The following is a 52,799-nucleotide window of genomic DNA, read 5'->3' as shown; positions in this document are numbered from 1 at the left end:
GGTCAGTGCAGTCAGTCACAGCTCCGTAGCTTACTCGAAAGTGACAGGGCCTATATTTCTGGGGGGTGCCGGTGCGTGCTTGATGTGAAGTAACTGTTTCATACCTTGACAGTGCCTTGGTAGCACGCATAAGACATGACAGCAATTTCACTCTTGATCAAAACACCGGAATGTATGTTTTATGAGGAGTGGCTGCTGCTTTTCTCTTCTGCCACACCGATTCTCTCCCTGTCCTTCTATATGCTTCATCGCTTACATTTGGTTAACAAATTTAACTCAACTCACATACATTTACTATGGCCAGTTTGTACGTTCTAATCCACTGTTCTAATAACCTGTTTACCATTTTTCAGTGTAGTCCTGAATGTTATATTGGTTGATAAATTTACTAAATTGCCATTATTGCAGAGGACTGCAGCAGTTCTCAAAGATGTACGAATGGGCTTTTTGGCTCCGTGAAATACTTTTAAATACTTGGATAAATTTTCCAATTGAGATGCAACTGCTAACAAATTTTTGTTTTTACCAATGTCAGTGTCTTATTCTTTACTAATTGATATTTCTTGAATGAAAGTAACACGCAGACACACAACATAATTATGCAGGGATACATTTAAAATTTGTGTTATAAAAAGCTAATTAGAATTAATTTGTATCAATGACTTGTAGAGATACATTGTTTGATTCCTTACTGGAATCAGGACAGGATGTGACAGGATGTGCTTCATATGTAAAAGGCAACTGTAAGTAGCGAACTCATGTTTTGTGGAAGATGTCAACATTTTACAGTTTCATAAATGATAGATTGTTGCTCAACAAGACAAGAAAGGCAATCATGACCATGCCTTCCTCTGAGACGCAGAATGCAGTTGAAACAGCACAAAACCTCTCTGATTAATGTATCTCCAGCCTCTACCAAGCAAAAGGTAGACTACAATTTGAATGGGCATTAAAGAACAATACACCCTAAATACAAGGATGCGTTCCCTCAAAAAACAAAGCTAGATTTAAGATTTAGCTTTGCTGTTGACATGCTCTGACATGATCTATTTATCAGTTCCATAAAATTAAAGCCTGTGTGCCTTTCCTTCTTGGTATTGGTAACTGGCGTGATGAATAATTGCTTCCCACCACCCATCATTCATCTGTAACAGAATGTATAACACACCTTTCATAATTTGTACACTTTCATAAAAATGTACACTTGCCATAGCTAGCTAGATCACTCAACCATTGGTAGCTTATTGTCAACAATGTTCTGATTAGGCTGATGGGTGAACAAAATAAAGCTATTCAAATATCAAGTTGCATTTACCTTATCCTTGTTCTTTTTCCTTTGCTTTGTCTCATATGCTTTCGTGTATGCTGGATATTCAGTAAATATCCAGCTGTATAAATGGATAACATTGTAAAGAACTGTAACCTATGTAAGTCGCTTTGGATAAAAGCATCTGCTAAATGAATAAATGTAAATGTAAATGTGTATTAATGATCCTCATCTTATCCTGGTGACTTAATGATAAAGAATAGATGAAAAGTGCTCGTAAACATGTATGTGCTCACAGACTAATCTATGTGGGGCCTTTTACAAGATTTAATCATGACGTGTTGAAAAAAAAACAACATTGTGTGATGATAAGAGAGGAAGACCTGAAGGATATAAGTTGGAGATGGGGGCCTAGAGACGGCGCTGTTGTGGGACTATTGAAAAATGGGTAACATAGTGTACAAGTTTTAAAACTGGAGCCATTGTTTTTCGCCTGGATAAAGGAGCCTGCTGCACAAATAGATAATAATGATATGACATTCAGACATAAACACTGGGGCTGAATAAACAAGAGAATGAATGAAAGCATTGTCATTTCAGATTCCTCCTTCCATTTGCTTTCTCTGTCGATGATATTGAAGATAGAGACAGGCCTTCACTAGTGGGGAAGATAACCATCTCCATAGCAACAGGGGTCATTTGTAGCCCACTGGCTTCATCATCGAATTTGGTGCACCAAGTTCCCACATGTTTCATCTAACCTTGCCAAACTACCAGAGAGCCCTCATTCAGACAAGGCAAATATCTTACACAATATTTTTTTTTTTCTTAACTTCAGCAACCGCGGAACTCGTGATGATGTGCAAGAATGGACAGAAAAGTAATACTGTTTATAACGCGTTACTTGAAGCGCATAGCTGCAAGTGTGGTCAGATTGAATGTAGAACGGTGAACTGTGGAGCTGATTGAGTTCACAGTGTGAAAATATAGTCCTGTAGCCTGCAACCTGAAAGATGCAGGTTTGAGTGCCAGGTACAGCATAGCTGTTGTACAATAGTTTTATTTATCTGCTTGACAGAAGCTCAAGCGCAACCAGCATAGCTTGTATCTCAGCCAATTATTGAATGTTTTACATGGAATTTAGATTTGCAACCCATGGGTCATAAATTCAGATTCTGTACCATTAAGTGTATCACATATAAATACAGTTAATGATTGTATTCAGAATTAAGCTCACACAATGCCTCAGCGTGATCACTGTTTTCCACAGGCTGTAGAGAGTAAAAACTGGGATGTCCCTGGCATAGCTCTTACCCTTTTTTATGAGGAACAGCCCAGATTGTCCTGGGTTGGCATCATGAATGAGGAACCTGCTGTCATTGTGCAATGAGTATCACATTTATGTCAAAGGTGAAAACTAACAAACATCTGAAATATCCAGCTAGATATTTACTGAACAATTCAGGTTAAGGACATGAATAACAGCAGTATACTAAACTTTATTCACATGCTTGACATGCTTAGAAGAAAGTGTCGTAACATTGCATCTTGCAATACTCACTCAGATTTCTGATGGAAGTCAGCCTCTTGAAATATCACTTACTTTATTGCAGGGCAATGTATTGCAAGATTTGATTTAAAAAAGTGAATTGATTTTATGTTGTATTTGTCTGTCTTAGATACATTGCACATACAGTATAACAATGACAAAATGACTTTTGGTGGACTTGAACAATGAATTTGTTTTACCCTTGGTATGCCTACATGTCGGTAAGTGTAAAACTCCCTGATAATTTTAAAGGGGAAAACCAGGGCTTCTCAGCTTAATAGGTTCAGCACCATTTGTTTTGTCTTTTGAACAAATTGTTCTTTCAGTAAATCAATCGATCAGGCAAATATAACCTTTTTCTGAAGGTACTGCAACAAACCACAGACCATGAAGTGCTCCTATTGATTCTTTCAGTAAGTATCAGGTGCTATTTCCACAGGGCACACAAGTCTGTTTCTTAAATTTGGACAAAAACAGATGTACCCAAGGTACATATGTCTGTCTCTTCAACATAAGAGACAGACATACCATTACATTCAGGATCTCAAGGTCACAGCCAATCAAACAACACAAAGCCTGTGTTGAAAGTAATTCAATTCTCTTCTTTTTTCACTCAGTGTGCGTTTTTCGCAAAAAAAGTGATCTTTTACTTTTGCCTTTCCCTGTCTGTGGGTGGGATATGTCCTGTGGTTAGAGCAATTGCCCAATACTGTGCAATATTTGAAGTACACATGCCCATGTGGGCCGTACGTGCTTAATCTGAGGGAAAAGGAGAAATGGAAATTTCCATTGAAGTTCACAGTAATAATGTATTATTCTGAGTAATGTGTCTCATACTGCGAACTTCTACTGAGCAGTTTATCTAGTGGTCGGTATGATGATGAGCCAGACTTGCTTGCCTGTTTTCCCTCAGGAGACACACACAAGAGGTAGCCATTGACGTAGACATTAAGAAAACAACATCATTTCTATTTCAACAGAGTGTTTTGCATTCTGACTGTACATTACTCTTCATTTACATGTGTATTTACAAAACAGCAATGCAAACACTAGCCATTACTTCAGATGTTTTAACATACAACTGCATGTCCAATAGGTAGAATATGAAAAAAAAATCAATTTTTGTCACACACGTGTATGTTAAGGATTAACTGAATTAAGCCTGAAGTTTTTGGGAAAATGAAAAGAGGACTGGAAAAATACTTTGAAATAAGTACATTATGAGGGACCTGGGTGTTCTGGAAAGGTCTAATTGCTGACACAAAATCTGATTATGCAGCACAGAGAATTTATTGACTGTCTAGACGGGACCAGATCGAAGGGAGGTAGTTACCTGGGAAGGTGATAAGTGCCACATCAGAAAATACATTGTCCTATGAAAGGAAAACTTGCACAGCTCAGAAGGAATTCTGTCTGAGAAACTGAGATCACCGCCACATCTACCCAGACTAATGACAGCTTAAAATACGCACATAAAGAAAAAATCATATTCCTGCTCACAGATAAATTTTTCCAGCAACAAAAGTGAGTTATAAACATAAGTATACTCAGAGAATGAAAGCAGAGTTTGTTATAATCTCTGTTACGATTAATGATTCTCTTCTGGGAAAACAAAAATCAATTCCTGAGTCTTTTCTGGGCTAGAAGTCAGAGATGCTGGACAGGCAGGCAGTGTACTCTTTAAGCAGTGAGTCACGCAGACTTTCTTATTCACAACTCCCGAACCATATGATTAAGAGTTTTTGTGCATGAGATAATACCGTTGTGATCGTGTAGTGGAGCAGCTCATACCCCTAGAAACCAGAGCAGTGCAGCACCATGATGGTGATAGTGACAGCAACAAGCTTTAAAAACATATGCATTTTAAAACATGGAAGACAGAAAGAGAGAAAGGTGTGATGGGTATAATATATATATTTACCAGAATGGCAGTTTAGGAAAAACTCAATGTATGTGTTTCTGTTCAATAATAAACATTTGCCAGATGATCCTGATGGTAAGTTAGCATCACCTAGGTGTTTCTGATGCAATGGAACACTGGCTTTAATAAGGTACAACCTCCATGCACATATTTGTCTTAGAAGTGATAGTGCTTTATTTGTCTGTACATGTCAGGACTAGTAAAGTTCTTTTGTCCTCATATTATGATCACAAAAGACTAATTTTAAAATGGCATAGTTTGTCCCACTCAGTCACCTTAACTTGTGATTGCTGAGAAAGGGCTACACTTTTGCTGCTGTGGACTGTGACTGCTTAATAGAATACTTTCGACTGAATGTTAAAATTGTGCTTGACAGGCTGGTATGTTTTTATCTGTAAAAATGGATACAGCTGGGATGCTGCAAGACAAGCATAACATGAATTATTGAATTATTTTATGTTCACCAAATTAAAATGGAAGCATGACATTGCAGCACAAAAGCTCTTGAATGTGGTGTATAGTCACTTCATCCACAGCCATAAAGGTGTCAGCAAAGTACACACATTAGTATACACATTATGAGTTTTGAAAATCATAAGCAAAGGTTCTGGGATTAAATGTGACAGACTATACAACTTGGAAATTTCAGAACCAGTGGAGTACAAAGCGGTTTTGAATCTGCTGACAAGAATATCCGAATCATACCTGTCTCAAGCCTGCAAGAAGTCCAGCTGCCCAGCCGTAGCTCATAGGAACTTGCAAGAACATCTCCAGACACACCACACTATTTATGGTGTTAAGCTAAGGTTTATGTACGTGCAGCTCAGCACGTATACACCTAATTTCAGCAAGAATTTTAGCACACTTGTAACAAGGCAGTACAACTTTGTCCTTAGTTCAATATCCTTACATTACCAATGGTACAAAGGTGTGGTTTTTTCCATAAATAAGGTATGCTGGTTCCTTTCTTCATTTTCCTTTTTTTTATGTCCACCTGGCCTGACATTCAACAGGTTAATGTGCCAATTTTGGCTCACTTATACGTTAATCTTCTGAAAACATACATAAGTATGATTTCTTTTGCTGCTAAGTATTTATTAATATAGAGCCAAATAGCAAGCAGCTAGGTCAATATATACACATATATATTGTAATGTAAAGCTTGTACAATAGACGAGTAGTGTGTTCTTCCTTTAAAAAAAAACTTTTCGTTGTTATTGTAAAGGAGAACAATATTGACACACAATTTTGAAGGGATTCTAAAATCACTTTGGATTCAGAACAGGTTCAGACTCAATGTTAATCTTCTGAGTGAGCTTTGACAGAACAAATGGCCTGCAGCTTTTTCTTTAAATAAACAGATGACAGATGAATAATACACACTACAAAAAGACTACCAATAGGAACATTGGCATGGTTAACACTTACATTGTTCCAGATCTTACAGGTGTGGGTGGATTGAAAAACAAACCATTTAAAACATGTGAAAGTTATTGATTGATTGATTGTTTGTTGCTTGGTTGATTGATAGTTCACCTTACCATTGGAAGATCATTTTAAAGTGTTATCTGACTACTTCAGTCAAGCTGTACTTACAGTACCACTAAATGTTTGTGTGCAGTTATTTATGCCAAAATCTAGAGAATTGGCGGTGCAGGGTAAGTTCATACACTTTGCTTTCATGTCCCTGCAGACCAATTATCTTATTTAATGATGTTAAATTATTGAAATATTTTGAAAATATGGGTGAGGTGGGAAGCTTTTGTTATTTTTATTATTGTTATTATTTGTTATTTGTTATTGTTATATAATATTTTGAAAATGCTTGTAAAACCTGGAAATGTCCTGTTTCAGCTGTGTATAGGGAAGGTAGGTATGTCATTAACAGGCTTCTGTACTGTCTAACCTCATTTGAACACAAAGAATCCAAATACAATTTCATATGTACATACAATAAATGCCCAAACCTGAACTGTTTTGCACTTTTTTATCCTCCTGTTTCTTTTCCATCTTAACATATGAAGTGAATGCATATAGCAGTCAAATACTGGATTTGAGATGATGTGCTGCATAGAGAACTTAGGGTGTAAAAGGAGCAGAAGAAGAGAAAGATTATATGCAAAAGTTTGGGCATTCATATGTAGGTGTAGTTAGTGGTAATTGAATTTTCTATGTACAAATGAGGGTAAAACCTAAATGTCGTTGTGGTGATTTCTGGAAGAAACTCTAAGAGTCAAACTCTCTGTGATGTTTAGGAGTATGGGGTATACCCATACTCGAAAAGCTATCCATTTGTGGTATACCCATACTCCTAAACAGGGGTACAGAGGATGCAGAGAAACTCTAGACTCTTCTGGACTTTCTATCTGACAATGACGTGGTCGTCCTCTCCCTGCACAACTGGCACTTTGTCCAGCCAAGGTCTCCTAAGGTGAAGTGCATAGAAAGAGAACCACAGTTCATGTGGTCTAAATTATTTGTCTCCATCAAAATGAATGGCCTCTTTTTTCAACTCCAAAACAATTATTTCTCACTGTAATTCAGTGTTTGCTGGAAAGACTTTAAGTAACTGTCAGCTGGAAATATGTCTAAGAATATCACTTTTTTATTTTAAAAAAATGAAACAAAACAAAACAAAAGAATATTTTAAAGGGCAAAGAGAAATGATGCATTGCTGTAGTCCACATCTGGGATCTCAACAATGCACGCTCCAAACTCAAATCAGTGTCCTTGCATGTTTACACCAAAGGGAGTGTTGCTATAAACATGTGAGGACACTGGATTTAGGGGTAACTATGTGAAATAAATCCAGAAGGGCAAGTTTTCAAGCGTTTCAGGAATAAACATTTGAGGCTGTAGGTCATGATAAACACAAGTTCTAAACAGTGACGGACTGGAACCTATAAGGATAACAGGTCTTTTGCAACAAGCTCATTGATCCTACTAAAGCTAATTGGAGCACTTCTGCTGGGAGGACATCACATAATCAGTGGAGGAGCTCCTTCAGTGAGCAGAATCAACAGAAGTTCCTTGGCTCAATGAAGTTGTGGGTGATTTTCCAATAACTTACTGCGTTACCAGAAATACTCTGTGTATACATAAAGTATGTTTCACAAACCAAACACCATACATATACAAAATGGCACATGTGTAAACCTTCCAGGTTGCTTCATGATCTCTTGCAAATGGAAATTAAATTACACTAGGCCTACATAATTTGTTTTCTTAGCATCTCTCTCCTAAGGTCAACTTACTATGCTTATGGTGACAGTTACAGATACAGGTACCCTGGAAATTCAGCAGCTCATTTACACAACAAGAATAGTGGTAAAATAATTGAAAAGCACCTGACTCAGGAGAATAACAGCAGTGCCTCTCACTGGATTTGAATCTCTGATCTTGAGACATGCCCTGTATGTAATTGGTACTACAGGTTTCTATTCACATGCATCAGAAAGAAGGGAGAAGGTATTAGGGGAAAGGGTGTATTTTCACTTGTAGTTTGGTGCAGACATGAGCTCCAGCAAATGGTGGGCAGTAACTCTCTTTACATCCTTCTCTGCAACATCAGTGTTCAAGTTTAAATGATGCACACAAGAAGCATATTATATTGCATACCGTCTTACACTTCAATGAGCTTTGAATCCCAGTGTTTGAGTGTTTGTCAATGATGCAACATACTGAAATTTTCCAGGCTCAGTTTTTGCACTAAATTATTCACATTTAAAAGCTATATTCATTCATGATTTTTTCAAAGGGCGCTGTTCTTGGCTGGTGCAGTCAATGCATCAGCTGTACTCTTGTTTCATTAGATCCATGGGTTACTATGCCTTCAAGCACAATCACAAGTGTGTTCTGAATATTGCACATTCCAGCTTACCAAGTGATCTGCCTCTCTGTTATCTTTAAAATCAGTAGCCAATATATATTGCATGGTCCTGTCAAACCAAACCTGCATTACCTTTTACCTAAGCATGGATTTTGCACTAATTGTTCTGGTTGGTCTTGTCTATGACATCAAGACAAGACTGAAATCCAGGAAAGGACAATCAAGGACCATCCTACTTGCTTACTTATTTGACACGGTGGTTTCTATTACATTGCATTCCATTCATTTAGCAGATGTTCTTATCCAGAGTGACTTCCACCACAAGAGAACAGAAGTGTATCCATTCAGGTTGAATGAGGAGCATTATTTGGTGTAAGAATCTTGTTTATGTTTTCTTACATTTTGATTGTCAATGCTATTTATATATCACACCCTAACTTATACTATCATTTAACTACGTTAATCATATCTGTTGCAGTATCCCTAGTAACTTACCCAAATCATAACCATGAATTTGATCTTTCTCTGTTATTTTGAATAGTTATGTGGTTTATATGTTAGCTAGTTAAATGCAGATACAATAAGGAACAGATTGTAAGACTATGAAATTTACATCTATAAAATTATATACCGTTACAATAAACCCAGTTTTCTTATGCAATTGTGACTTGATCAAAGAGTTGCCTGTATAAGAGTATAACTGGTTAAAATCGCTGTTACTGTCAGCTGCATTACAAAGATACTACCACAGGGTGGCAGAATTAGACAATGTTAATATCCTTTCAACAAAAAAATAACCGAGCCTTCTAGGCCTGGTTCAACAGAGACCTTGTTTTTGTCTTGCCTTTTGTTGTATTTTGAGAGTGGAATAAAATTAACATAAATACATGAATAGACATATTAATTCAAACTCTACTTTCTTTGAGTTATTCCCATTTCACTACTCATTTGGTGATTTCTGTGGTTTCAAAACATGCCATGATTTGCAAATGGTTTTGTAATGTTCTTGGAAAAATATATAAAAGGTTTCAATTTTCTTCACTTTGTTGATAGCGTTGTTCCTTTAAGTCATTTCTGAGATCACACAACAGTACGAGTCTTATTGAAATCCACCCTTCTCACTCTGCAAATATGCACCATGTGGCTTTTGGGGCAATGCTGACAGCTCTTGGTGTATTCTCAAGAATACTACCCATAATTCCACAACAGATGGATCTTCTCTGCTTAATGGAATAGGATTTGATTGTTTTCATTACATAACGACAGATGAACTGTATTGAGTTTGAGCACAGTTACAGACACCATATGAAACAAATGTGATCACATCATTTCAATGTGCTGGGAATTTTATGTTATGTCTGCCATGAAAAGGCATATCAGATCAAAATGTACAACATAATGATGAGAGTAGATCTTTCAGCCCACCTATGCTCAACATTGAGCCTACTGGGAAAGCAGGAATGCAATCTATCAACTTATGGGTGGGCAAGGCATAGCCATATCTACTGTACACAGCATCACTACGAATGCCTTTTATAGTGTATCACACAATAACCACTCACTGACTCATTTAATTCTTTACCATCTAACCTCATTTGAAGACACAAAATTCAGATACAACTTCATACAATCATACCGTAAATGGCCAAATTTGGACAATTTTTAAATTTCTTCCTTATCTTCCTCTGCTTTTCTCTCCACCTGCTTCCTTTTTCCATATGAATCTTCCCACTACATTACACACAGCGAATATTCCAGTATTCCACTTCACAGAATGCTGGTGCTATACCTTCACCATTAGCGAGAGCAAAAGCAAAAGCTGTGAGAAGCAATCAAAAAGGTTCCTTTTTCCATTCTGAAACAAACACTTCCAAAAAAAAGTCTAGTTTTCAGTAGTTTTGTACACAATTTATTTCTATCAAATCACCATAAAGCAAATCTGTCATTTAAAAATATATCCAGATGCTGCAGAAGAACAGAGAAGCCCAGAATCCTCCTCTGTCAGCAGACAGAAGACCACACTTTCAGGAACGCCGGCAGGAAGTGGTGATGATTCTTTCAGAATTTCATTACTCTAAACATTCATTTGTCTTAAAGTCCTTTTTGAGTGCGTTGCCATCCCTTTGTAGAAAGAAATCTATCCATCATATCAAAGGATCTCTCCGGCTGGTCGTATGGCAGAATGTGCCCTCCTCCTCGCACAACCACCTGGAAAGGGAAAAAGGCTGACGTTAACACTGAGGACTAAACACTGCCACTGCAGTTAGACCTAGAACTGATAATTACATGTTTCCAGACTCAATCTGTGGAAAATGCCTACTCTTGATTTTTCTTTTTCCATCAACTTTTCAACTCATCAACTGTCATCACTCACCAGTCAAATGTGTGTGTGTGATAACACTTGCTGTTTTGAGCGGTGGGGGTAGGAGTGAAGGTGTGTAAGAAGCCCACAAGTTTAATTTGGGGTTTGACAGCACTTAAGTTCCAGTGAGTCTAAGCGATCACAGGGCAGCATGTGTCTTCTTACACAATTACACTTAGATGCTGTTTATGCAGGTATATCACTCATACTGGTATGCTGTTAAAACAAACCTACTGAATGTCACGAGAAGCAGAGGCTACTGGAGAGAACCAGAAGATGAGACGTACAGAATGATTTGTTTTAAGGAAGATCACAGCACATGCAAGAAAAAGAAGTATGTCTCCGAAGAGAAAGAGAGAAGGAACACGGGGGACACGGAAAGAGAGAAAGCAGTCCCGCACACATGAGGTATGAGAAAGCACTTTGATGTCCCTGACCTGGAAGAACTCCTTCACTTGACGGACATATCCTGCAACTTCTTTGTCATTGGGCTGGATCTTCCAGTAGAAGCGCTCGGCCTGTTTGTACTCATCGGCTCCGGACCAGGGCACAGTGGGCAGGAAGCGTTCGGTGAGAGGTGCTGCCACGATCACGTCCAGCTGTCCGCTGTATATCAGGACCTGAGAGAGATGCGCAAAAGCCCTCAGAAGCAGATATATCAAAGCTGGGCTGGCAAAAAGTGGTCAAACACGAACAAACTGAAACAACAGAAACCTTAAACACAACCTCCCGCTCCACAACCAACCACCACCATTACCAAAAACAGCAAAATGGCTAATATCATAATACCAGAAATCTGGACATGTATTTCCTAAACCAAGGGGGCATTCAATACACCAAAGAGTTGAATAAAATGTTTTAAAACAGAACCTGTCCAAAATTCCACTAAAAAGCCTCAGAATATGACAAAGCGCACTCATCTTCAATGTGCTGCTTTAAGCAATAACGATGAGGAAACAAATTATTCCTTCCATTAGGAAAAGGCAATGCTGAATGTCTTTTTTATATCAGGAAACACATGGCAGAATGCCCACAGCTACCTTCGCAAACCACGTCCCAGACCTTCAGGAGAGCCACTCGCAAAGTCCTGATTAGCAAACACCGAGGCTCCGTTAAGTAGCCCCTCTCAGAAGCTGTCAGCACCAAGATGATTGACGCACCACTCCAAACACCTCACCTTTCCCATATTTTACATGCCCATCAAATGAAACCAAACTACCTCCAAAGAATGTTGCAAAACACTGAAAACAATTCAGAGATAACCGTTTGCTCATTGCTACTGTCCCCCATCTGCAGCACAGCTCTACAGGACTTTGAACAAACAGCTTGGTTGCAGGTGTCTGTGACAGCCAAACAGGACCCATCTTGAGCTCCCTCACCCTGTAGTTGTCCATGAGGACAGCCAGCCAGGGCTTGATGGTCTTCATGACGTCCTGCAGGAGATGTTTCTCCACCTTAGACCCATCATTGAAGGTGAGGTTTCCCACATGGATGGAGCTCCTCACAGAGGGGAGGTTCACGAACTTGGCAAAGTACTCCTGATCCTCAGGCTCCTGGACAATAACAGTGCAAAAGTATTTTACCAAATAAGATGATGAACTGGTAGAACACATGTCAAAAAGGTACTTTGGCATGTCATATGAGGAAATAAAAGGATATTCCTACAACATTATATACTGCCTCGTAAATGCCATGGACTTCATATCTACTTTATAAAGACAAATAAAAACTTAAGCTGGGGTTCACTTTTAAATACTTCCTGCCTGTTCTTTTACATTATCCAGAGTGACTTACATCAGTTACAGTGTTATCCATTTATACATCAGGTAATTTGTGAATAAAAAAGTGAATAAAAACAAACACAGAGGAATTACTAGCCATAATACTGTCTCTTAGGAAAACACTCTTAGGAAAAAATATCTTTATTCTGTACCTGACACTGCAGGAAGTTGAAATAGTTTGTGCAGCCAGTGACATTCTGGAAGAATGAGGGATATGGACTCACATCACCATTCAACAAACTGTCAAAAACCTGTTGGAAACAAAACGAAAAAAAAAAACATTCACATTTGCATGAAGTAAAAATTACTCCCATACAAAAAATGCTTACACTTGTTACACCTATTCAACACATGTTCAACAAACCAGCATGGATTTACCAAGTCTGCAGTCAAAAGTGGACAGCACAACATATAGTACACTGTATTCCACTAGTTGTGTTGTTTGTCTTTGATACGCTGTGGATTTTTAGCATTTGACAGAAAGAATCTGTGGAGTGTGGAAATATGCCACTGACATCAGCAATGAGCATTATTAGGACTCTTCGCCCACTCCAGGTATCAGGGATCTCAGCAATACTTTGTGACTAGACTGTCGGGAAGGACAGAATGAGGTGGACGTTTACAGAGCAGTAGATTAACGGAGATGAATGGAGTCAGCACATAGTGACAGCAGTAGTGTCTGCTGCACGTATATGCTTGTGGTCTTACTCCTTCCCCTTTTGCGATTAAACAACGGATCGTCCTCATCCCTCATCTCCTTCCCTGCCGTCTCCTACAGACAGTGGCCCCTGTTGCTCTTACCTCAAATGCCTCTACCCACTTCTGCTGCTGGATGAGCTGTATTGCGCCATCTGTCTGCACCTGGACGTACTGCTTCTGTAGCTCATCCACCATGCCTGTCTGGTACAGGAAGTCTGCATATCCCCCCAACATCTGAGATAGACATTACATTACATGCACTTAGCACATTATCCAGAGTGACTTCCAGCACAGACTGAGAGGGAAGGGCACTATCAGGGCCTTAGTTAGCACTGCATGGCAGGAAGGATTACAAGTTAAGATGAAAATAAAGACAGTGTGTGAGAGAAGCGGACCATGCATCACCGCAGACACAGTGGCACTAAAGAGTGATTCAAGCTAGACTTATAGGTGCTGAGATGGCCTGCTAGCCACCCACCCCATCTCCCACTCCACCACCCAACAAGGAAGCAGAGCCAGGAGGACGTACCATTTCTGGGTCACACAGCCCGTCACCAATGGCTACGCCTTTGAAGTTGATCTTCACCTTGGCAGAGGGGTTGTTCTTGTGGATGTAAAAGCCAACTGCAGGAACATACTTCCCTGCGTACGACTTTGTGCACAAACAGTGTAAAAATATTACTTATGAAACAGCCATTAAATAAGCGTGATATGATGCTTCAACAACCTCTGATCAAATAGATCAAAAATGGTGTTTCACTGAATTCTAGTAAGGATAAGGTAACTAGACATGCCTTTCCACTGTTAGACTTTCAATGTAAGGACATCTTTGTAGGATTAAACTTTGCTCCAAATAAACACAGTTTTTTTTGGTCAGCTACATTTTGGCCTCCTTGCTTAATCTGTTCACATGAGCAGAGGGTTAAGGAAAGAAGTGCTGGCTCACCTCTCCGGTGGCATAGAAGTCGTTGTGCTGGAACTCACTGAAGATCTGGAAGAACTGAGTCAGTGCACTGGGGGGGGAAACAGGAGAAGAGAATCCTTTTCACACTCTGACTGGTGCGGAAAGGTCTGCATCAGGCCAGTATGAACCCTTCCCCTTCCCCGGCTTGCCTGTACAGATCGCGGCCCACATCATCCTGGTCACGCGCAAAGCCTCGATCATCATCTGTAAAGCTGAATCCTGTACCCACCTACACAGGGCAGAAGAGCTGCTACTGTAATCTTTCACACACAAAACACACTTCAACACTGATGTGAAAAGTATGCCCTATACTATACTAAAGCATAACATCACAGCAAATGTGTATGTGAGTATTACTTATTACTGAAACTTGGGGCTTGACAGTAAGCATTTCTTCAAGATTTTTTTTTTCTGTAAGTCAAATTCCTACCAGCAGTAGTTGTTCCATACAAAACACCTGCACTAACAATGATGTAGTTATACAGTACTGAGTATGAAGAGATTTCTGTGAACACCAGAGATATAGCTCAGTCATAACACAGAACCATTCAGATCCAGACGTGTTTCTGTGTTGGAACCCTGAGATGCACCCCGATTCAGGTACAGCAATACTGTGATAATTATGGATGGTCTGACTGTCACATTTCAGATGCAGGTATTATTATTATGCTTATTAATTTTGAATATTTCGGAGGTGCATGGGATTACGTACCGGGTTGTCAATGTAAAGAACCGAGTACCTGGATGTCCAGGGGTAACTCCTGAACCCCACTGTAAACAGGCAGAAGAGAACATGTTACTGTCAGTGAGACTAAAGAGAAACATGTTACAAGAACATGTTAGTGTCAAACAGACTGCAGGGTAAAGATGGTGCTACCGCCAGAGACACAGCCCCAGCACTGGGACACTAAGTGTGTGTTAGCACCTGCCACCTAAACCCAGCATTCCATAAAGAACCCCCGTCTTGAACCTACCTGTCAGGTTCTTAAACACCACATATGGCCCATGTTCCACAAACAGTCCAAACATAGAGGTGCCCCCTGGCCCCCCCTGAAGCCACAGCAGCACTGGTGCAGTCTCAGGCCTCTCCTAAACGAGAGAGTACATAAACACAGTCTGCACACTTAGTTGGATATATATGGAAAGATCACATCATGTATTAGTGTATTAGTTTAACTCAAATGGTCTGTCTTTCCTTTAAGCAATGTCTGAAGATCCACAGGTCAAAAACATCTATATACTACATAACACCACTACACATTACAACATAAAATTACAGATAACTTTAGGGGGATCATTAACAGATTGCGCTTACTGATTTTTTCCATTTAAAAAAAAAAAATGAGTACCCGTCTGTAATTTTTTCATCACAATGCACAAGATTGAAACTGTAACTTTCATTGATCTACAGATCTGCAACCTTGACCCACACACTGGGTCAGAGTGAGCACATCGTTGGAAGTATGTAGTAAGTAGTGGGTATGTCCTGCTAATGGCATGGTGACTGTCTCAGCTGAGTGGGACACTGGGGCTGTGTGGGGAAATACAAAAACAGGCATTTGAACTCCAGCTCTTTTGGTAAACACCTGCACTGGAGAAACGTGTCTGCTCCCACGCTGGTGATGCTACACCTGAAATCAGCATTTATTCCACAGAGCTACTTCTCAGCACATCAGAGGTTCTAGTCATGTGATTAAATGACAATGCAAAGAGTTTCTTCACATGTTCTTACTCAACACAAATGACACAAAAATTTTAGCAACCTCAGTTCCAAGCAAGTGGACTGGTTTGGCAACAAACTAAGGTAAAGCCATAAACCTAAAATTTCAACTTACAGTAATGTTTTGTTTCTAAACAAAAACAAAGCTGAGTAAGCATGTCTTTCAACTGAACCTTTTTTTTTTTAATTGTCTTGTTTATTTCTGTCTACTTTCCACCATCTAGGCCACCATTGTACATGAATCTAGAAAACACCTGCAACTGTTTCATGCCATATACGTATGTAATTTAAGTCATTTTTAATGGCTTCATTGTCATGCAATATACCTGGTGATCCAAATACCTATGGGTTTGACCTTGGCCATATATGTTAATTAATGTTTATATCTGTATCAGTAAAATGAGAGTATATTGATGTCACAGCCTCGATTAAAATTCAATTCAAAGTTTAGAAATAGGAAGACCATTTGTGATCTCAACAGCATACACAGAGCAAAGTGCTAAGGAAGGAGGTGGTGAAATCTCACCTTGAGGACTCAACTTTGAATTTCACTGCATTGAAGCTTTTACAACACCGCTATCTAGTGGCCATCATGGGGTACAACGAGAAAGTACAAACCTGGTGCCCACGCTAGTACATCCTAAACTCGCCAACATGATTCATTTACAATTTTAAACCCATATCTACCATCTATCAAAATATTTACAAATAGTTATATTCATTACTTAATCATGAATTTCTTGGATAAAGTCAAATGATTTAATTCAAAAAAGCTTTATGTTAAGGTTTGAAGAAAGATTCATGGCCTTACTCCTACAAACCATCCCAGGGCTCTCCTTTGCAACAGCTATACAAAAACTGCACAGAAGCCCACTCACAACAGTGTGTCATGAATTACTGTTATAAAAGTAATTGTTATGCATTTCCTTAGCTAAACCACCTATCCATAATGACTGACACAACTTACCGCTTGCAAAGCACCTAGTTAGCAAAGAAGATATTTACCAAAGCAAAATTCAAAACTACCTTGCTTAAGAGTACAACAGTGGCATCAGAGATTTGAACCTGAAACTGTCTGAGTTTAGGTCAGGTGCCCACACCTACAGGACCACACTGGTCATCATCACTTGATTGGTTCCTCACAGGATAAATGTGTGTATATTTGTACTTTGTACCACATACAGTGGAAGAAAAGGCTTACTTTACCTGTGCTGGAAAGAACCAGAAAAATAGGTTGCTATTATAGGTTTTGTTCACAGTGAGGTAACCGGAGTAGCTCTTCACGTTGACTCCAGGTAGGGGCCCCACCATACTGAGTTTCCTGGCTGGGACACAACAAAAGGCCAAGAGGTCAAACCCTCCCAAAAATAACACCCACAACACTCAAAAATGCAGTATTGCAGATGGTCCTTCTAAAGAGCACTCATTTTAACCGCCAGTTTACAAGAGGAAAACAACATTGCACATCTGCCGCTTTGATCTAATACGGAGGAATCTGATTTCTCAAATAGCTGACATGATTAACTTGACTTGTTTATGCAGTGATGTTTATGCAGCGTCCGGGGAGGGGGTTTGCATGTGCTTACCTTCGTCGATTTTGCCACCCTCCAGGTAGGGTGTGAGAAAGAGGGGCTTCCCCGGATCCGGACCTTTCCGTCCGCTCACCCGGAGTGATTTGCGGCAGAAAAAAGACGAACAGCCTCTGGATTGCCCTGGCTGGAAAGTGATCCACAGGAGGAAGAGAAGTCCCAGCGTTTGATTCAGCATTCTGACTGGGGAGAAAACAGAGGAACATTTATGCCTGTCACAGTTCAATCTGACAAACTGTTTAGCTAGCTAAATTGAATTCTGGGTGAGTATGCTTTGTTTGACCCTGTCAAGCTAAACACTGCAATGTGAGCTGCTAAGTTTCATAATTCCGCTTGTCTGCACGAGTGATTGGTCTGTACCGGTGCTCTTTGCCGATGTTTTGTAAGAAAACAGCTACAATGGAAATGTCGACATTATTTTTTTTGTTGTCGTTCCTTATAACAGGTATTGCATCATGGTTCTTTTTGCTAGCTTTAACAACACTTCTAATAATCTGTTCATTTTTTGCGCACTTCTAACATTCTGATACTATCAGACGGATAACCTCCGGTCTGACACGCTGCCACGCCAAAATGGTAAACAGAGACTGCGAAGAATCTCTTTCACACATAGCTAGTTTGTTTAACAGACCACGCTGAAAGCTAGCAAGCTAACTAGATAAGATCTGCCAATGGGAAACCCTGTCTAAGGGCTCAAAAATATCGTGAAATACGATAGCTGACGTTAGCTGATATTAGAGAGAATAGCACAACACAAAACTAATTACGTACGATTAAGTACGAGTTAGTTCTTAGCTAATAACCAGCTATATAACATACTGGAAGATCTGTTAATTAGCTATGCTAATTCTGGGATTCTTATGATGTTAAACTGGCAAGCAGTATGTGGTTAGCTAATATGAATTTACCTATAGCTAGCTAGGTAGCTAACTTTAATGTCGCCCAAGCAAGACTACTTTTCATGTAGTTACAAAGCTAAAATACAGTGGCCAGCTCAGCTACGTAGTTAGCTACCTGTAAATCCCGTTTTCCTTCTCTTCTACAGCCCCAATAGTAGACCGGTGAGGTACCGACTTCTGCGCAATTCAGTGTAGACGCACTTTGAATGCACTGTGCAGTCATATGATTTCTCAACGTAAGTCATGTGACATCCCTGTGCGAGACGCGGTGCGGCGAGATGTTGCTGAACAATTTTAAAGGTATCAAATCTGCGCATTACTTGCGCAGTTTCAGTGAGCAGTGCGTTTTCTACATAGTCTTCAGCAGGGGCAAGCAGAGAGAATCAGTGAGCGCTGTGTATTAGTAATTTATAGGCGAGAGTTAGCTATTAGGTTTTGTGCTCAAAGTTGTTTGTATTGAACATGTTAACGAGAAGGTGACCTGTGCTTACAGTACCTCAATATAAAGAAACGCCACAGACAGGTCATTTGCTGTGACAGAAACCTGTAGCCTCCAAACGTTTAAGTAACAGTCAATTGTATGATAATTAGTTGTAAACAAATAGTTAGTGAAACAATTACATGAAACAGATGGTAGCCTGTTGGCTAACAACATTTACTCTAAAATGAATGATTATATTACTAGCTAACTATATAATAATGCATTTCCATTTCCTAAATCCATCTAATGGCACTAAATAGCTAGCATACCCTGTATCTCATTCTCTAACAACTTGATCTGGTAGTGGAACAAATCCTGTATGATATATTCTTTCAGTAGTTGTGTGTGTGTGTTTCCAAAGGCCTATACTGCACAGGGCTGGCTTATACTTTAAAGTGACAGAAAAGGTCAAATTGGCAATTATTCTCACAGAGCCTTTTCCTAGCCCAGAATGATAGTCTGATGTACAAGTTAGTGGTCTGAGAGGCGGCCTAAAAAGCCCTCTGCTTGATATCTGAGTGTCGTGTGGTACATTTAACTATTACAATGTTACGATTATTTTAAACTGTTGCACTTCCAATGCAAATTGATACGGGTTGAAAAGCCGCTTGACATAAAAAGTGAAATTGACTGTCAAGTAATGTGTTCAACATAGACTTCTTCAAAATACCCAAATGCTAGCTAGCAGAGGATTCCACGCCCCATGCAGGTTATGAGACAAAAGGTCGCTGGTTTCGTTTTTTTAACTCGCCTCACCCATGGTTTCATGACCAATATCAAGGAGGTAAAGGCTCCAGTCTAACAACTGATACTCTTCCTTATAGGCATCACAAAGTCTGCAATGATCCGTATCGAACAACAGAGGGCAGAAATATCTCATCATATGTTCAGGAAAAATCAAGTTGCGTTAAAAGATGGCTTGTGTCGTATTTCGTGAAATAATCATATGTATGTAAATTGTGTGTCTAAATCATACTGATATGATTAAAAATGCATAGCCTACACATGGTTGCGACAAAAAAGTGCAATACGTGTAGCAGCCTCAACATTTGTAGCGACCTGGATAAAACTTGCAGCATCATTCAATGCCAGCCTATATTTTTATTATTAAAGAATGCAGACGGTTATTCAGAAGTAGGCCTACACCACAAAGTGAAGTTATAATGGAAGCAATGTTGGCGGTCACTTGTTTGAAGTCAGCAGAATTCTGCATGTTCAAACGCGTGATTTCCAGCGCAACCCAAATCCCACGTGAAAGCAACCACGTCCACTTTAAGAAGGCGTATACCTCGCAATACAGTGTTGTTTATTACGAGTCCTGAAGTGGCACATGGAATGATACAGTAACTCCTTCTAATTCAACATGGCGAAAGCTTATGTCGCTCATGTTTTACATACGATACACTTAACTAGTGAAAAATGTCCCATTTTCACAGAAGACGAAGTGAACGTTGTTTTATTCATTCTTGTTAGCTAGCTAGACTTTTTCTGTTGAATATAGCTACCTAATGTAAAGGTAACGCGGCTGTCAGAATACCAGTAAATGCGACATAAACGCATATCCAACCACAGCGTAATGTTAGAGAAGGCGGAATATACTAGTGCTTAAATCAAAAAGGAACTGAGTTTGCATTGCAAAACAAGTGCTTCTGCATTTTTTTTCTCGCAAAGCCAATGAGAAGGAATTGCAGTGAGATGGAACTACCACCAAAACACCGCCGCGAACGCATCTGGACCATCCTCGTGTAACCGAGCTAGAGACGGGGGTGAGCGCGATGGCAGCATCGAGTAACTCCAGTTTGTCGGGTTCTTCTGTCTCCTCTGGTGAATGTCCTGCAAAATATTCAATTGTGCTTGTAAAATCAAAATGTCTACTTAAGTCGTTACACGTTTCGTTTATGAAGCGAGAGCTGAAATGCCCAGGTTGCAGGTACCTACTTCCAGATATGAATGGCACAGTATGAATGGCATGCAACGTATTGCTTATACAACAAGATTACATTATAAAGTAGATGCACGCTTTAAGTCTGTTGGTGTGGTGACATACAGTTTTGCATGATACATCCAGTTGCTGTGTATGTATTTGAGATAGTTCTTCTAATGGAATTTGACAATCCATATATGTGCATTGACCATGGATTTCGAGATCAGCCAATCCACGAAAAAACAGTGTCAGGAAAAATTGTCGCATTTATCAATACATGTTGCGCACGGGTGTGGTGTAAATCCTGATTGCAGTGTCCCATGTCTGTGCACGGTGTTATTGGATAATGGAATATCTTGCCCCTTGAAGCTTTCGTTCGCCTCATATTAACCGTGATAAGGTCTCTGTCTCCGACCAGCGTAAGATGTGATCAGTCTCAGCAAGACCAGTACTGAGTAAAGTTCGGTTTGAGAGCGGTCGTTTTTGCGGGAGCGCTCATAATTGGCTTTACCACTGGACAGGCAGGCGCCTCTCCTTTCAGATCACTGCCCAGCTCTGAAGGGGAAAGTGTGTTTCTCTGGGTATCAAGCTTTACCGATCTGCATGACAGCAGACCAACCCAGGCAGCTCACAAAGGCTGTGTTCTTCTTTTCTGACTACAAAAATACTTCTCACGAGTAATTGTATTTTGATGATTCATTTGCAATTGTTGTTTGCGTTGCAGTATTATGGAGAAGTGGCCAAAAGTCAAGATTTTCTGATGGCTGTATTTCAGTAAAGGTTATTCACTCATGAACACAACCCAGATTTCAAGTCTGTTTGTGATATAGGGAGTGAATTGGATTCATTCAATACATGTTTGCAAGGGTTACATTACATTATTTGCTTAGCAGATGTTCTTATACAGAGCTACTTGTGTAGCTTATACATTTTAAACACTGTCCGTTTATTTGGTTTTATTGAAGCAGCTTAGTATTGATTACCTTACTTATGGGTACAATAGCAATACCCCATTTGGAGATCAAGCTGGCAACCTTTAGGATACAAGCCCTGCTCCTATCTATCACACCACACTGCTTCACCAAAGATCCAATGCATTCAAACAACTCGCAGATGAAGTTTCACATTGGTGCAAGGTGCTTGGCTCTAAACAGGATCCAGGAATCTGTCACCACATCTTGAAATGAAAAGGATGGAATAACAATATGATCGATATAACCAAACATCTGTGGTGCAAGTCGGAGAGATGTGCTTGGGTCAGAAGACATACCCATCATGACTGTCATTAGCTATGGCTTTCCTTTTGTTAAATTATCAGTTGCCTCATCAGCCCAATTATATGGGCCATGTGAAGATGTGCCAGGGAGCTTAATCAAGCTTTACAAGGTGAGACAAGTTACACATCAAGTTTCTTAGTCAATAATTAAAGGAGTAAGTATTTATTTACATAGAAAGTGTTAAGTCTTTTTAGTTTTATTAAGCTTTATGTGTATACAGTACTGATGCTTTCATTAAAAAATGAATGGAAGGTGCTATCCTGTTTTGTGACAATAGAAAACAACACCTTATTTTCATCGGAAGCTTTAAGTATGGCATTAAATTTCTGGGTCCATGGCCAGGTTAACATACTGTATATGACAAAATATGCACTGGCTGATTGGACACATGGCCCATTGATGTAGACATGTGAAATTATAAGAGTAACTTTCTCAGAGTACTTCTCATGTGCTGCTCTTTAAGTCTGTGAGGCCAGTTAAGTATTGCATTATGTGTGCTAGTCTCTCAGTTTCACTTGTCACACCTGTCTGCCTCTCATACACCTTCGCCCTCTTTATCTCTTTAATCTGCTGAACTGTTTACTGAGGGGGAGATTGCATGGGAGGTGGATCAGAGACCAAACCAGCCATGTTCATGATTTCTCCCTTCCTCTCCACACCAGCAAACAAACCCTCTCCCAGATGGCAATAGAAAATGCAAGTGAATTTTAATACACAGTATAATATTATCTGCATTTATTATATAATGTAAGCAATTCATTTAAGAGAAGAGAATTTAGGAATAGATTTTGAGGTTTTTTTGTGTGGTATGAAATAAACTTAACAAGAAAAGGGAGAGACTCTGAAAGCAAGCCTTGCGTCTGATTTCTGATCCTCACAGTTTGCAGATTTCACATCCTCATTCACCCCTGCAGTGACCACACTTGGATTTCAGTTAAAGGGTTTATTACATACTTGGGAAATATCCCAGATGTAGATGTGGAGAGAAAAATCGCACCCTGCAAAACAAGACCAGAATGTGATGAACTACATGCAACAGAGGACTTTGCCAGCCCCTTTGCACTGCCTCTGTGATGCCCCTGGCACTTTACAATTTCAGTCTCTGTAATCCAAGTGTGACTAATGTCCTTTAAGATACCTTTTACATGCAACTTTTTTGTTCCCCAAAAGAGAGTAGCTATTTGTTTTGAGCCATGCAAACAGCAGTCCCACAACTAGTGTTACTGTGGATTTATACCTGTCCATAGTCTCTGCCTCTGGGCTGGAAATGATTACATTACATTATTCATTTGCTTCGCAGGAGCCTTCCATTAGAAATGCATATTTTGGTATTTGTTGTGTAGGCAAAATTAATTGCATTTAAGTAATTCTGGCATGGCTTGTGGGACATTTGGGTGAACATGATTACAGACATAAACCTCTGATACAGTGCTGCCATTTTGTTTGCAGTGAATCCTGCTTGCATAAGATGGCTTTAGTTTAGCGTGTTTTCCCATGTCTTTCCTTTCATTTCTTATGCTTTTGCTATGGTTATCTTACAGTCTCTCCATGTTCTCCCTGTGCCTGCCCCTCGTCAAGGTTTGTTTTATGTATACAGATCTATGCAGCCCTGTTCCCAAGGACAGACTCAGCTATTCATCAGAGAGGAGCCAAAAGACAGTCATTCTGAGCTGGTGTAATATGTGGTGACCATATAATTTTGAAAAGATTATCTCACACGGATCTGCTGCTGAACTAGTAGATTTATTATTTGACCACTGCTTCTTTAAGAGGAAAGTATTTACGTATTGTGGTATGGAGGACTGCCATTTGTGTTGCGCCCCAATGTAATTATCAGGGGTTATAGGCAGTAACATTGCCAAGGACTGAGTGGTTGTCACAAGGGTATCATTATTTTAGTAGAGCATTATTTGAGCAGGAGCAACATTAGAATAATCATGTCTCTTACATAGGAGCCAGAAATGAATATGTGCACGTATCTGTGGTTCATATTAGCCCTCAAGCTCAGTGTAGATATTGCTGTGTTCAGCTATTTGTCCTTTAAAAGTCAATGATAAAATTAACCCTGTATGTGCACATTGGTTCCATTAGTAAAGACAGCTGTGAGAGGACAGTGTTTATGCTGTGGGACATGGTTCCATTGGTGTTGCATGAGGTAATTCTTTGCGACAGTGCCATCGCAAGAGACCAAGTAGACCCAATAGCGGGTACAAAAATGACCCAGCCTTAGGAAACAATAGTACCAGGCAGTGATACATGACACTAGGTGCTTCAGGGCTGCAAATATAAACTCAGCAACAAAAGAAGATTAAAAAAATGCAGAATACAGCATGTGTGTTATGTGACAACCATGGTCTAAACTCCAGGTCAATTATACTTGTTCTTCTAAATCTCTGCACACAAGCAGCACTGTAGAATTAGCGCAACACACCCCAGCCAAAGAGAAAATGCTGGCAAAAAGAAAAGAGGGATTTCCCATAGGGCATAACGGTATTGATTGTCTTCATTATACCTAACTATGGTACTCACTCACTGTGTAGGTTTGGAATTGCATTGTTCACTTTGGTTGTTCTGCAGTTGCTGCAGTTGTTTTTTTTATTGCATTGTTATACTTGTGTGTACTGACAGTGTGCCTTTTGATATGCAAAGTAAATGTACAGGCTAGGGTACTATGCATTTTATAATGAGTTATTTCGTTCTTTATCTCATTCAGTACAATCATTTCTGAGTGTAGCTTGTAGATTTGCTCTTAACATTTGTCATTGCTGTCCATCAGGCAGCTGAGAGGAAAGTTTCATCTTTGTTCTTCACCATTTTTTCAGTTTATTCTTCATCCTCTCGTGAGCACATTGTTTGTATAACACCTTACTGTACCTATGTAACTGTAAGGTGTTCCATAAGGACATTAGGATATTGTGAAGATCAACTATAGTTTTATCAAATTTGATTTTTTCCGCCGTTGTTGCTCTGGTGATTTACTTCTGTTGCCAAAGCTTCATTTCTGTTCCATTTAATGTTAACACAAGAATTAATATTGTATCTATGGTATGCAGTCTGTGAAGCACTCTGATCTTCACATTTGACTGAAATCAAACCCATTTTAAATTCAAAGCACTAATGTTTAGTTCCATATGCATGCAGACAGTTTTTGTCATTTTACTTCATTGAATTTATGCATCCTTGTTATGTTCATAGTCTAAATGATTAATGCAATCAACAAAAAATTAATTCAGAGCCGTGCAATTACAGGGAATTGTCTGTAGTTCCTGTGTATTCAATTTTTCCATTAGTAACAGATTATTTTTCAGGTTTATTTCAGTGATCGTTAACTCATACTGTTGTGTGCATAACAAAAAGTAACACTTGCTTAAGTGTGTTATGCAAATGACACTGCTGTGAAGCTGGAAGTGAACTCAGGTCAGGAATACAAACTCCTGGGTTTGAGCACAAATGGAGACTGAATGTACGTGGCTATGTGCTCATGACACACATTGAGAAGTGTGGCACCCATTTTGTGTGTGCAGTACCCGCGGCTGTCTCTCCCATGGGAGAGTCCTGTTCTGTTTTTTCTGTATAGGGTGACGATGAGATACATATAAACTCCCTCTCTCTGAGTATCAGTAGCAAACACATCATGGCCCAAATACATCAAAGCTGAAAGAATGAGAGTGTGTCTTTCCTTTTGGTCTGAAATGACAGGAGTGCAAGAGGCATTATGCAGGTTTCGAGTCTTTCGCCCACAGCAGGGTGCACTGACAGAATAAAATGTCCCACCCAGGAGATGCTTGGCTATGATTGGGCCGAAATTATAAGTGCCATTCCCAAGTAAAATTCCTGCATGCCATGAGTGTGTGCTCTGTGTAACGTCGACAAGAGCCAAAGCTTTCTGCTCTGCCACTGTTACCGTGGAAACAGGTGTATCAAATGCTCCAGCGATAGTGGTAGAATCGTGCAGCAATACGGCTCTCACCATCAGAAAGTCAATGACATTAAAAATAATATGAAGAAACATTCCTTTTCAGAAATATGTAAATGCAGAGCCCATTTGTAACATTTTGGAATAATGGTAACACTTTTACAATACAAATACTGCAGCTTGAAAGGGCACTTAGGGAGTTTTTGGTTGATAGCTTTATAAACATTTCTGTAGAGGACCATCTGTGTATTTGGTTCATCCATTTGATCATCATCATAACTGGGAAGGAGTGATTTTTAGGTCAAGAGTATGATTTATTTTCTCGGCCTTATCCAGAGCTACTTACATGGCTTACATTTGTACATACACATGAATATTTACTGATGCAATTTTGGTTAAGGTCCTTGTTCAAGGTTACAACTGCAGGGCTGTGCCTGGGAATTGAACCTACAAACATTTTTGGTTCCATACCTGTAGTGCCATCATACCACCTAAATGTTATATGTGCTTTCATATGGAGGGAATAGAAAGTGAATTATGGATTGTTGTAGCCATGCAAAATTGAGTTTGTGTGAGTGTATGTTTGCTGGAAAGTGCTTTGTCTTTATGGGTCAGCAAGAAGATCATCGCGTTTAGCAAGAGATCATTGTGCAATGGAAAATGTTTTAGTCTTGTTTTAGTAAGCAGTTTATACTATAAGAGTCAGGATTTCATATAGTGGGATGTGAATTGCGTAATGGAGGGGCGTGCAGTGAGTCAGTATTGTATAGCGAGAGCTTGTGACTGTTGGAAAGGAAGCTGGAGATTACTGTTAGAATATGCTGTTCTCTCTTCTGCTATAAGGACAGTCGTGGGAACAGAGCCAGACCAACCGTTCTTCAGAGTTAAATTATTCCACCACAGCTCCACAGCTCTTGGGTTTTGTCCACAACCTAAAGCTTACATTGTAATTGGCTTCTCTTTTTAGCAGTTTGTTTTCACATTCAGGGATATGTATCGGTTGGACTGGGGGGGGCACTTGAACCGGCTTTATCTGTGCACAAACACACAGACACAGCTGAGAGGAAGCACGCTGTCTATCAGTGTTTTGTGTTTCTTTTGTTTTTTGAAATTATTCATCTTTGCTGTTTTAAGAAGGATTTTTATTCACTGCAGAACCAGCATGAAATACACATGACTGTCAGTTATATGCTTTAGTTCATTCATATTTCGGAAAAAAACGTTGTTTAAAATTGGTCATTGGTTTCACTCAGTATTACGGAAGCAATTTTATCAAGACAGTTTATTCACTGCGCAATTTATAGTTATCTGGTTTACATTGTCTCACCTGTACACATGTACCGTATTCCCACATCACCAAAAAGCAATTACAGCAATATTTGAGTGAGATTTCAAGGAGAGAAAACCATTCGGCAGATGTATTTTGAGCTGATTACTTCAGTACAAGCTGGAACGCTTCCTATTAAATCCCCCAAATTATTTTTGTTCCACTGTGTCCATATTAATTTTAGGGCACGTGTCACTTAGGGAGAAATCCAGTTTAATCTTTGTGGCTCGTTGTTTATTTCAGTAACCCATTTCATAAGCCTTTTTTGATTATTTCAGGTGAATGCCATCTCATGATGTGAAGCTGTTAAAAAAATTCTCCTTGTTTATGTTCATTGCTGTCAGTTAAGGACAAAACACCGCAGCAGTTTGACCGAAACCCCTCTTAAAGTGATCATTCTCTCCTTACCTTTGCAGCAGACATTGTGCAAGTAATTCTAAATGAGTCTATAGATTGATGTGAGAGTACCACATCACAAGTGTACGAAAGAGAGAGGTGCTCTGCTGCATCAGCGAAAGCTCGCACACCCAGCTCAGTGCCTTGAGTTGTGCTGTAGGAGGTTTATCCAGAAAGACAGAAATGATGGCATTGTTTGATTTGGAAGGAGTGCCTTACAACAGTGATAAAGCTGCATCTGTGGCCGGTGCCGTTTAATGCATCATGCATCTGTCTTTTCTGCATGCATTATTAATCAAGGCTGCAGACATGCTGTGTGCTGCCATTCATCACAAATCCTGACGGTTAGATCAGGGCAGAACGGGTTACCCTCTAACTAACACAGGCAGCGCTCAGACAGCCGCTGTCAGAGAGAGTCTCACATGCCGTCACATCATTCAGGCCCTTCACCCTCTTTCCTCTCCTCCCCTTTTCATTCCTCATCTTGTCTTTCAGGGGGTAGGCTAGTCAGTGTTCTCCAGAAATCTGGTTAGCTAAAGTCGTGGGTTAGGTAGTCACGGTGGGTAAAGTAAGAATGTAGGAACATCAAGATTAAAAAACTGAAAATGTGACAAACCCTGGCTAACACCGTCCCTTTTCTTGCAAAGTGGCATGGCTTGATTAAATAGTGCAAGGGGAGGCACACTGAGAGTCCCTGCACTGTCTTGCTCTTCTGGATCTCGCACTGCGTAGGTAAACAGGAAGTGGAGAGGTGCGTCATTATCAGGACAGGTCTGTTCAGAGCGGAACACACTCAGTTTAACATGCCGTGACATATCACTGTAAGGCCACAGATGGCCTCTCTACGGGACCCGCGCTCTATAATCCTACATGCAGAGGATCAGCTGTTTGTCCGTGTCTGCGTATGTTAGAGAGAGCTGCTCTCTAGGCTTCAGTCCGACAAATATCTCTCAGGCATGTGCAGTTAGAAACCATTAACAGGCAGCTAAAACAGTCAAGCTTTTAACAGCCACTGTCATGTCAGCTGTTTCAAAGCAGCCAAGTGAGTGTTGTTCTTGCAGACAGAAGCTGTGACACACCACTTCAGACAGGCCTGACACAGAGTTAGTCTGGTGTGAAGCTAAATTCACTGACAGGCATCAGTGCCTGAGTCAGGCTGCTACACAAATGGAAGGCAGGGATGGTGATGTTCGTGGAAGGCACAGAGTTTCGCAATGCGCTGTATTGCAGAACAAGCCATGAGATCTTCCCCCTCCAAGCCACTAATTCTAGTCGTGTTCTATTTTTGGGAAGCGTGTGCAGTATTTAAGTGTGTAGGAAAGTCTTTAAGGAGTATTTCTTCATGCTTGCACACAAGGCAGATGGGAATGTTTCTGCAGAGCTGAGATCTGTTGTGCGCTGATATTCCTGTTTCGGGAGCAGAAACGATTTTATCACCTGCTCCTGACAGCTCAGTAATGCAATGGAATTGATAACCGTCTGCTCTGGGGAAACAGCCCTGGGAGCCAACATCCCCGACAGTCCTACTCCACAATAACTGCTGTAGCGGCTTCAGAAATTAAACTGAACAAGAAGAGGGAAAGAAAGAGGGGGGGAAATTGGCACGTGACCAGAGGAAATCACATTTTCCAAATGAGCTGCGGCCGAATAATTTATTCTGAATGTTTTTAAGACCGGAGTCAAAGTGACAGAGCTCCAGGGGAATGCAGTAACAGATCACTCATGTCCAAAATCAATCTAATCATATTTCAGTCAATGAAAATGAAAGGCCAACACATTCCACAGTAATAATGATACATCTTGAGCTTCTTTAAGGAGAGTCTTTTGTGGCAGCGTAATGGGCAAAGTAATTTCTTTACCTATTATGGTTCCTACTTACTGTAGAAACCAATGATGTTTCGACTCTAATTTAGAAAACGTGTTTATTTAGAAAACTAATTATCTGTGCAGTAATACAACCTTGAAGCTTTATGCATGAATTCATTAGAACTAAAAATGCAGGAATGAGCTCACTTGTGTCCTTCAAAGCATTCTCATGTGAAAAGACAATTATTTTCTTTGAAACAGACTGATAAAAATTACAGTGTGTGCTGACTGGAAGGACGAGCACTTCTGTACTGTATAATCTATTACTGAGGACCAAGAAACTGTAACATTTTTCAGAATCACAGAACCATTAATATTCATTAGACTGTGCTGCTAGTAGTAAATTCATTTGCACTGCAAAGGAAATATTAATGAGCTACACACTTTAAAACAAGTGTAATTTTTTTTCCTATTTTGCATGTTCTACTTTAGCAGTGATCGTGTTTCATGTGTTTTCTTTGTGCAGTGTCTGCATCTTTGCGTAAGTGAGTGCGCTGTTGATGAGATGTCCTCCATGCACGTCCCACGTGCTGTGTTATTTGTACGCAGTGCATGTCACATCTCATTGAAACATAGGGCTTTGTCTTGTCTCATAACACAGTTTTAGAAACTCCCCGCTGGAGGTACTGTTGGCAGTAAAGTGGAAATGTGCTGATTCCCAGTAGTCTCAAATTGCTGACAGCATGAAACACTTCAGAAGAATCCATCAGGGACTGGGGCCTCTTGCATCTGCATCCACACACAGTCATTACGCCTCGATCGCTCACACTCTCACTCTGTCACAGGTTGTGTTCCTGTCTTCTCAGGGACTCCCATGTGTGTAATTGTGTGTCCTTGTGGCCCTTGACATGCATGTCTGTCCCACATGGAGAAGGGAAAGTTAGCCATTTTCATGTGTGCTTTGGTGTAGAGGTGTTTTGCAGGGGCCAATTTTGTTGCACGTTGCTATGATGAATTGTTCAAAGTGTCTCATGCTATGAATATTCTTGCTGGAAAAGCTTGTAATTTATGTAGTAGTATTCTAAGATGTATGTCGAAATGCTGATGTTTTCAATGTCTTTGAAATGTCCAAATGTATCATTAGGTATTCCAGTACTGTTATTATTTTAAGAATGTACATCTAAAGTTACAAGCAAATTTGTATTACCCTCTTGTAAGATGTTTGCCATGACATACGATCCATTTCCTTCCACAATGAAATCCAGTAAGTGGGCATTTTTATATTTAGGATCATTCACATTAATCCCTAAACCAGGAATAGCTGGGCCAGCTAGCTAAACTTGAATTGTTTCAGAGTAATCTGCGCAAGCTATGCAAGAAACGTTACCACAGTAGCTAGCAATTAGCAAAATTATTCATTTGTGTTAGTTTTTAATTAATTGTTTTTTTAAATGGAATAGTACAGTATAGCCTACACTGAAACACGGTAGCTGGTGAAATGGGAAACAGACAGACTAACACCCAAATATTTTATGTATCATCCTGTTCAGTGATTAAGCTTAATTAATAGTTGTTTTATGGCTTCTGACTGGTGGTTGCAACATTTTGAATCACCTAAACTGCTACAAAACGTTGCCACTATAAAGAATAGAGAGATTTCACAACAACTTTTGTCTGAAGGAAGCTGAGGGAGAGCAAGGTGTTTTCATTATTCCAAGCAGATTCTGAGAAGTTTGTTCCCTCGTACCCTGACGACACAATGCAGGAGGTTCTTGATTTCAGGGAAGAGGAAACCGTTTAGCTTTGACTCTGGGGCCTTGCTACTGTAGCTGACCAAGGTTCTCCAGGTGCTCTGCATATTGAGCTTCTAAGCAGATCACCATTCATGAGTGTGTAACCTAACAGCTATTGCGTCAAATGTGTGAATGTAACTGGGATTTTAACACATCCAAATGTTACTCTGTTAAGCCAAGTGAGGCCAGCTGGGTCACAGAAAGAAGGCTTGAGCCATTTCTGTTCTGCCAAGGAAACACAGCTGCACCCACCTGCTTGTTGAATGTGTGCTGTCCTTTTAAGTGCCACATTTTATTTCACTCCTGTCCTCTCCTTCAAAAAAGATGAGATAGAGAACTTTCTATACCAAGGCCCTAAGTCAGACATCTGTCTGGGTAGAGAGACGTCTCTGCCCACTCAACTCAGTTTTAGTATTCTAACTGAGATTTATGTCTGGGAGCATTCATAAGTAAGATATGCAACATGTCCCAATGCCTGAAGGACCTGCTTTTATGCTGGATGTGATGTCAGCAGCTCCAGTCCCTCATAATCATCTATGGATGCCTTCAAAAGATATGTTGCACTTTAATTTGAGACTGAAACCCAGAGGAAGAGTTTGGTTGAATGTAATAAGAATTGATAAATAAGGCTTGTGCTCTGTATCTACAAGCAGTCTTCAGACCTTCCAGACCATTCTGCTCTACAGTGCCTGGTCATCCAGTGGTGTGTCATTTACTGACAAAGGCTGTTTGGAGTTTGTGGCAGGGGAAAGGAGTTTGTGGCAGGGGAACACAGCTGGCTCCATTCTGGCAGGGTAGGGTAGGTGTCGTCAGCCAGGGTTCCCTCAGCCTGATGCATTGGCACCCTGCGGCTGCTGGTGAGGTGCCTGCAAATGCACTGGATGTTGTCATTGGAGCTGTGCCTGTCCTCCAGTCGATGTGCACTCAGCTGTGGGGCACTGTGGGATGTGTAGTTTGAAAAAATAGCTGTTGGTGGTGGGCAAGTGCACAAGAGGATTGTGTTAGTCTCTTTTCAGTGCTCCTGTGTGAGAGCATAAAGGATGTTGCAGAGGCTCAAGTCTAATGTAGTACAACTGACATTTCCAAAAAGGTTGAAAAAGGGAAAAAAGCAAAAAAAAAAAAATGCAATTTGAGAGTCACAGCTAGCAAACTACTCAGTAAGTGGTTTATTTAATTTAAAAAATTGTATAATCAGACTGCATGTTCCTCTTTATCTGTAGAAATCTGTCAGCAGATGTATGTCAGATATACAGTGAGATTTTAGTTGTAAGGCTTCACTGAGCACTTCTCATCCAGGCCTGCTCAGATTAACCAGTGTCCTGTGTTGTTTGCAGATCCGGAGGATTACCAGCCACCAATATGGAAGTGTTACTGTGAGTATTGAATACTCTTCTATCCTGTCCTTTTCAAACCCTTGTGTGTGTTGATCGGAAGTCCTGCAGGTCTACAGTTTTGGAGATCCAAGGAGGGATTCCTTTCCAGTTTCCAACTCGCACCTCTAAAGCACATCTTGAACTAGCGTCTATAAAGTACAGTTGCAGCCATCTGATTAATTTTTATAATGTATTCCTAGTGGGTATATATTATATTACACCTATAAAACCTGCTGAACTGTTGCCCTTGGGATCAGGGTGTGTGTCAACACAATACAAATAGCTATAAATATGCAGTAAGTGGTATACTTTTTCCTATGTCAGTCAGGCATAAGAGGTTGGCCATTTGATTATGATTACTGAGACTAAAACAGTCACTTTTCCATTTCAGGAAATGGAGAAAACTTTATAGGATTAAAGATGTTTTTTCCTCACTGTGTGATCATGTTGCAAGCCAGGGCAGCTAAGTATTCAATATTAAATTACATTCTCTGCTTACTTGCCAAACACCCTTATCAGGAGTGACTTACAAAACTGCCTAGTATCCTGTCAGATGGCTGCATGTTTTATGATGGATGTCCTCTGATAAGGACATCATGCTCAAGAATACAACAGCAATTTTCCCCAAAGGTTTTTGAGTGGCAGTCTTTTTTGTTTAAAGTTGCCTAAGGGCTAAGAAGGCCTCTGCAATTTTATATTCCAAAACTTTCACTGTCCATTTGTGAATACTTAGTTTATTTAACCAGGAAGGTCAACCTATTATGAAGAAGGCTTACACACAATTAAAATAGAAATAGCTAAGGGCCATTGCTTTGAAACGTGAAAAAGCAGGCTGCAAAGCAAGGTTCATTTGCAGTGACTTCTGTCAATGTTTCATTTGCTTTCATTCTGAAGCAGCCACATGGAAAGGCAATGCAAACAAGCATATCACAAGGTTATGTCCATTTGCAATTGCTCTTTCCCTTTCACATTTTTATTTCGGTCTAAATCACAGTCTATAACAAAGAACTCATTTATCTTTTTCTAGGGGCTAGAAGAAGGATGGAAAGTGAAAGGGATTAAATATCCAATTAACTGTAGGGGAAATGATTATGTGGCAGGGCTGAGAACTTAGAATACTGAAAATGAACACTCTTGCATTTGTAATAAGTGCCATAGGAACTTCAATGACCAAGTGAGTTAGGACCTCGGTTTAACACCTCATCTGATGGATGGCACATCCTACGGCACAATGCCCCCATCACTACACAGAGGCATTGAATTTACTTTCTCCATAAGAAAGAGCACCCCCTACTGGCACACCAGCAAACTCATCCAGTAGCGAGCTGGGCTTCTCAGAAGGCCTCCCATCTCTATGATAACCGAGTCCAGCCCCATTTTTAGTCGTTTGGCACCAAAAGGATACAGGGTGTTACAGCTGATCGGTAGGTCATATCGTCATTGATCCGGCAGAAACCTGCCCTGCAGAACTGGCTATCATCCTGTGAGTTATGTAGAGTTTCCCTCTTTCCCTACTGCTCTAGCTGAGGGGTATTTTTAGTTCATGCTTTGTCCTTGTCATGTTTGTGGCTGCTGTCCAGCTCTTTGCTGGTAGGCTTGAGCCACTCTGACAAAAACACAGATTCACTGTCAGCAGCCCTCACACTCCTGCATGGAGGACCAGCTGTTGGCAAGAGCAGTACTGTGTCATACCATCCTGGTAAATCCTGCCACGCTCCACAATACGCTGCCATGCCCTGATATTCATTTCACCATAATGCACGATGCAACACTCAAATTATGATACACAGACGTTTTATGTAATTATTGGTTTCTCATGTGCAGTACCATGGGGGATAGCTGTCAGAACACCCATTTACTAAATTGCTACTTAAGGAACATAAGGTCCAAGTATGTCATACTTATAGATTCAAAATGAATCACAAATGATCACAAGCGGTTCGTTGCCACCAGTATTTGGAATGCACTTAACTTTTATAATGTTTTTATTATGTTATTATGCGTGCTTATTGTATTACTTGTATTTAATTATGGTAGCACTTTACTTCTCAGCTCTGATACCACTTAATTTCAGTGTAATTGTTGCTTTACTGGATTCTGGGTAATGATTTATACATACATACACAAATATGTATCACATTGCACTTTACCATATTCCATGAAACCTTCCTCCACCATGTTACACCCTACAATCAAGTTAAGTTCACTCTAATTTCTAAATCAAATGTAAGTCAGAATAACAGTGCACAACTGTGCTTGCTTCATAGTTTAAATGGTTAGCCTTGAATAATTTATTTACATTTCATTTTGTATGCAATGTTAATACAACAGGTATAGCACTTTATTACTCATTGTATTTTTATATGTATGTGCCAACAGTATTTTTCATTATGTTGACATTACAGGTTTACTTTCACTGCTGTTTGTTCCCTAAAACAATATTCCTTGCTACAAACAGTATAGTCTCAAAGACAAAACTATAGTGTATTGCCTGCTCTATTAAGACCAGTTTACTGAAGTGCACAGTAATTTTAGCCATGAGGTCAATCACATCTCTTGGAACAAAAAGAATTTAATTATTTTGTGTTTTCATTGAAGTGCACAGTGCTGGTCCTTTACAGGTAAATGACAGCGGGTTTTGCAGGTTCTGTGATTTTTCCAGCTTCTCAGAAGCAAGACCTCTTTACACAATAAACAGAAACAGACAAGTTCATTGACTGTGTCTCATTGGGCAAACTTGTGCATGTAAAATATGTCTTTGAAGTATTGATCATTGTAATTGATTACATCTTAAGAGATTACTTCTTGAAACCTTTTGTCTCTTGATCCATTACATCCTGGGTCAGTGTTACTGTGTGTGTGTGTGTGTGTGTGTGTGTGTCTGTGTGAAAACACTTGAATTACCTCTAAAGGTGCTTGATGTAGAACATTCATTCTGAGAGGCTGAAGCTGAAATATATGGGCCCTGTCATATAAAGCATGAATTAGATTAGTCTGTTGTTTATCACCACTAATGGGATTTGTTTGGACATGAGTGACATTGCACATCGCAAACAGAAAGAGTATAGAGTTGGAGAGTCAAGGTTATATAGAAAACAATCAGCTGGATTTCATTCAGATAGCCCCATACTACACCTACTGTTGCTTGTTCAAGCATCCTTGTTTGTATTGAACAGAATGGTAGTTGTTGTGTCCTGGTTTGTATTGAACAGAATGTTGGTTTGTGTGTCCTTGTTTCATTGAATATTGTGCAATTTGGTTTGTCCTTGTTTGTATTGAACAATGTGTAAGTTAGTGTGTTCTTGATTGTATTGAACAGTGTGTAAGTTAGTATGTCCTTGTTTATATTGAACAGTGTGTAAGTTAGTGTCCTTGTTTGTATTGAACAGTGTGCAAGTTGGTGTGTCCTTGCTTGTATTGAACATTGTGTCAGTTATTGTGTCCTTGCTTGTACTGAAGAGTGTGTAAGTTAGTGTGTCATTGTTTGCATTGCACAGTGTACCAGCTGCAGCAGGAAGCACCTCGGCCCAAGAGGATCACTTGTCCTCAGGAGGTTAGTATGGAAAACTGACTGTCAGTCAGTGGGATATATCTTCTTTGTCTTAAGATCCTCATAGTAAACTAAAGCTTCAGAGGACATTCTCACCTTAGGATTCGCAAGGTTTGCAGAGTGTCACTGTGCGCTGAGCAGAATATTATAGCTAAACATGATCTGTCAGTTAAATTTTCTTTAATTTCAGATGGAGAACAGACCAAAGTACTACGGCAGAGAGTGAGTATAAGATGGCATATCATATTATCTTTCGGTTTATTGTTTTTAAATATAATCTGTCTACTGTTAGTGTGAGTGGGTGTGATGTATAGCTAGTCTTTAGTGTGGTTGAAGGTACAATTTATGTGTTCTGTATGTGTATGCATGTTTGGGTGAAAGAGAAAGAGCTAAAAAGCTCAAGGGATCCAAAAGAAAAATGGAGTGAGATTTCTCCGATCTAATAAGTGAATGTTTTCTCTCAGGTTCCATGCCATGATTTCCCGGGAGCGTGCAGATGAGTTATTGGGAGGGGCTGAAGGGGGTTACCTCATTCGAGAGAGCCAGAGGCAGCCAGGCACCTACACGCTGGCTTTGAGGTATTGCCCTCCCCAATACACACACTGTACCTGCTGCACTATAACACATTGTCCTCTAGCTTAAGTCTTCAGGAAGGTGTGCATCTGTTGAAATTTCTTTAGTGCAGGCATCTTGGAGGAGAATGTTCCCACAAAGCTTTGTCTCTGCTCTGCACTGATACTGCTGTGTCTAAAGCCGCCAACTGCGCAAATATTTATCACATGCTCCTGACTGTTGAGTATTGGGCTGCAATGATAACTGTCCCTGCTGGGTAAATAGACAGACACATACAGATACATGAGACATTGGGGTGCTCACTAGCTTGATGTTTTTCTGTCTTCAGGTTTGCAAATCAAACCCTCAACTACAGACTCTTCTACGATGGCAAGCATTTTGTCGGGGAGAAGAGGTTCGAGTCGATCCACGACCTGGTTACGGATGCCCTGATCACGCTATACATTGAGACCAAGGCTGCAGAATATATCTCCAAGATGACCACCAACCCCATCTATGAGCACGTGGGCTACACGTCCCTGCTGAGGGACAAGGTGACGCACAGACTGGGCCGAGGACGACCCGAATCCAGGAGGGTCACGTTCCAGCGGGACGACAAGGTGAGGAGCACTTCAGACACCTCATCTGTGGCAGGTGTAGGACAGTGACACTTCTGGCAATAGAGAGGGGCAATTTGTGTGAAGAAATAGCTGGGACAGTCAGGGGGGCTGGTATCAGCCAAAGCAGGGATTGAACTGGATGCAAATTAAATGCATTCTACTGGAAAATTTCACTGAAAATTTGCATTTGACTGCAGTAGCCTCACTACAATGGGAGACAGTTTGATGCAGCGCTTAGAGAAATGCACTTGTAACCAGAAAGATGTGGGTTCAGATTCCAGGCATTGCAGTTAAATACTTGCACAAGGTACTCAATCTGAACTGTTTCAGTTAATATCCAGATGTATGATTTTTTTTAATGTGGACTAAATTGTGCAGTAATGTTAACTAAAATCTAACTCTAAAATAGTGTAATGACATAATATAATGAAAAATTTAGTATTGGGAGTTTTAAAAAGAGTCCTCTAACAGTTCTCCACCAAATAGAAGGCAGACCAAGTAATTTTTTTCTTCACATTTCCAACATTGTGCACATATTGACCTTCCCTCTGATGTTGTTAACCTTAACCGTGTGCATGGTGGTGCCGTACGGGGCAGCAGTGTGGGAAAGTGGTCAAGACAATACTACCTTCTGGAGAGCAGAGAACAGGGAAATGTGAATGCTGCTTGGCACTAGTAAAGAGCTGAGGTCTCAGGCTGTAGCATTATTTAGTCAGAATTATTGACATGGCTATTAAGGAACTTGGCCTGTAACCAGAAAGTGGCAAGTTTAAATCCCAGGTGGGGAGTTGCTCATGTACCCTTCAGAAAGGTAATTGACCTGAATTGCTCCGGTAAATGTCTGCACAAATGGATAATAAGTGAAAACGTAAGCCGAGCAAGTCACCCAGGATAAGGGCATCTGCCAGTAAATAAATAAGGCTAATAAAAAAGCTGTCTCCCATGGGCAGCAGCTCCGCAATACACTTAAATTCACAGGAACTTCTTTTAGAGGCCATCGGAAAAAAGGAACAAATTAGACCACCTCTTTCTATTCATTAAGACAGAAAGTATCGCACTAAATAAAAGAAAGTAATACAATTTCCAGGACACATCAGTAAATTTTATGTGACTAAGCCAATTATGCCTGCATCAATCCAAGCCTGCTATGTGATGGAGAAGGTCAGAGACATTTTCATGGTCTTTCTTATTACCAGTGAGCAAGTCCAGTCAACAACAGAGATATATCAAAATATTATTTAAAATAGTATTAGAAACAAATATTTCACGTCTAAGAAGTGAATTTTGTTGCAAGATCTTATAGTATTGACAGTATAGATTGTATTGACATTTTTCACAACACTGGAGAATTTAGAGCCTGCTTGAATTATTCTTCTTACATGCTTATTTAACAAAGTATTGCTCAGGCAATCAACTATTTTCCACAGTGTGACTTAAAAAATAATATGACCAGAGGTCCAGGAACATGTAAGCAGTAACACAGGAAATGCAGCAACACACTGCCTACCACCTGTTCCATCATTACCTTTTGGCTTTTATGCAAAACGTTCCCTCACTCCACAGACTCTATTAGCAAATCATTTCCAAAGCCCCCTTTGGATGAAAGACAAATTATTATGTCCTCCATCTTGTAAACAGTGTCTTAGAATTAGCTCTGTAATATGACTGACTTTGGCAGCCATGTGCTGGCTGCACCCTAGTGGTCAGATTATGGTATTACTCACTGAATGCAATGTTACTGTAGTCTGTCCAGATAGTAATTATGGGATGCTTACTTCTCAGTCTGGAAAGAATCGCCCCATTTAATTTTGGGATACTAGATCGTAATTTTAGTTTCAGTTAGGTCTGCATATTAGTTGTGTTGTGCAATGCCTTGAGTAGAAATATGTCAAAGATTTTAAGTGTTGTGAGTGATGGGGTTTATATTATTAAATATGCTAATCAAATAAGCCCAGCATTGCTCCTGACAAATAAGTCTGTTTATAACCCTAACTTCAAACTTAAATTTAGACCTAGCACAAAGACTGGTTTGTAATGTACTCAATTTTTATTCATACCCCAAACAGAAATAGAAATCCACTATTTGTGAAAAATTTGACTGGGGTTGTGGAATGTTGTTAAGATGTTGTTAAACATTTTATATTTTAGGCAGAAAATTTTTCAAAAATGTACATTTTCTTATTTTATAGAATGGTTTTGTTCCTATTCATTCAGCAGTATGAATAATTATGATGGTACTATACAAACCATGCATAACAATGTTTGTTTCCCTTTTTACTTGCAATTTTCCTTTACTTACAGTACATACAGTTACACAGTGCTTACATAAATAATAATAAACATCTGTATACTCAATGAAATCTCATGTGCTTATCTGTCAAAATCTGGAATATAAACCTCCATGTACTTCATGGAGTTCATAAAAAATCCCTTATGCTAAAAATTATGCTGAAAAGTAATCCTCCCTGTTATATAATGTTGTTTATACAGCTGGATCACTTCACTTGGGGAGATGTGTACTCGTGATAGTTGCCATGGAAACATGAGCATTGTTTTGGTGATTCCCAGGTGATTGCCGTGAGGTTTCTGTCTGGAGAAAAGGAAGAGTGAATGGAGTTTCTGTGGAACTCCCTGGCACTTCACCTGTGCGGCATAGCTGAGAGTTTCACTGAGTCATCGCTGACTAGTGTGATTGGCACTCATTTCAGTCACATACTCAGTCTTACAGAGGCCCTTACACATAATGAGTTTTTAAACACACATATACACACATACATGCACATTAATCTATACACACACAGTCACACACAATACACATGCACAGAGAGAGACAGAGATAGACAGACAGGGAGAATGTGAAGACTGCCAAAAGGATTAATTGGCAAAATAATATAAACATCATCTGGGAAGAGATCACAGCACAAATGCAACAGCCCTCAAATCACAAACACAACAGCCTTCTCACTGCAAACACAACAGTCCTCACAGAACAAGCACAACAGTCATCAACAACAACAAACAAAGGCATCATCTCATAAAAAGAGCAAAGACAAAGTGTGTCATCGCCACTGCAAATAGAACAACCTAACCACAGTCACAAAATGTACAACTCAGAAATACCAGCATAGGCGCTATCCTGCCAACAGCACAAATATGACAGCACAGATGCAGATTACAGTACAGATTATTTTGTGCTTTGAATAACGCAGTGAGAGAGACAGAGAGACATGAGTGCATGTCCACGCATTTGACCATCTGATCAAAGACATGAGGGTAACACCACATCCTCTAGATGATAACATGCACACACATCCACACAAGAACTTCGTTTTATACTAGACATTTCCATTGATCCCTTGAGTAATGTATATATTGCTGCACACAAGGGAACAATGGAAGCAGTCTGTTGGAGTTCCTGTGTGTTGAGGCTCATTGTGTAGCCTGATTGAGTAGATGTTGTGTGTTGCCGCAGGTATGTGGCATTGTGTGCCTTGATGCCTCTTACTGTAAGAGAGGATTTGGTAGCTGACTCTACCTGTTCAGCAGCCTTGTCTGTACTTTCTCAGTTCACACGCCTCACCCACTTTGTTCAGGTGTAGTTGCCATAGTGTCCACAAGACTGCCCTATTCCTTGAGAAACAGCGTCATGTGTCAAGCAACTTGTTGCCTCTCAGATTTTGGCATGGTTTTGAGTATGATGCCGGTTGGCATGATGAGTGGAATAGATTGTAACCTGTACCTGCATCATTTACAGCATGCTCAAACTCAAAACATTCAGAGTCCATTGGACTGGTACACATTTATGAAGCCCTTTTCCATTAGAACAATGTAAGAATTTGATTCTAGGACTTTGAACCATTTACGGTGATCAATAATTTTATCTTGTTGATTTTGTAAATGAAATATGGACACAATATAGATTTGACTCAAGACATTCCAAGCTCTGCTCAATCGTGTTGCATTGCCAAATATGCAGTGTGGTTTCCAGGTGAGTTTCATGTTAAATTTCCTGTAATTTTTGGCATGTCATAAATTTTAGAAGCAGACAGTACAGTATAGTTATTTACCAGTCAATGTGAAGGGTACTGCGATGAGTCCACTGTTTTGAGTCTGGGCTGTCCACCTCATGTCAAAGTACCCACAGTTTTGCACAGTCAGGCCCCCACGGTGTCTGTTCGGCTCTGCCCTCCTGCTTTCCCATTATACTGCGCCGTGGTATAAAAAGCTTCAAAGCACAGAAAAGAGCCGAGTCCAAAAGAGTCCTTTGTTCAGCTCGCTTTTGTGCTTTCCTTCCTGGTCCTTCTGTAGGACACAAGAAGCCATCTGCCCTGGGACAAAGAGCACATCCCTCTCTCACACACACTTTCTCACCCCCCCCCCCCCCCCCCCCCTTTTTCTCATATTCAAACCCTCATCCACCCCCTCTTCTTCCTCTCTCCCTCCTTGGATAGCAGGACTAGTGGGGTGGAGGAGGACGTCTTTAATGTGTCAACCCTCCTGCCTCTGTTATGGTACCAGTGTCATGCTGGCCAATAACAGGAATTCACACCCTGTCCAGTTTCTGCTGACCCGTCAGGGCAGTACCTCTTGTTGCCCCAAGGAGCTGTGAAATTTCACTTTTTAGGTCAAGCCAAAATCTCTGCAGTACAAACAGCATCGGTTTTACATTTTTGCCTTATTAATTTCAAACTGTGTGAGTCAGAGCTCTGAACAGACTTCAGCTTCTCTCTCAGCTACACAATAATCTCTGAGGCTATGGAGAAGAGAGTGTATCCTTCCTCCACTCCTCTATTTCTTCCCTCTCATCTCTCTCTCCTCCAATATTCTCCCCTCCATCCTGCACACCTTTGATTATATGAACACGTTGGTTCTGTTAGCTGCTAGTTTAAATGTGGCTTTGTGTGCATGAGCTGATATTTATTGCAAGACAAAAAAACAGGTCATACATTTAACTGTTCAGTTTCCGCTTCACTGAAAACAATTCCCAGTGATTTAATAATCTATAGTAGTTGTCACTAGTTTATGGTTTATGACACCACTGTTTCTGTTACTCCTGGGTGAAGTTTACATTTGCTGCTTTACTTGTGAGATCTTTTCCGCTCCATCACCTTGCATCTCTAATGTCCTGGTGATGAGCCGGCTTCTGTGACATTTGGGAGTAAAGGCGTTCCTTCAGTCACCTCACTAAATATTAGGAGAGGAGTTGTAGTGAACAGACCCAGCAACAGCCCCCCGCTGCCTCAGGAGCATTGATTTATGGGTCCACGGGACTACGAATGTGCTTTTTTTCTGAGATGTGCTAGAGATTAGCACACTGTGGGATTACTCTTTGAGCTGGGATTTTGTCTGTAATCCTCACTCCTACCCCCCGCAATTCTGAGCAGATCGTCCCAATGTGCAGTGGGTGTGGAGGTAGAGTGATTGGCGGGGGCAGGCTGGAGATGGGGTGGGTCTGCTGGTCTGTAGGCAGTGGGCCAGAGGGAGTGTGGGTCTAGAGATACAGCAGGCTGGAGGTAGTGTGGATCTGGATTTAGCAGCCTGGAAGGGGAGTGTGCTCTTTGCTTTTGAGAGAGGCCAAGCAGAACTGATCCCGCTTTAGAAAGCCGCTGAGCCGTGCGGAGCAGAGCCTGACAGCCGGCCCCCTAGCCCCCTGCTCCTCTCTCTAACCTCTGGGTGTCTGAATGGGGGCTATTGTCTGAGGCACACTCCAGCCCCTGGGCCGCCTGCTGCTGCTGCATTCAGATGCAGAGCCACCCTCCTGCCGGTCAGTGGCCCCCGCTCGCAGCTGCTGCCTCGCTGGTGGGCTCTTGCCGGCGCCGCCTTGTCAGTCCGCATCTTCCCAGCCTGCACGGCTCCGCCGAGGAGATGGAGTCCCTGTGGGAGCCCGATCCGCCGCCTCCGCCGCCCGAGAGCCAGCCCGGCCGGGACCTGACGCCCCACCGGGCCAAACGGGACCGCAGGCGTCAGGAGCTCCTGGCCCTGGCCCTGCGGGTGAAGCTGGGGAGCACGGGGACGTTGCTGTGGAAACCCCTAAAGCTCTTGAACTGTCCGCAGATCTCCTCTCCGCTGGTGAAACGGACCGCCCTGAAGGACGGGGAGAAACAGTGCACCTATGAGAAGGCGCACAACTTCAAGGTGAGCTGCCATTTACAAAAGTGTGTCTGTGAGGAGGGTAACTGTGTGAGAACTGTGCAAGGACTGTGTTAGTACAGGCTTAGTAGTGTATGAGCACTGAGGGAGCGCTGTGTAAACACTGGGTGTACTAAGGGAGTACTGAGTGGGTACTCAGTGAGTGCCATTTTAGTGTTGTGTGAGAGGCATGAGTATTATATGCATGTCCTGGGTTTGTACTGTACAACCAATCTAAGGTAACTGTGTTTGCTCAGAATTCTGTGTGTTTAGACTGCTGTATATAGTACACATAGTTTCTGTATACAGCTTATACAGTTCTTGCCAGTGTGCAGTGCGTACAGTTTCTGTTGAGGTAAACTGCAGGGAATGTGGTATTCGGGGTTTCTGTGTCCTGTTTAGTTTAATCAGTTCAACCTTTGACTGTCCAGCATTTCCAGTACTAGCCAAAAATAATGAAAAAGAAATCCAGAGTCACTCTGTGAGACATAAATCACAGGGAAGACATTTGAAAATGCCAAGCATTTGTAAAACTGCCTTGTGAGGACTATTGACTTGGACAATGGGACTTGGGACTTGTCTAAAATGGGATTCGTATTCTAATTCTTAGACACTTTTTTCCAAAAAGTGTAAGTCTTTTTTCAGATTTGATGAAATGTCAGGTGATCACTGTAAGATGAACTGCCATTAACCTTATAGTCAGTAGTCCTGGACAGACTCATGTCTATTAAACCATCCTTCATCATGTTTAAACAAAACATTCTTCAGCATGAGTTAATAGACTTGGTCGCCGATCTGTAAGACAGAGGACCAAGCATTCCTACAGACATTGTCTATGTCTCTATCAAATGCATGCTGGCTGGGTGAGCTGGTCCAATCAAGAATGTTCTGCCTGTCTGCATGCCTGCAGCTTCTTTCAGTGAGTCTTATTTATGGGATGAGCCTGTTTGACCGTGTAACTAATCCACAAACTGGGCAGACTTGCCATAAAGTCTGGCACAATGACACCTGTGTCATAGGCTTCACACTTCAAGGGCAGCTGACATTATTTTGCTGGTATATTCATACAAGAGAAATTAGTTTCCTTCCCATTCTATGTAATGTCCAGCTGGGAAGACTAATCCTGCAAGCCCGTATTTCTACTGTAGGGAGATGCTTTTGCTTGTATGAATTTATGGCTGTGGTTAGCTGACACAATAGACTGTAGTTGACTGTAGTTGTGTGTGTGTGTGTGTTTGCGTGTGCGTGTGTGCACGTGTGTAATTGCAGGACAGTAGTTTGTGTGTGTGTGTATGTGTGTGCGTGTGTGCACGTGTGCACGTGTGTAATTGCAGGACACTACATGAAGCAATCCCTCACTACCTTCTTTCAGACGCATTCTTGCCATTGTTTCTCAAGTTTCGACCAACCCTCCACTAATACTAACTTTCAGGCCGTAGTGATTGGTGTAAATATTTAAAGAAAGCAAAGCTGCACATCAACCCAAGTGTGGGGTTCAAACTCTGCTTTTTTCATATCTTATACCACCGTCTAATCTGCTGCTTATACAGGTATCTCTTGTACAAAGGTGAATAAATTATTTCGGTTTATTCATGTTTATAACATATGCTTCTCCAGTTCACTTAAGCTACACTAACCTAATTTAATGTACATCACAGATATCAACAAATGTTCTTGAAAGTGCATAAGCCTAGAAGTTGTTCCACCTACTCATTAAAACACACCATATGGTTATATGGAAATCATAAGACCACAGTATCTACTTAAAAGATAGCACTCTGATTTGCCATTTCTGTGTGTGTGTGTGTGTTGGTGGGGTGCACATTCGTGAGGCTGGCACAGATTTTCAGCGTAGGCAGAAAACCCTGCTGCCAGACACATTACTGTAAATCCTTTAATCTGGCTTGCATATAAAATTCTTTTTCTCAGCATGAGGCTCCACCCGCCATACAGTATTTGTCCATCAGAGAATCGTACTCTCTCCCTGACTGACGAGATTTCTCTCTGTTCGGAATGTGACAAGATTCCTCTCCCATTATACTGTCAGGCGTCATCTGTGGCTTTATAGGTACACCTTTCCATCAGTGCATTTTGTGGCTACTTATCTCATTCTGTACAAACTGTCCACCCTCCAGGTAGGAACACACTGAACTCCCCCTACTCTCCCCACAACACTCCTCCCAGAAATAAATTATCTGCCAACCTATCTGCCTACACACATGTTTGAGTGTTAGTCTTTAGTGTGGCCTGTCATTGGTGAAGTAGCTCATGTTGTGATGAATGAATGCGGCTTTCTCTAAAATCTTTGAAAAAACAAATGAAAAAGGCTCACCCTTGTTCAGTCAGGGGTTCAGTGAAGGGGAAAAGCCTGATTTATGCTTGAAGTTGTGTAATGTTATCTGCAAAAGAATATTGATTGCAGCACTGTGGATTGCAAAGGGCACCCCCAATGTTGCCACACAGACAGCAGACACACAGGAACCATAACATTGTCTTGTAGAAAGAGGACTGTGAATTTAGTTTAGCGATGTGTACAGAAGACATAGCAATCAGAACCTGACCGCTGATTCTGATTTGCTCAGGCACAGCTTTGGCTGTTCGTGTGACAGCACCGCACGTGAGTGAGGCTGGCTTTGCGTGGCCTCTTGTCCCCTGTGTCACAGCTCTCTCGTCTCTCCCGCAGGTGCACACCTTTCGAGGGCCACACTGGTGTGAATACTGTGCCAACTTCATGTGGGGGCTGATTGCCCAGGGCGTCCGCTGCTCAGGTAACACACTTTTGCTCCTCTCAAGAGAACAGTAATATACAGCAGTACAGTGCAGACTCTGCCTTCCTCACCTACCCTCTGTAGCCGGCCCGGGATTAATTCCGGGGATCCCTCAGCATTTCTTAATGAAATCTCAATTACAGCTAACAAATGCTTGCAGAGATAATCCTCAAAAGTCATATCAGGTGATACAGATCCACACAGTTTTTTCAGTAACTGAACAATCAAGTGCGGATCATGCATCTTTTTTTTCTTTTCTTTTGGACGGGGGTGCATTGACTGGTTTTAAGATTATGTAAATCTGCTCATTTAGGTTAGCACTGTAATTTGTGCCAACACCTCCCCTCAAAGCCCTCAATGCAGGATAACCTATTTATTGATGGTACAAAAAGAGTTGTGATTTATAAGCAAACATCGCCAACACTACCTATCCATCCAAGTTGTGATCATTGGAAAAAATTATCACATGGACTGTTGGACTGACATTCCCCTATTTCGGACAATTTGTGTAATCCTGCTGCACCAGTCAACCAAAGTTACTGATTATGGGGTTTTTTAACAACCTGCAGTTCAGAGTTAATGCTGTAGAACTGATTCTGGTCAAATAGCCAAAGACAGGGTCTGCAGTCCAGAACCTGCTCTGAACTGCAGTTCAACTGAAGAGCCGGAAACAGCTCAGTATGTAAATCGGTACTTTGAAGGAGTCTGAAATGTGGGTATATAGCATTCCTTTCTGACAGCTGGTAGGAACCAGTTTTGCTCCTCCATCGGGTGTTGGCTATATTTAACTCTGTGTGTATGTGTGTGTGTGTGTGTCTGTGTGTGTCTGTGTGAGAGAGAGAAACTGCGTGTGAATGGAGACACACCCCGTTGCATTAGAATGCTCATACATCAACAGAGCCTGGACACTGCCAGCATCACAGAACACTCCTTTATTTCCGCTGAAAGCCCCTTTACTGTGAATTCAGTAGAACTGTGTGCTGCTCGACTTGAAGGGACTCCAAGGTCATTCTCTGAAAAAACAATAAGTTGCTTACCTCACAGTTATCGGAGTGGACGCGTATTGTGTATCTGTTTTGGGCATCACATTAAGTTTTCTTGCAAAGATTAAAAAAAGTAAACATGAACTCCCAGGCAGTGAATGGCACTTCCAATGCTAATTTATAGAAGCTTAATACTTCCAAACAAACACTTTCCATGGGCTTTATTTTTTCACTGAAACTGTATTTATCCCTCTCAGTAGATTCCCAAGACACATTGGGCTAAACAGGCCTGACAGACTGTCCCTCCAAAGCACTACTGAGACACAATAAAGTAATGATTATCTCAGATGATCAATAAAAATGGGAACTCACTAATACTACACCATTCACCTGCAAAACGCGGGATTCATTCAGATCACCTTCAGTGGGGACGAAAGAGCCCAATTAGCCCATTTCCAAATAGAAGATGCAGTGAACAAACTCTCTCCTGTGACATTTAAGTTCTTAGGGTGTTATTCAGCATTTTCTCCCCTAAACAGAGCAGTCTTTGTGAAGCCATTGCTGTGCAATTGTAGACTGTAACCAATCACTCTGGCCTCAGGGGTACACTGATGTCACCAGACACCCCGTGCAGATTAGGAGTCAGGATGGGGCATGAACAATCCCCCCTTCCCCCCACCTCACCCAACAGTTTTCCCCACTGTGCCTGAGTAACAGAAGCAGAGGGAGAACTCACACTCTCACAGAAAACTCTCTCCCTCTCTGTCCTAAAGAATGTTGAGGATTGTAGACACTCAGTTCCATTGAGAATACGACTCTCCTATGAACAGTGAATTCCGCATTGTAAACATACGGCTGGCTATGATAAATGATCCCCCTGTTGTCTCAGTCAGGCAGGGAATTCCTCAGGTATGCAGGTGGGCAACCCCAACCCACATTCCAGGAGTACAGTAACTCCCAGAGTCTCTGTGCTCTCTCTCCTCCCTCACCAAGGGTGAAATGACAGAAACAGCCCCACCCCCCCACCACCCCCCCACTCCCACCCCACCCCCCAGCGCACTGAGACTGAAACAACAACACCTCTGACACACAGCCACTGCAATCAATCACAGTGTGTGCATCTCTCTACAATCCAGGAGTGTCACAGCCAGGAGACAGAAACAAGAGGACGGGACTCAATTTAATTCCCATTCCTGCTAGTTGAGGCCTCATTCACGTCATTTTGGATTGTGGGCCGAGTTGTGCTGCCACAGACTGCATGTAGCATTTACGTCATCTGTGAATTGATTTCACTTTCAAGCTGTCTCAATGTGTGTGTTTATGGCTTCTTGCTTCTTAGCTACATTACATTACATTATTGACATTTAGCAGACATTCTTACCCAGAGTGACTTATATGGGTTACAGTTTTTACAAGTTATCCATTTATATAGCCAAATATTTGATGAGGCAACTGTGGGTTAAGTACCTTGTCCAAGGGTATAACAGTGTGTGTTGAATGTTTGTTAATGTATTCTCAGTGTGGCAAGTTGAGTGTTTCTTCATTTTGTTTCAGACTCTCGGTAGTTCTAATTAGTGCGTTTCTTGTCTGTCTCAGACTCTGGGTTGAGTACTGGTTTGTGCTTATTCAGACTGTGGATTAAGTTCTTACTCTTTCCATTTCTGTGTGGTTGTAGATTGCGGGCTTAATGTACACAAGCAGTGCTCCAAGCTGGTGCCCAGCGACTGCCAACCAGACCTGCGCAGGATAAAGAAGGTCTTCAGCTGTGACCTCACAACGCTGGTCAAGGCCCACAACACACAGCGCCCCATGGTGGTGGACATGTGCATCCGGGAGATAGAGCAGAGAGGTACAGTGGGAAACAATATAATTAATTCAGTTCAATTCAACTAGCCTCATACACATGGCAAATAACATAATTTAAATTGCATTACTTAGCAGTAAGGCAGACTGCAGTAAGTAGCAGTCAGGGCACATTTAAGATATTTGATATTTATATTGTCCATATTAGTCATTTGTTTAGGTATTTAGAAGGTTAACTTCCTCAATAGTATAACAGCTGTTCCCCTCCAAAGGTCAGCGCTATAACCTTCCAATTGCAAGCCCAGTTCTCAGACACTGTCCCACATCAATGCCTGTGTCTGCAGTGTCAGTGAACATTCACTGTGTCAGGTAGTATGAGTTTTACAATAGACTTGATATGTTCCATCACATTTTTCCCATGATATTACATCATTTGCCCTGGAACCTGTGCCTGTTCTATCTGTTCCTTTTTTTCTTTTTATTTCTTGAGCCTAGGACACTGAAAAGCACTGTAGACACATCCACTCAACAGCGCACATGAGCATTATAACATTTCCCCCACTGTATCGAGATGCCTGATGTACAAACCTGTCTTTGTGTCTCAGATAAATAATGAAGTGCTATAATTGATCTGACCCCCTCAAGCATTGAATTGGATGAAACAAATAATGTCTTTGTTGCTTATTGATGTAATGTGGTGCCTGTAAATATGAATGCTGTAAAAAGCAATTGAACCTAGAAATTGTGAAGGGAACACTTAGTTCCTCTGAAGGGTGTCATGCGGGGAGTGTGTAGTAGCGATACTGAGTGTCGTCCTCCCCGTATGGATCTGGAGTGGGTGTGGAGGTGTTACCCTAAAAGTGGCCTGCATTACAGGGCTGAAGTCAGAGGGCCTCTACAGGGTGTCTGGGTTCACAGAGGACATTGAGGACGTAAAGCTGGCCTTTGATCGAGGTGGGTGTCAAATGACTCTCTGATTTTTGTTATTGTTATTAGTAGTAGTAGTAGTTGTAGTAGTAGTAGTGTTGCCTTCATTAAGCAGTGCTCTAGCTTCATTGTTTGCATGTCTTCAGACAGGTCATACTGAAGGCTTAAAAGTAATATCCACTGCTTCTCTGCTCAACACTTAACATTAAAAGAGACAAACTTGGGGATACAGGCACACGTGTGTGTGTGTGTGCTATAGACAATACTGATCACTCATATGACTCCGGTGTGTGCTCCCACAGATGGAGACAAGGCAGACATCAGTGCCAGTGTGTATGCAGACATAAACACTATTGCCGGAGCCCTGAAACTCTACCTGCGTGACCTGCCCATCCCCGTCATCACGTATGACGTGTACTCAAAGTTCATACAAGCCGCAAGTACGACAATTTCACGACACACTGAAACAGGACAATGAGAGCTCAGAATGCCTTTCTGGTTTTGCTTACTGTATGTTTCATCATGAGAGGAATGAAATAAAAAAGAAAAAGGTTGCACACTTTTTCCTTCAATAGGCTGTGATGTATTGAGAGCGCCCTTGCACCAAAATGGCTTCTTCAAGGTTTAAGAACATGCGCAGTAAAACTACCTTTTAGTATTCAGTGTCTTTGTTTTGTACTTACAAAATATCAGCAAACAAACATGTGACAATGGAGTGCCCTTTAATGAGAACAAAGAATGTCTTTTTCCTTTTGCTACCGCAGCTTCATCAATGTCATGCAGTGATTTATCCTTTACTCACTAAACAGAAAGTGACTCTGTGTTTATCTGTTTGTGTGCCCGTGTGTCTTGAGTATGTATGTGTAGTACAATATGGTGCCCACAGTAAAATATTACAAAGCATGTGTGTGTGATCTAAAACCCAGTGTGTATGTGGCCATTGGTGTGGTAAAGTGTTGTAGTATATTTCCTGTTGCAGAAATGACAAATCCAGAAGCCAGACTGGAGGCAATCCATGAGGGTTTACTGCTGCTCCCGCCAGCCCACTATGAGACTCTGCGCTACCTGATGACGCACTTGAAGAGGTGAGGCCAGCACTACTGCACCTCTCTGTCCGGGGCTCATCACTGTCTATACACTGTTTTAGAAACACATTCAATTCTGCAGGAGTTGTTGCAAGTCCCTTTCCTGTTTCTAACCATGTTTCTCTCCCACTGTCTCCTTCCCTTCCTCCCTCAGGGTAACTTTGTTTGAAAAGGATAACTTTATGAATGCTGAAAACCTGGGCATTGTGTTTGGACCAACGTTAATGCAACCGCCTGACCAGAACACTCTGGCAACCCTGAATGACATGCGCTATCAGAAACTGATTGTTCAGCTCTTGATTGAGCACGAAGACATCTTGTTTTAAAGGATAGTCCCGGAGAACCCCGAAAGTCCCTGAATTAAAGCCTTTAGATGTATTTCCTTGATGAGGACATGTTAGTGGCTCTGAAGATTGAATCCCTGGATGGAGGATACAGAGGTCACAGTGAAATTGTACCCCCAGAATGAGGACCTGTTATGCTGCTGCAGTTTTGCAGACCATGGTGCTTCTGTCTTATAGACATGACTGTGACAGCAAGAAATATCAGATGCCAGTCCATCTCCTCTTAAAGAAATCGTCGTGGGTGACCTCTCTTGAGACTGTAAAAGTCAGTGGTGACTCGCTCTCCTTCATCTATAGACTTAACATCATTGCAAGAAACCAACCATGATGCACTACCACATTCCACATGGCACGTGTGACCGACTTGACCAGCAATTCAAGCACATGTGTGCACTTTTATGGAAAACCTTCACGAGAGGATGCAGGTAAAAGCTGGAAAATAGTGATTGCATTTTTAGCACAATCACATGCTGTGCAGTAACTAAGGATGATGGTTGAAACTCTGGAGATGCAAAGCACTTTTTCTTCTTTGGACTGAAATCAATTGGCTTGTAAAAAAAGAAACACATTCAGGTCATCATTTTTCTGTGTAAAGTGTGTACATTTTTACAATGTAAATAGTTGATTGTCTGTTAGGGACATCAAATGTGCACCTATCAAACATTTAAATAGCTAATATGACAACTGTTTCTTTTTTCTGTTTCGTGTTTATACAAATTTATTTTAATAGCAAAAAAAGTTTATTCTAGAAAAATTCAATCAGTGAAAAAAGTCAGGTCTGGGAAGGAGTGTTTACCTAGGCCATATATAGTGCACTGCATTTTGGGATAAATAAGTTGCAAGCTCTCAGTTTGTCTGCCAAATGAATCTGTTGTCGCTAACAATACTGCAGTACACCTGGAATGTACTGCAGTGAATTTCTACAGCATAGCTTTTGTCAGACATTAAAAGTAGCTAAATCAGCCAAATTTGTTTGTTCCATGCATTTAATATATTTGGTTCAAAATCTTATTTCTTTACTGCTCTAAGAAACACGCTATTAAGACATTTTAAATGCTGAGGTTTGTGCTTTATAAAATGTCTAAATGTTTAAATTGTTTTTAGGAGTTTTAATGCTGACAGAGATGTGGGGTGTAATCCCTACAGTTGATCTACTCCATGGTAC

General features: G+C 40.9%; 2 protein-coding genes across 4 annotated transcripts; one reads left to right on the top strand and one right to left on the bottom strand.

Annotated features, from left to right (window-relative positions):
* Positions 1-9,911: 9,911 nt before the first annotated feature.
* Positions 9,912-18,791, bottom strand: cpvl (carboxypeptidase vitellogenic like). 2 transcript variants are annotated; one of them, XM_036539120.1, is made up of 13 exons: positions 18,696-18,791; positions 17,679-17,864; positions 17,299-17,417; positions 15,347-15,461; positions 15,085-15,143; positions 14,522-14,601; positions 14,355-14,421; positions 13,938-14,060; positions 13,511-13,642; positions 12,862-12,960; positions 12,308-12,481; positions 11,366-11,548; positions 9,912-10,774 (listed from the first exon to the last, which is right to left on the bottom strand). In XM_036539120.1, the coding sequence occupies exons 2-13, from the start codon at positions 17,857-17,859 to the stop codon at positions 10,658-10,660; spliced, it is 1,449 nt and encodes a 482-aa protein (XP_036395013.1). In that variant the 5' UTR covers positions 17,860-17,864; positions 18,696-18,791; the 3' UTR covers positions 9,912-10,657. The 2 variants fall into 2 exon arrangements, with proteins under 2 accessions (XP_036395013.1, XP_036395014.1); XM_036539121.1 differs by having other exon boundaries at positions 17,679-17,860.
* A 1,595-nt stretch (positions 18,792-20,386) lies between these two features.
* Positions 20,387-52,281, top strand: chn2 (chimerin 2). 2 transcript variants are annotated; one of them, XM_036538840.1, is made up of 13 exons: positions 20,387-20,885; positions 32,835-32,873; positions 36,371-36,426; positions 36,614-36,645; positions 36,888-37,001; positions 37,325-37,595; positions 43,650-43,730; positions 46,408-46,492; positions 49,151-49,324; positions 50,155-50,232; positions 50,508-50,645; positions 51,185-51,290; positions 51,445-52,281. In XM_036538840.1, exons 1-13 carry the CDS (start codon positions 20,837-20,839, stop codon positions 51,614-51,616), a joined length of 1,395 nt encoding a protein of 464 aa, XP_036394733.1. In that variant the 5' UTR covers positions 20,387-20,836; the 3' UTR covers positions 51,617-52,281. The 2 variants fall into 2 exon arrangements, with proteins under 2 accessions (XP_036394733.1, XP_036394734.1); XM_036538841.1 differs by having other exon boundaries at positions 20,746-20,827.
* Positions 52,282-52,799: the final 518 nt, after the last annotated feature.

This window comes from Megalops cyprinoides, chromosome 10, assembly GCF_013368585.1.
Source record: "Megalops cyprinoides isolate fMegCyp1 chromosome 10, fMegCyp1.pri, whole genome shotgun sequence".
NCBI classification, from domain to species: Eukaryota; Metazoa; Chordata; class Actinopteri; order Elopiformes; family Megalopidae; genus Megalops; species Megalops cyprinoides.
Note: the sequence above shows the minus strand (reverse complement) of the source record. Positions and strands in the feature narration are given on the sequence as shown.

Bases quoted from the DNA above. Each gene is read 5' to 3' on its own strand.
- cpvl (XM_036539120.1), bottom strand. From the start codon at position 17,859: ATGCTGAATCAAACGCTGGGACTTCTCTTCCTCCTGTGGATCACTTTC. The intron at 12,482-12,861 runs GTACAGAATAAA...GTTATTGTCCAG, and splicing joins TCAACTTCCTGCAGTGTCAG to GAGCCTGAGGATCAGGAGTA. The intron at 10,775-11,365 runs GTCAGGGACATC...TTCCCTTTCCAG, and splicing joins AAGTGAAGGAGTTCTTCCAG to GTGGTTGTGCGAGGAGGAGG.
- chn2 (XM_036538840.1), top strand. From the start codon at position 20,837: ATGGCAGCATCGAGTAACTCCAGTTTGTCGGGTTCTTCTGTCTCCTCT. The intron at 32,874-36,370 runs GTGAGTATTGAA...TGCATTGCACAG, and splicing joins ACCAATATGGAAGTGTTACT to TGTACCAGCTGCAGCAGGAA. The intron at 37,596-43,649 runs GTGAGGAGCACT...AACTGTCCGCAG, and splicing joins CGTTCCAGCGGGACGACAAG to ATCTCCTCTCCGCTGGTGAA.